The 72,089-nt window shown below is 44.0% G+C and overlaps 1 protein-coding gene across 4 annotated transcripts; it reads left to right on the plus strand.

Annotated features, from left to right (window-relative positions):
- The first annotated feature begins 3,342 nt into the window (after window positions 1-3,342).
- On the plus strand, window positions 3,343-46,456 carry LOC142311110 (uncharacterized). 4 transcript variants are annotated; one of them, XM_075349224.1, is made up of 12 exons: window positions 3,343-4,402; window positions 16,632-16,785; window positions 17,579-17,770; window positions 17,852-17,975; window positions 18,057-18,139; window positions 18,233-18,338; window positions 20,072-20,208; window positions 20,290-20,481; window positions 20,555-20,678; window positions 23,002-23,099; window positions 23,267-23,375; window positions 45,269-46,456. In XM_075349224.1, the coding sequence occupies exons 1-12, from the start codon at window positions 3,348-3,350 to the stop codon at window positions 46,087-46,089; spliced, it is 3,195 nt and encodes a 1,064-aa protein (XP_075205339.1). In that variant the 5' UTR covers window positions 3,343-3,347; the 3' UTR covers window positions 46,090-46,456. The 4 variants fall into 4 exon arrangements, with proteins under 4 accessions (XP_075205339.1, XP_075205340.1, XP_075205341.1 ...); XM_075349226.1 differs by having other exon boundaries at window positions 4,317-4,402; window positions 16,637-16,785; XM_075349227.1 differs by lacking the exon at window positions 3,343-4,402 and adding an exon at window positions 6,161-7,625.
- The last annotated feature ends 25,633 nt before the right edge of the window (window positions 46,457-72,089 follow it).

Genomic DNA, 72,089 nt, shown 5'->3' on the forward strand with positions numbered 1-72,089 from the left:
AGCTGATCAGTGGTGGTGCCATCTGTCGGACCCTGGCTGATCAGACATTGATGACCTATCCTAAGCATAGGCCATCAGTGTTGAAGTAGTGGCCAACTTCTTTAATGTACAGAGGTGTACATACCATTCATGTCACCTGTGCAGGCACACAGGGCCCAAGAGGTAAGGAGGCCCACTTCCAGAATCAGGTGAAATTGTGCATTATGACGAGCTATTTTACTGGAAAGGACCCATACAGTCATATGAAAAAGTTTGGGCACCCCTATTAATGTTAACCTTTTTTCTTTATAACAATTTGGGTTTTTGCAACAGCTATTTCAGTTTCATATATCTAATAACTGATGGACTCAGTAATATTTCTGGAATGAAATGAGGTTTATTGTACTAACAGAAAATGTGCAATCCGCATTTAAACAAAATTTCACCGGTGCAAAAGTATGGGCACCTCAACATAAAAGTGACATTAATATTTTGTAGATCCTCCTTTTGCAAAAATCACAGCCTCTAGTGGCTTCCTGTAGCTTTTAATGAGTTCCTGGATCCTGGATGAAGGTATATTTGACCATTCCTGTTTACAAAACAATTCCAGTTCAGTTAAGTTTGATGGTCGCCGAGAATGGACAGCACGCTTCAAATCATCCCACAGATTTTCAATGATATTCAGGTCTGGGGACTGGGATGACCATTCCAGAACATTGTAATTGTTCCTCTGCATGAATGCCTGAGTAGATTTGGAGCGGTGTTTTGGATCACTGTCTTTCTGAAATATCCATCCCCTGCGTAACTTCAACTTCATCACTGATTCTTGCACATTATTGTCAAGAATCTGTTGATACTGAGTTGAATCCATGCGACCCTCAACTTTAACAAGATTCCCGGTGCCGGCATTGGCCACACAGCCCCAAAGCATGATGAAACCTCCACCAAATTTTACTTTGGGTAGCAAGTGCTTTTCTTGGAATGCCGTGTTTTTTTGCCTCCATGCATAACGACTTTTTGTATGACCAAACAACTCAATCTTTGCTTCATCAGTCCACAGGACCTTCTTCCTAAATGTAACTGGCTTGTCCAAATATGCTTTTACATACCTCAGGCAACTCTGTTTGTGGCGTGCTTGCAGAAATGGCTTCTTTCGCATCACTCTCCCATACAGCTTCTCCTTGTGCAAAGTGTGCTGTATTGTTGACCGATGCACATTGACACCATCTGCAGCAAGATGAAGCTGCAGGTCTTTGGAGGTGGTCTGTGGATTGTCCTTGACTGTTCTCACCGTTCTTCTTCTCTGCCTTTCTGATATTTTTCTTGACCTGCCACTTCTGGGCTTAACAAGAACTGTACCTGTGTTCTTCCATTTCCTTACTATGTTCCTCACAGTGGAAACTGACAGTTTAAATCTCTGAGACAACTTTTTGTACCTTCCCCTGAACAACTATGTTGAATAATCTTTGTTTTCAAATCATTTGAGAGTTGTTTTGAGGAGCCCATGATGACACTCTTCATAGGAGATTCACATAGGAGAACAACTTGCAAGTGGCCACCTTATATACCTTTTCTCATGATTGGATACACCTGCCTATGAAGTTCAAAGCTCAATGAGGTTACAAAACCAATTTAGTGCTGTAGTAAGTCAGTAAAAAGTAGTTAGGAGTGTTCAAATCAAGAAATTGATAAGGGTGCCCATACTTTTGCACCGGTCAAATTTTGTTTAAATGCGGATTGCACATTTTCTGTTAGTACAATAAACCTCATTTAAATCCAGAAATATTACTCAGTCCATCAGTTATTAGATATATGAAACTGAAATAGCTGTTGCAAAAACCCAAATTGTTATAAAGAAAAAAGGTTAACATTAATAGGGGTGCCCAAACTTTTTCATATACTATTCTTGCTCAGGTACCTTCTTCTATCAGAATCTGCTCCTGCTAATGTAAGATGCGTTGGAGCAGTAACAAAGATGTAAAGGTGTTCATTAACTACTTGCAGATTGCCCATAGACATTAAAGCTATGTGCGCACGCTGAGTATTTAGTTACAGAAATTTCTGCACCAAATCTGCATCTCTTGGCAGAAAAAAATGCCAATAATTTTATCAAGCTTCCCATAACCTACATGTCCATATAGACGATTGATCCTACTGATGGATTCCCCTTAAATCTCTGCTGTGATTTTTCCGCTGTACTTTTTCTTAGAAACGTGATAAAATGGAGTCTCATCACAGAATGTCTGTTCAAACCATGTGCATTATCGCATGTCTAAACATTGGTGACTGAACACACCTGCATGTTTTCTATCTCTGCCTATCTCAGACTATGAAGCCAGAGCTGTCAATCAAAGAGGTGGGGAAATGAGGCAGGTGTGAAGTTGTTCTTAGCGGGGTTTTCCCACTAACAAAGTACATTTTAATGAATAGATCTTTAAATAAGTTCCATAATTGGATGTGTTTAAAGAAAAAAAGTTCCTCTGCTGAGATCTCAGCATAGGAAGAAAAGGAGGAAGCAAAAGAAAATGCAGGCTTACAGCATGGGATTGCTTTTAAGCAGGCAGGGAAATGTGTTTTTCCTTACAGAGAGCAGCAGCTGCGATCCCATGCTTTCCTACCTATATTTTTTTTTAGCGTCCTCCCCTTGCCAGGAGATGTGGTATGATCAGACCCTGTCCCTGTACGGTCAGAAATGGCCATTACACAGTACATAGCAGGGACACATACAGTATATAAGATTATCTCAGCACGGGAACATTTATTTAACACATTTAATTGTGAAATTTATTTTTATTCCAAGATCTATTAATTAAACTGTGCTTTGTTCACAGGACAACCCCTTAAAATGATTATCCCCGCTATGATGCAACAAGCACCTGTACTTGGTTTGAACAGTCATTCTTTACTGACAAATGTCCTTTAAAATAATAGCTGACTGTTACCAATATAACATTCAGCTGTCAATTTAAAGGGACTGTTTAACTTAAACCAAATCCAGGTGCATGGTGCATCATGGCATGGCCAAACATTTAAGTGCACCTGATTGTCAATTTTGTGCCTCCTAACTCCAAGTGTCACTGCCCTCACAGTTTGTACGGCATCAAAAGTGTGGAAAATCACCTCTTATTGACAGGGTGATCGTAACAGCAAATAGGCATTCAATGTAGTTATAGATTTCCAAAAGGAATAGCAAAGCATACAGAAACTCCATGAACCTTTGTCATCATACAAATGTTTAATCAAAACATGCTAATAAAGTTGTGAAAAGGCAATCATTATATGGGTAAAGTAGGTCAGGAAAGTTTGCAGGTCCTAACACAAGATAATATGATGATTAATGTATTCACTTTCTTTTGACAGCTGAAAGCATGCCATCGTGTTTTGTCCATGGGTGTTGGTATCACTGGAAGAAAGATGATGATGTTATTCTTCATTCTTTTCCTCATGAAATTGAGCTAATTAAAAATTGGCTTCTCCACTTGATCCAGGATCTCGGAGACATAGATCAACTGGCTGAGAAAATCTCAAATTCAAAAAAAGGGTCTTACCGAATTTGCTCCAAACACTTTAGGCCAGAAGATTATGAAGTGAGAGGAAGTTCAAGATTACTTAAAAAAACTTCATTTCCCTCTATTTTTCCAAAAGCATTACCATCTTCTTGTATACGGAGGGGAAAAAGAAAGAAAAATCCTTTTGCCGACCTAAGTGCAAATGTCTTTAGTGAAGAAGACTTCACACTTGCCCAAAGGCTGATGTTAATGCCTGAAGACTCATTTTTCTCCATGGATGCGACCAAATTTTTATCCGAACATTCATACTCGTCTGTTCCTCGAGAAGGAACTTGTCCTTCCACTCAGACTGTTGGAACAAACACGGAATATTTCCCAGGTCAAAGACATAAAAATATCCAAACCTACCAGCTCATCCGTAGAAGTAGCAAAAGAACTCAAGTGTGCAGACCGCTTTCACAGCGCAGCTTTGGAATCCAGTGTACGATGGTGCCACTGCCACCCTTACAATGTTTTACAAGTTCTGGAAATAATACCAAGGAATGGCCAAGTCCACCTTCTGACCCAGTTTATATTCCAATCGAAGAGGAGGAGGAGGATGTGGAAGAAGAGGATGATATGGAGGAGGACAACATGGAAGACGATAGTAAAATGATATGTGTAGATGTTAGTCATGATCCAACAGACTTGAACAATTCTTGTATTTATGGAGCCATCACAGGGGCAAAGGACTATCTAAAAACAGATTTCTCAAAGTACCAAAAAGGGTCTTCTCTGTCAACACATGGCAATCACCAAGAATCTTATTTGCAGGTCAGTCAGCAGCTAGCTGAGAATCACCTGTGCTTGTTAACCCAGCAGCAGGGTGGTGGTAGGTGGGCATCATTACCGACTGCGGGAGCAGGGCTTTCCAGGTAGGTCATCCTATTATTGGTTACATTACACGCTGATATAATGTCCTTCACGTTTGAGCTGAATTGCACCTTGCTTTTTAGCATTTTTAGGACCATTTTTATATGGTTATTACAATTTTAACAAGTATTATCACCTATTCACTTAATTGGGGATTGCTTATCGCTGTGGAAATGATCACTAACATCCTTGCTGTGTGCTTTCTACCAAGCCAATAAAAAAACTCATGGGATGTTTTTATTCAGGTTTATTACTAAGCAACAGATCAGTGAGATACAGATGCAGTTATGGCAATCTTTTTACTTATGACTTTTTGACAGCTTTTTATTCCACTTTTTGTTTCAGTATGGTGAAAAATCTACATTCTAGCGGTTTTTTCATTTTTTATTTTTATATTTTTTTTTTTCTGTATGTGATGTGTAATGAGTAGCTGCTTGGACTCGCAGGCGCCAGGACGGCTGGTGAGCGGGGAAAGCAGTGCAAGTGTCTGCGGGTCAGTATGGCGAGTGTGCATGTAGACAAAAACACATGCGGCCAGCTCCAGTCAGAAGTGTGTGCGGCTGTGCCGATGATACCCGGCATGGCCTGCCTCTCTCTGAACATGAGCGTGCATGTACTTCGAAACAAATGCGCCCCGCTCCTGTCAGAAGAGTGTGCAGCTGTGCCGGTGATGCGATGTCAGACTCGTGCGAGTCCCTCACAAGTGTGGCTCCGGCCTAAAAGAAACCTAATGCGTTTGGTTTTTTTTAATAAATAATTTAAAAATAACGACGTGCGCCCCCCTTCTTAATTTTAATCCCCAGTTAAGATAAAGCCAGCTAGGGGTTGGTATTCTCAGCCCGCAGCCGCCCGGTATTGCCGCATGCATTAGATGTGTCAATCCCGGTGCTTTACCGGCTCTTCCCGAATTGCCCTGGTGCGCTGGCAATTGGGGTAATGAGGGGTTAACCGCGCACAGCTGCTACTAAACCTTAGGTTAGTGATGGCACAGGCGTCAGAGATACCTGCATCACTAACCTTTAAATAACAGTAAATAAATAAATACAAACACAGAGAAAAAGTCCTTTATATGGAATAAAATATAAAAACACACCCTCCTTCACCACTTTATTAACCCCAAACACCATGCAGGTTCGGCGTAATCTACACGAGGTCCGATAACGCATCCAACTCTGCTACATGTCACAGCGAGCAGCCATAGAGAATGACCGCCGGATGTGAGTGTAGCGATGAGCGATGACTGCAGGCAGATGCTGTCACAGGCTGGGGAAGCACGTCTGCCTGCAACCAATCACAGACGACAGGATGGTCGGTGGGTGGGAAAAGCACGGAAAGCTGTGTGTATGTATGCGATGAGCCTATTGAGCAGTACAGGAAGTGAATGCACGACCCAGATGCAGTTTGCCACCATCACATCAAATCGCAGCTAGTATTGTTTTCCTCAATTTTCCCCTTAATTATCCCAGTGCCGAATCTGGATCGTTCACTCGGAATCCCGTGCCCGTATCTGGCAATCGGGCATCTTTGAAACCGCGTGGATCCAGACTTTTACAGTCCGGATCCACTCAGCTCTAGTAATGAGACAGCCATAAAGCTCAGCTTGTTCCTTATGCAGCGGTACCAATAATGGTTTTGTTTCTGCTTAGTCTTGCTTTTACATATTAAATTCTTTGCAGCCTTTTTTTGTTGTTTTTTTTTTTTGTTTACATTTTTACAAATTTTATTGAACTTTCTTTTTTTTTATTCCCAGTAATTTTTGCTTTAATTGTTGGTCCAATGCATTGCAGTTCTTTTGTATTGCAGTGCATTAGACCTGTTAGTGTTACAGGTTAGTGTTAGGCTACTAGACCTTACTTATGAAGACAACCAAAGAACTTAAATATAAGGAGCCTATTAAATATAGCAACCAGCAAAAAAACAAAAACCTCTAAAAACAATAACTTTATTAGATCTATATTATTATTAAAAACAGAAGCACTACAAAAATAAAAGAAAATAAAAAACAAAAAGGGTCCAGAACGCCAAGTAGATAAGAGAAAGGAGTACTACAATAAAGACTATAATTAGTAGGGGACAGGGCCCTAACCCTGAAATACCCCTTGCTAACCGTAGAGGCGCCCCCCCGCCGGTAAGACTGTACCTAAATTACCCTAGTGTCAGACTATTCTGGTCCCACAGACCACCACCCCAAAGTTCAAATACAACCCAGCAAAGCCGGAGGTAAATGCACTGAGCACAAATGCACTCAATCCAGGGCCACCAAGGATTCGCAACAAACGTCCATCAATATATATCACTTAGGTGTTCTGGGAATAGATAAAGGGCTCCAGGGGAAGTTACCAACATAACAATAAAGAAAATAATACACCAACTCTACAAGACTGTGGCGTGCACCAATAATAGAAAAGATAAGTTATATAAAGAAAAACAACAGGATTAATGCCTGACTGTATCATACATAATGACACAGCCCAAAAGCTTATAGGCCATGCATTCACTTCTGGCATTCTTTTGGTGCTGGATCGCATATTGTTCCAGCGCCGTATTGAATTTAGTTCTGGTATTTATCTTGATGGTATTCGGCAGCTTGCCTCCTGGCACAGCATTGACATCTTCTCCTGTGATGTAACGAGGGAGGCTCCCACACTCCCTTACCAACATATTAAGTGGGTGCGCCTATTTTGAAACGCACGTAGTATTCCATTTTACTGCTGTAACACCGTTACCGGCGTGCTTGCACTGTCCTGACGCCTCTCCCAGCGGGGACGCCGGCACACTCACCCTCCCAACCGCTCAGTGGTGGCTTCTGCGTCCTCTATTCCTGTTGCCAGCTCCTAGGGCCTGTTCACACCGCACCTATGGCTGAGCGGCACTAGGTATTTAAGCATCCTCCCCCTATGGCAGATGCCTGGGCAACGTGGTCTAATCTTAGAGACGCGTTGCTTGTTGTTCAGGTCTCTTACCTGTGTGATGCTGCTTCTGTTGTATTGCTAACACGTATCTGTTCCTTAGTACCTGCCTTACCTGCTGCTGCACCTATCCGTACCAGCTGTATCTTCCGTACCTGCTGCTGCGTCTATCCATACCGGAAGTGCCTGCCGCATCAACCATTCTGGTTGCACCTGCCTTATCTGAGACTGTTAGTATCAACACCCCTGAGGCCTGCTGTCGTAGCACCGAGTCTGGCACCTTGCCCATCCTCACCATCGGAGGCGTAAATACCCGGTGTGCACCTTAGGCTAAGTTCACACATCAGTTTTTTTCCGTCAGGCAGAATCCGGCGTTTGTGTCCCGCAACGGATCCGGCAAAATTTGTGAAAAAACGGATGCGCCAGACCGTTTTTTTTCCGGACCCGGCATACCGGATCTGGCAAAAACCGGATCGGGTGCATCCATTTTTTCATCCGACACATCTGGTTTTCTGTTCGTTTTTTGCCGGATCTGTTTTTTTGGGGATTTCTTTTCATCGGCGGCGGCACTGGGCCCCCCCTGCCCGATATCATCAGTGGCGGCACTGGGCCCAACTGCCCGGTGTCATTGGCTGCGGCACTGGGCCCCCCTGCCCGGTGTTAATGGCGGCGGCACTGGGCCCCCCTGCCCGGTGTCATTGGCGGCGGCACTGGGCCCCCCTGCTCTGTGTCATCGGCGGCGGCACCGGGCCCCCTCCACCATCATCGCACACAGCAATGATGAAGCATAGAGTGGCGCTCCGGTGCAACTGCTGTGCTGAGAGCAAAGCGCGCAGGGCGGACTGCTGTCCGCAATGCAGTGTCAGCATCTTCTCACATTGCAGTGCGCGCAGCCGCGGTGATGACGAGCCCTGCTGTCAGGAGGTTAGATGAGATCATTACCTGCTGTGACTATCTCCTGTACTCCTGACGTCAGCGCTGTCACTGCCTTCTATGCCCGCCGCGTTCTCACATCACATCTCGCGGGCGGCCCGAGACTGTCACTAGCGATGATGTCCCGGGCTCCCGCAATTCTTCGCTGTGAACGGGTCGGACAGTGGAAGTCAGTGACAGCGCTGACGTCAGGAGTGCAGGAGATCGTCACAGCAGGTAATGATCTCATCTAACCTCCTGACAGCAGCGCTAGTCATCCCCTGCAGTGACCTGTTCTGACCTATTGATGTTGGCTCAGGTCACTGCACTGCTCTCCCAGCTAATGGGGAACATTCTGTTCTTCATTGACTGGGACAGTGACTATGGTATTGATCGTCATGGGACCCCCTTATTGGATTATGCCGGACCTGGATTTGATTCTTTTGAATAAATTGGTGAAAGAGGGAACGTTTTGGGGAGTGTTTTTTTCAAATAAAACTTTTTTGTTGTCTATTTTTTTTTAATTACTGACTGGGTTCGTGATGTCGGGTATCTGATAGACGCCATGACATCACTAACCCCAGGGCTTGATGCCAGGTGACATTACACATCTAGCATCAACTCCATATATTACCCCGTTTGCCACCACACGAGGGCAACAAGATGAGTTGGGGCGAAGCGCCAGGATTGGCACATCTAATGGATGCGCCACTTCTGGGGCGGCTGTGGCTTGCTATTTTTAGGCTGGGGAGTGTCCAATAACGGTGGACCTCCCTAGTCTGAGAATACCAGACCACAGCTGTCCGCTTTACCTTGGCTGGTGATCCAAATTGGGGGGACCCCATGTTTTTTTATTTTAAATTATTTATTTAATTTAAAATAACTGTGGGGTGCCCTCTGTTTTGGATTATCAGCCAAGGTGAAGCTGCCAGCTGTGGTTTGCAGGCTGCAGCCGTCTGCTTTACTTTAGCTGGCTACAAAAGATAGGGAACCCCACGTCGCTTTTTATTTTTTAATTTATTTTTTGGCTAAATACAATGCTAAGCACCCTTTAGTACCGCATGAAAGTCACTAAAGGGTGCCAGCTTAGAATATGCAGGGAGGTGGGACATTTATATATGTCTTTCTCATCCATCTATCTATCCCTCCATTCATTCATTCATCCATCAATACCTCTATCTCTCAGTCTCTATGTCTATCTATCCACCTCTATATCCACCCATCTTTCTAGCTGCTTCCATATTTTGCGGTCCGCAGAAAAAAACGGAAGGCACACGGATGCCACACGGATGCATCCATGAAAAAAAACGGACTGTTTTTTGCGGACCGCAAAGACGGAACGGTCATGTGAATGTAGCCTTATACACAGGGAGGCCTGGGGGTTCTGCATTATAGACATTATACACATTATAAATTATGTGCAATAATGAGAAATGACAGGATAAGTATTGGACACATGAAGAAAGAGAGGTGCAAAAAGCCATGAAAATTGTTTCCAATTCAGCGTAGTGTCAACTCATACCTGCCCAATCTGCACCCTGCTATGGGCAACAACGACAGGTTTTAGAACTAGGAGAAGACACATAGGGGTAATATATGTGAAACATACCGAATTACCGAAGGTAAGGCAATGTGGACATAGGGGAGAGTGGGGAGCCTGGAGATGGAGCTGGAGCTGGTGGGAAATGTAGTTTACACAGGTCACATTGGCAGCACTGAAGGACCGCCCAATTCGCACTGAGTAGTCATACAATTATGGGGGAGCTAGAGCCAGAAAAGAAGTAAGATGTAAGAAATTAGTCAGGGAGTATCTGACGGCAAGGCTGAGTCACTTTAGAGACATTTAAGGTACCGTCACACATAACGAGATCACTAGCGAGATCGCAGCTGTGTCACGGTTTCTGTGACGCAGTAGCAATCCCGTTAGCGATCTCGTTATGTGTGACACCAGCGATCAGGCCCCTGCTGTGAGATCTCTAGTCGTTGCCGAATGGTTCAGGCCATTTTCTTCAAAGGCGATGTCCTGCTGGGCAGGACACATTGCTGTGTTTGACACTGTGTGACAGGGTCACAGTGACTGCTGAGATCGTTATACAGTTTGCTACTGCGACCTGTATTGTTCCTGCATCTCTGGTAAGGGCTGACTGTGTGACATCTCACCAGCGACCTCCCAGCGACTTTACCTGCGATCCCGATCAGGTCGCATCGTTTTCGGGATCGCTGGTAAGTCGTTGTGTGTGACTAGGCCTTTACACTTCAGGATTTTGGTAAAATAATAGACCACTTTCACAGGACAACCCTTTTATCACCTATCCAAGGCTAGGTGATAACTTCTAGATTGCTGGGGCCCACACCAATCGGTAGAGCATGCTGGTTTTATGCCTGTTAGAATGCAGCCTCGATTCACATTCCCGACTGATGCACCATTCATTCTCTATAGCAGAGGTCCCCAACTCCAGTCCTCAAGGCCCACCAACAGTGCAGGTTTTTGGGATTTCCTTAGTATTGCACAGGTGTTAATGCAATTACCTGCCCAGGTGCTGGTTCCAACAGCAGTGCAATGCTAAGGAAATCCTGAAAACATGCACTGTTGGTGGGCCTTGAGGACTGGAGTTGGGGAACCCTGCTCTATAGAGCTGGTGGAGAATCCGAGTGGAGCACACGGCATTCCTATAGGGAGATAATAAAGAGGCAGTCTTGTATGCGCACTGTTGCTCCATTCTAACAGGTTTATAAGTGCCCCATTCCAACAATCGGTGCCGATACCAGCGGCCAGATCCTCATCACTACTAAGTTATCACCTGTATTCACTGGACAACCTCTTTAAGGCATAACAGTAAAGAAAATCTGTCTTTTTTTATATTTAATCTGGTAGCAGAATAATGTAGGGGGAGAGACCTTAATTCCAGTAATTTATTACTTACTGGGCCCTTATTTGTAGTTTCAGTTAAATCGGTGATAAATCAGCAGGAGATTATCACTAGAGGACTAATTGTATTGTGCCTTGTAGTCCTCCTGCTGTGTATAGCCCTGCTCCCACCTTTGATTAGCAGCTTTTTGCCAACATATGGCGTACACAGAAAGCTGCCAATCAGTGGTGTGGCCAGGGGTATACAGACCACAGCTTTTAGAGAACTGCTTGAACTGCAACAGAGAAAAGTGATTTTTATAAAAACTATGGCAGGCAACCTACTAAGTGTTACATCACTGGAATCGGGATCTCTGCCCATACTTTTCCTGCTTTAAGGCCCTGTGCGCACGCTGCTGATTATTCGCAGAATTCGCTGAAGGAATGCTGCAGAAAATGTTTACAACATTTCTCCAGTCCTTCTCCAGCAAAATATATGGGGATTAAAAAAAGCTGTGCGCACACTGCATTTTTTTTTTCTCCCTGCGGATTTCGCCGCGGAATTTCCACTGCGGAATTAATGTGCCCGTCACTTCTTTTCTGTAGCTCCCTGTGTTTTTGAGCCCTGGCAGATCAATCACCCGCTGACTCTGGGTCGGCGGAGGATTGATCCCCGGTATCTGGCCAGATGCTGCTCCCCATATAAAGTTTATGGGGAACACAATCTGACGCAAAGGGGTAGGAGCAAGTGCTTCATACTCACCGATGATCGGGCGGCTGTCACACTGCTCCCGCGACAGCTCTTTCATCTTCCAGAGCCACCGTTCATTAGGCTCATAACATATTCATGCCTTCCCAGCTCACCACTGGCTGTGATTGGTTGCAGGCAGACACGCCCCCACGCTGAGTGACAGCTGTCTCACTGCAACCAATCACAGCCACCAGTGAGTGGGTCTATAGCGTACAGTAAAATAAATAATTTAAAAAAATCGGCGTGCAGTCCCCCCAATTTTAATAACTAGCTAGGATAAAGCCTCACAGCTGGGGGCTGGTATTCTCAGGCTGGGGAGCCCGGAATTGCCGCATCCATTAGATGCGACAGTCCCGGGACTTTTCCCGGCTCATCCCGAAGTGCCCTGATACAGTGGCAATTGAGGTAATGAGTTAATGGCAGCAGCCCATAGCTGCCACTAAGTCCTAGTTTAGTGATGATAGGCGTCTATGAGACACCCCCTCATCACTAAACTGTAAGTAAAAGTAAATAAACACAAACGCCCCAAAAATCCTTTTATTTGAAATAAGACAAAAAAGCCCCCTCTTTTACCACTTTTTTAAACCCACCAATAACAGTCCTCCTGGTCCGACGTAATCCACACGAGATCCCACGACACTTCCAGCTCTGTTACATCTGACAATCACAGTGAGCGCCATAGACCATGACTGCTCCCTGTGAAGGTCAGGCCGCAAGTGAAGTGAGCCGCGCGGGATCAGCGGTGACTTCGCACATGTGCTTTGCAGTGACATGTGGAGGACTCCAGCTGTCACTGCACATCATCTGACTGACGTTACCGCTAATCTTATACTCACCTTCTCCAGCGAGGCTGCCTCTGGACGCTGGTCTCCTGCTTCCAGGCCGGCTCATGCATATGCAGTTATGCACTGCACAGCCAACCCCTAAGTAGCAGAGCGCCGGAGACAGCCGCGCGGGACACAGCATCACGGGAGACTTCAGCACCACGGACAGCAGGAGCGGGGACAAGTGAGCATCTCCCTGTGCTATCAAAATAACGCAGGGACAAACCGCGGTAAAACCGCATGCGCATTTCGGGTGCACTTTGCTGCGTTTTTTACCGCAGGTGCGGTAATCTTTCAGAGGGTGCGGAATTTTCTTAAGAAAATTCCATTGTTTAGTGCGCACAGGGCCTTAGATTGCAAAAACCTGGTAACAGATTTCCTATAACAGGTCGATTCCTTTGAACATTGTCAGTTGGCTTGTGTATACATCTGCTTTGCTGACATTGCCTGCTCTTAGATTGCTTGCCTTTCTGGAATATGTTCAAGCTCCTTCTAGAGATAATAATAATAATAATAATAATAATAATAATCTTTATTTCTATAGCGCCAACATATTCCGCAGCGCTTTACAATTCAGGAGGCTCATATACATATACATATCATATACATAAACATATACAAACAAGTAACAATTATAGAAGATACAATATTTAAAGGGAAAAATGGCAACCCTGCTCGTGAGAGCTTACAATCTACAATGAGGTGGGGAGAGGGGCAAGGTACAAGTGCTTATTTACAATGACAATCCAGCCATCTCATGGGGGATAGATAATGGCTTCCTGGACCAGTTGGCCAGAGCCTTGAGATGCATTTGGGTGCCATGGAGTTTGACGTGGGGTTATGTTCTGAGAAGTTGTAGAGGAATTAGGTGAAATTAGTTTGGCTAGGGAGTGTGATAGGCCGCCCTAAAAATATGTGTTTTTAGGGAGCGTCTGAAGCTGAGTAAGTTGTGATTTGTCCTAACTTCTTGGGGTAGAGCGTTCCAGAGGTTTGGTGCAGCTCGGAAGAAGTCTTGGATTCGGGAGTGGGAGGTTCGAATTAGTGTAGATGTTAGTCGAAAGTCATTTGCAGAGCATAGAGAACGGGTGGGTTGATAGACAGAGAGGAGGGTGGAGATGTAGGGGGTGCCGCACTGTGGAGAGCTTTGTGGGTGAGAACAAGCAGTTTGAATTGGATCCTGTGATATATGGGCAGCCAGTGCAATGACTGGCACAGAGCAGAGGCATCCGAGTAGCGGTTAGCCAGGTAGGTGACCCTGGCTGCTGCATTAAGGATGGACTGTAGAGGAGAGAGTCTAGTTAGGGGGAGACCAATTAATAGAGAGTTACAGTAGTCAAGGCGAGAGTGGATCAGGGCCACAGTGAGGGTTTTTGTTGTTTCCATTGTGAGAAAGGGGCGGATTCTAGAGATGTTCTTGAGGTGCAAGCGGCAGGAGCGGGCAAGAGATTGTATGTGGGAGGTGAAGGAGAGATCAGTGTCAAGTATAACACCCAGACAGCGAGCTTGCTGCCTAGGACTTATCGTTGTGCCACACACAGAGAGGGAGATGTCAGGTTTAGGAAGGTTGGAAGACGGGGGGAAAAGAAGTTCAGCTTGGAAAGGTTAAGTTTCAGATAGAGAGCAGACATGATGTTGCAAACTGCAATCAGGTAGTTACTAGTGTTCTGTAGTACAGCGGGGGTGAGCTCAGGGGATGAGGTGTATAGCTACCGTGTTTCCCCGATAGTAAGACACCCCCGATAGTAAGACGTAGTGGGGGTTTTGGGGGGGTCGGCTAATGTAAGACGTACCCCGAAAGTAAGACGTAGTAAAAATTTATTTATTTATTTATTTTCTTCTTTACAGTACAGTTACAGCGGCCGAGCGCTCAGCTGAGCGCCCTGACATGCCGGCGGCCGAGCACTCAGCTGAGAGCCCTGACATGCCGCCGGCATGTGACAGCTCTCAGCTGAACGCCCTGACTTGCCGGCGGCCGAGCGCTCAGCTGAGAACTGACACATGCCGGCGGCCGAGCGCTCAGCTGAGAGCTGACACATGCCGGCGGTCGGGCGCTCAGCTGAACGCTCGGCTACCGAGAAATGTTGAAATGTTGCAGTAATGTTGTCCGTGGTCCATCAGGACCATGGACAACATACAAAATCACGCAGCCTCAGTGCCCTCATGTGCAGCCGCTGGTGGTTAAGTTTCCTTAACTTGCGGTACACTTAGGGCGCAATCGCGGCAAGTCCCCATACGGTACATTGCATGGAGACTTGCTGCGATTGCTGTGGGATTTTTTCCAATATAAGACATACCCCGAAAGTAAGACATAGTGGCACTTTTGGGGGTAAAAAGAATGTAAGACACTGTCTTACTTTCGGGGAAACACAGTATGTGTCATCAGCATAAAGATGGTAAGTCACTATATTTCTATGTACTGGTTTATTTACCTAGCCAGCAAAAAACGTTTGAATAAATGAAAATGTGATTTTCAGAGAATGTAAATCTGGGTATACATAACTATATGGCTATGTGCGCACTTACCGGATTTTTCGCGGATTTTGCCGCGGATTTGCTGCATGTTTCGCTGCAGAAAATGTTCATAACATCTCTGCAGTGAATCACCAGCAAATCCTATGGAGAAAAAAAATCCTGTGCGCACTGGGCGGAATTTGACAGCTGCATGTTTTGCTGCGGGAATCCCGCAGCAAAAACAAGTGCATGTCACTTCTTTTCCGCACAGCGCTGCGGGATTTTACTCCATTGACTCAATGTTAATCAAGAAATCCCGCAGGGAATAACGCAGGCAGCAAATTCTGTGCGGTTCACTGCGTTTTCCTGCGTTATTCCCTGCGGTATTTCGCGGTTTACCTCCGGTAATGTGCATCACTTGCTTGCGGTTTTGCAGGGAAGTGATGTCATTACAGGAAGAGGAAGCCGTGCAGAGAGTAAACACACACAGATCACACACATACAGACATCACAGACACATAGATCACATAGACACAGACACACAGAACACACATAGAAAGAAAACGGAAATATAGAAAAAAAAGCACGTGGGCTCCGCTGCATATTTACCTTCCAGCCGAGGTAAGCACACAGCGGCGGCCCAGTATTCTCAGGCTGGGGAGGGAGAGGGGCAGGGATAATGTCCCCCGCCTCACTCCCCCTCCGGCAGCCGAGAATGTCAGCCGCAGCTGCCCCGGCACTGTCGCATGCAATATGCGACAATACCGGCGTGTCCTCGGCTCTTCTTGCCACCGTGTAGCAGTGGTGGCAAGGTAATACAAGGGGTTAATGGTGATGGGGGACCACCGCCATTAACCCCAGGCTTGATCATGGCAGCGTCTATGTGACAGCTGACATGATCAACCCGTAAGTAAAGTGAAAAAAAACACAGACACCGAAAAATCCTTTATTTTAAATAAAACAAACAAGCCTCGTTCACCATTTTATTAACCCCTCCCAAACAAAGCTCTGGCGTAATCCACCGCTCCGGCGTAATCCAGGTCCGACGTCCAGCGCTGCTTCCATCCAGCCGCGACTGTCACAGACACAGCGCTGAATGAAAGCAGCAGAGGTAATTACCGGTCATTTCCCACGGCCGGTAATGTGAACTCACTGCCGACCGTGGGAAATGCAGCGATCTGTCATCTATCTCTCTATCTATCTATCCCTCTGTCTATCTATCTATCCCTCTATCTATTCTTCTGTCTATCTACTCTCAGAATTAAATGACTTTTTTTTTTTTTTTTTTTTTCTTCAGTGTGCTTTATTGCATTGAATGCAATAAAGCACATCCCAACCCGCACGCGGCAAAACCGCGGCAATACCGCGAATAATACCGTGGTAAAACCGCAGCAAACCGCATGCGGTTTTCGGGTGCGGTTTCCCGCGGTTTTTTACCGCGGGTGCGGTAATCTTTGAGGGCATGCGGAATTTTCTCAAGAAAATTCCACTTCCCAGTGCGCACAGAGCCTAAAACTATGCAGGGTTTCTTTTCAGTACAGGATCTTCCCAGATGAAGCCTTTGCATGGACTACATCATAACACAACCACCTATTCATTGAATGACTCACTGACGGAAGAAAGATGGAGCAATGTTTCAAAGAGAACTTTAAGCCTCATCCTGGAGGTCATTTTCCTGCTGAGTGCGCAGGTGAGGCATTGTGGGAATTATTTCACATCCCTTGTCCTGTTAAATGGTTAGTCACAAGTTCTAAAATTGGCATAGTTAGCATGAAAATAAGCATGTTTGCCATTGACTTGCTTCTACTATCTGCAGTCATTCTCCTGCTCTAAGACCTTTTATCTTAGGTGGGAGTCACACTTACGAGAGACTCACATCGCATCACCTGGCACGGCCGGACGCTCTCTGGACAGCGTCTTAGCTGTATAGAAATGCATGCAGCCGACCCTCTCCTATCAGGAGAGTGTGCAGCCGCACCGGTTGATGCGATGCGAGTCTCTCACAAGTGTGACTCCGGACTTGCATATTGAACAGCTTGTTGCCAGGAGATTGTGACCAGAGTCTGGCGAAGTGTGCTCATTAGTTAAATTCTAGGTTTGTGGAGTTAACACATGAGATCCTAGATACTTCTCATTTTGATTTCTAGGCAGCAGTTAGACAGCTGCTCACATCCTTCCCCCTCCTTGTCAGCACCTGATCCAGAGCTGCTATCAGTCCTGCAAAATCACAATCCCTTGGGTCACCACTATCAGTTGTTTCCAGAGCAGTTCTCCTATTCATTGCACACTTGAGCTTGATTACGCTTCTTCACAGGCCCTGTTATAGTAACATGCAAATAGAATGTACACTCCAGAACAAGACCTCCTCCAGCAGCAAGGAGTGGATGTAGACACATGCTGGAAATAACACTTTAAGACCACAGAGATGAAGACCTCTGCAACTATATGCAGTAATATTACACAGGGTCTCTTTCCATATATAGGATTATACAATTGTGAATAAGTCATCTAGTGAGCATTTAACACCCAGAAATGGTCCATGGGTATCAGGGGGATATAGCGGTATCCTGAACTCCATCATACAGCCTCCGGCTTCCACATTGATACTTGAAACAAACAATGAGCAGAAGATCCTAGACCTCACCAACAAGATCATTGAGCTGCTGACTGGAGAGGTGAGCGCTGCTGGGAACGCAGGGATATTATGAAGTAATTCTGAGAGATATATGGATGGTGACTGTATCACTGTATGCCAGGTTCCTATAAGGTGTCAGGATGTCGCCGTCCATTTCTCCATGGAGGAGTGGGAATATATAGAAGGACACAAGGATCAGTACCAGAACGTCATGATGGGGAGTTATCAGCCTTTTACATTGCTGGGTGAGACTTTGATTGGACAGGAGAGAGCAATGTGGATGGACGTCTAGATGTATCCGATCTCATGGTCTTCTTTTTTAACAGATGAATCAAGAAGTTCAGCAAAAATATTTTCTGAACCTCAAAGATGTTCAGAGGAAAATCAAAATGTAATGCAGGATGAACAGGTAGATAATCCTCACCATGATAATCCTGACGATATACTAGAGTTGTTCATTATTTGTAGGAGTTGTTCATTATTTGTTGTTTATGTGAATCAGGGTAAAGAAGTCATTGTGGTTAAAGTTGAAAACATGGAGAACGAAGATCCTGTGATGGGAGATCAGCAATATAAAGATAAGGAAACGCCTGTTCCTTTCTATTCAGGTGAGCATATGTAAAGGAGCCCATATTGGTCTGCCACCAAACAATCTCTTACCTGACATCCTTCTACTGAACAGATTATTGTTCCTCGTTAGCATGTCCTCTCTGGGAGGTTTTAGACTCGCAATATCATGATGTAGTACCACGCTTTCATTCTCCTAGAAGCTTATTATGGCCTGGTCTACACAGTTGGAAGGACTTTTCATAAGTAAAGGAAGAGTAGAGTAATAGCAACTGATCAGGTTCCGTTTTTTTATTTCATTTGGAAAACAAACCAGCAATATAATTGGTTGCCATGAACAACTATTTCCCTTTTTTTCCACACCAGTTTTGATACTTATCCCATAGTGACTTTGTGTGCCTCTCTGCTAACCATCGTAACTATCCCAATCTGAGGTGTCCAATGTAGTATTAACAGAATTTGTATGTAATTTCAGGGCTGCGTGTTTTGTTTTTTTGTTCTATTAGTATGGCTTAAAGGGGTTGACCACTACTAGGAAAACCCCTTCTGATTCCACGTTTTCTCCAAGTAAAATAAAAAAGCCTATACTCCTCTCCCATACCGGTGCCATTCCAGCGGTGCCGCAGTTTGCGTTCCTGGGGCTTACGTGACATTGTGACGTAATACGAGCCCCACGTCCAATCAGCGGCAGCTTTTTTCTCCCCGCCTTCGGACTAAAGCAGCAATCAATAGGAAGTGAGAGCAGCTGCAGCGCTCACTTTCTGTTGATTAACTTGTTCAGTCAAAAGGTGGGAATACAGAAGCTGGCGCTGATTGGACACGGAGCTCGCGTTACGTCACAATGTCACGTAAGCCCCAGGAACGCGAACCAAGGCACCGGTACTGGAGGTGAGTATAGGCTTTTCTATTTTACCTCGGGGAAACATGGAATCAGAAGGGGTTGTCCAAGTAGTGGACAACTCCTCTAATTCTCTAGATGCCATCTAGAGATGTCTCTATCCACTACCCCAACACTTTCTCAGATTCTACATATGCACTCAGTTTTGTGTTTAGTCCTTTTTTCTAAATTTAGTAGCCAATATATTTTTTTAATATTAAGACCCTTCTCATCAGTCCAATGTTGTGGTAACAACCTCCTTCCGATATGGCGCATTTTTACTGTCCCACTTTTACCTGTATCATTAGTCTCTAGAGATCAGTGGTTACAAAATCCCGACCACCAACAGGCTATGTTTTCAGGATTTCCTTAACATTGAACAGATGGTGGAATCATTATCAAGCCATCACCTATGCAATACTAAGGGAATCCTGATCTCATGACCTGTTGAGGGGCCATGTGGACTGGAGTTTGGAAACCTAGCTTTACACCCACATTGTTAGAGAGAAACATTTGTCACACTTTTTAAAAATTAGGTTCATACTCCAGTATATGCAAAACGGAGCAAGGCCTCGGCTCTACTTGCATATTGCTTTCGATACGAGAGGATCAGATGCGATATGCTATTGACCCTCAGCTCCTGGCCTGCTGCGAGCTTGTACCGAGGGTTATGTGACTGTGATCCAATCTTGTGATCGGATCACAACTGCGGAGGAGAGGGAGAGGTTAATGTCTCGCCGTATATTGCATTGCACTCGGATGACATCCGTGTGCAGTGCCATGTTTCACATTGATAATCACAAGTGGAACCGAGGCCTTAATAATATAATTGAGAAGCTTTTGGAAAACATGATGCCCCCATGCACTTCTTAGTAGCTAGATTTATTAACCTTCCAGGTTCCAGTTCTTCATCTCATTTGACCTCTCTTCATAAATTAATCCAATTGCCTGACCCATCCAGAAAGCACAGAGATGAGATGACTAAGAAAATACTGAATCTCGCCTTGAACATTATCTACCTTCTAACTGGAGAGGTGAGGCATTTTTGGACATGACGGATGGGGTTATGGAGTTTTTTACATTTTTTACTTTTATCAGTGTCTCCTTATACACAGGATTACAGAGTGCTGAAGAAAACATCTGACCAGATTGTAACCCCCATCACCCATACCAGTATGTCCGGGGGATGCAGCAGAAACCAGGGTCCCATCACTATGAATCCTCCACAATCACTATTAAATGTGAAAGACACTGAACAAAAGATCCTTGAACATGCCAATAATATTGTGCATCTCCTATCAGGAGAGGTGAGCTATACTCAGGTGTTATACATGAGCAACAAAAAGATCTGTGGGTAGTGACTGAAGCATTGTGTCTCAGATTCCTATAAGGTGTCAGATCGGTATGGTCTATCTCACCATGAGAGAGTGGGAATACTTACAAGATTGCAAGGATCGTTACGAGGATGTCATGATGGAGACTCATCAGCCCTTTACATCAATGGGTAAGTGAATGCATTACCAACATAACCTGTCATCCGATCAGCACACGTAAACAAAATATTAACCTATTCACGACACAGCCAGTTTCCATTCTTTGTGTTTTTGTTTTATCCTCTCTACTTCCCAAAGCCATAACTTCTTTATTTTTCTGTCCACATAGACATTTTAGGGCTTGTTTTTTGCGGAACAAGTTGTACATTTGATTGGCACCATTCATTTTAGCACATAGTATACTAGAAAACAGTAAAAAAAAAAAAATCCAAGTGCGGTGAAATGGTGATTGAAAACACAATTCTGACATTTTTTGGAAACTTGTTTTTATGACGTACACTATGTGGTAAAAATGACCTGGCAATATGGTTCTCCTCATCAGTACGATTACGACAATACCAAACTTGTCCAGTTTTCTATTTTAGAGATGAAAAAATCTGATCTTTGTAAAAGAAAAAAGGAAATAAATGTTTTGGGGTTGTGGCGCCATTTTCTGAGACCCGTAATGTTTTCGTTTTTTGGTCGATGGAGCTGTGTGAGGGCCCATTTTTTGCGATGATGGTTTTTATTCATATCATTTAGGGACATATATATGATGTTTTGATCTCTTGTGACAGATTTCTTTTGTGGCATTGCAGACACAAAAAAAATGTAAGTTTGGCTTTCTTGAATTTTTTCCACTTACTGTGTTTACTGATCGGGGTTATTAATTGTTATCTTGTTAGATCTGACTTTTCTGAACATGGCTACAACACATTAATTTTTTAAATTCTTTTCTATTTATTTATTTTTTTGTTTAATAGGGAGATTTGAACTTTTTAACACCTTCACAACAAATACTTATATTTACGCCATCATCCGTGTCCCTTCCTTTTGATGCGTGATCACACACACTAAGCCCACATCTTTCCTCACAAAACTGGATGGCTGATTAAATTAGCCATTATGTTCCTCTAACAGCTGTGAGTGGATTAAGATCCACCTGAGGCTGTTAACCAGTTATATGCCGCTGTCAATCACTGACCCAGGTATTTAACAAGTGTAGACAAGAAGCTCATCATTGATCCCACCCATCAGTGCGCCCATCACTTGATTGCAAGGCGCCCAATGGGCTGTCATGACAGCTATGGGTCAGCCGATGATCCCCATGACTGTCATCATTATCCTCCAGTGAATGCTGGCCTATGACCAGCGTTCATAGGAGATTGTGATTTCTGCTGTACATTGCTCTGTATAGCACAAACAACCAGCAGATTGCAGCTCCAAAAAATAAAAAAAAATTAAAAAGTATTTAAAAAAACACAATAGTTCAAATCACCCCCTTTTTACCCCATGAAAAATAAAACAAAAACTTCCACTTATTTGATATCACCGCATTCAGAAATGTCTGATCTGTCAAAATATAAAATAATTTATATTTTGACAGATCGGACATTTCTGATTGTAGTGATAGCAAATAAGTGGAACTTTTTTGTGTTTTATTTTTAATAGAGCAAAAAGGGGGTGATTTGAACTATTTTGGTTTTTTTAAATATTTTTTAAAACATTTTTTTTTATTTTTTTGAAGCTGGTATCAATGAAAACGTCAGCTCAGGACTCAAAAAAAAATTTTTACAGGGCTCGCCAAATGATGACAAAAGCAATTTTTTTTGGGGGGGGGGACAAATTTGTGAATATTTTTTTCCCTGCTTAAATAAAAAAAAAGAAACTGTACATGTTTGGTATCTGTGTACTTGTACTGACCATGAGAATCAAAACACCAGGTCAGCTTGACCATATAGTCAGCATGATTTAAAAAATAAAAAATTGTGGAATTGCACTTTTTTTGCAATTTCACCGCACTTGGAATTTATTTCCCATTGTGTGATCAAAATTACAACTCGTCCTGCAAAAAATAAATCTTCCTATGGCTATATTGTTGGAAAAATAAAAAAATATGGCTTCTAGAGAGGGCTTTTAGGGAACTCTGTAATGACAAGCATGGATGTCTTCAACAGACCCCCAGCTGTCAAATAACCCATTATTGACCTGTTTATCATGTCAAGGGCGCGCGGATGGGCGCTTAGAATGATGTGACCCCCATGGCAGCGGGCTGTTAATGCCGCTGTGAGAGTTTGACAGTGGCGATTAACAAATACAGGTGTCTGTCAGCATTCAGAGAGCTGTCAGATCTGCAGCAGATGAAACGGGTTTTATCAAAACTACTGCAAGCAGCTGAGTAAGTGACACATTGCTAGAGTCAAGGTCTCTGCTCCTACATCATACTACTTTCAGATGAGATAGTAAGAACCTGTTGACCGTTTCTTTGTAAGTCGACATGTGTGCTTCCTACAGATGGTTCTAGTGAGAGAAATACACCAGAGAGATGTTCCAGCCCTGCTTCTTCCCAACACCTTCAAGAAGAAGATTGCAATGTCCCACCAGATCACCAGGTAGATGATGCTGAAGGTCACCAAATTCCAGCCCACATCTTCTCCAAGTATTCTTTAATTTAGTAGAGGATCTGTATATATTGTTCCGAATGAAATGTGTAAATAGTGTTCTGGAATTACAAAAGTTGGTTTTAATGATGAGTTGTTTTTTTTCTTTTTTTATGCAGGGACAAGAGTTTTTTATTGTTAAAGTTGAAGATCTGGCGGAAGAAGGAATGTACGTTATGGGCGATCACCAGTGTAAGGAGGAAGAAGTCTCTGCAGATATTGGTAGAGGTAAGCAAGCTTTGTATACAATGGGGAAGACACAGCCATAGGACAATATTAGATATTTTATATTTCACAGATGTCACCAAGATTAAAAAATCATCGTCAATAATCACGAGAACTAAGAGTCCTGGGATCATTACATGACAATATTCCTCAGAGAGGCATTGTTTCTGGCTAGGAAATTAATAGCTCTGAGGTGGATGGGAGATTCAAATCCAACTGTGCGGTCCTGGGTTAAACTAGTCAATGCTACCATAGTCTATGAGCGGGTGGTATATTATAATAGGGGGTGCCCGGGAAAATGTAACAAAATCTGGGGTTTGTGGAATTCTTCTCCAGACACACTTGCGGAGGTTTGAGGGAGATTATGCGGATAATGGTGGTTCCCGCTAGATGTTGGGATATGAAACACTGTCCAATGGTATATTGAGGTATAATAATGCAATGTGGCTGTTGTTGTTCTTTCTTTCTTCCTTTTTCTATTCCTCTTTCTATCTTGTTTTCAAAATATGGTCATGCTGATAGTTACAGCTGTTCTTATGCTCAATATAAAATTAGATATATATGCAAATGATAAGAAGTATGGATAATAACATTGTTCTATCTTAAGTGCTAAAGATATTATGGACTTTATATGACTGTTCATTGTTATATTTAAATATTACTATCTATATACTGAGCTATCTTTATATGGCAAATGTCAGTTGTACCATGTTTGAAATTGTTAATAAAACGAAGTTAAAAAAAAATAATCACGAGAACTGCAATGACTCATGATGGTCACGGTACTGAATCTTTATATGCTCTAAAATGTTTGCCATAAAGGGGGAAAGGCTTTGAATTGTCACTTTATACTGCTGTTTGGGCCAGCCACTCTATTTCCCTTTATATGGCATCTTATTACAAGTAATGGTTATAGATGAGAATACCTCGGTAAAATGGTATTTTTAGTTGAACTCTGTATGTTTTCATATAAAACTGTCCTAAAAATAAGCCTTTAGGTTTCCATAACGCTTCTTAGACTTGCTGTGTTATGGATCTATACAACACAAGGTGTGTAGCCATAATACAGTGCATAACAGTTAGTTTAACCCCTTCACGACCGGCCGATTTTTTTGCTTTCCGTCTTTTTTTTTTCGCCATTCTTTTTCTGAGAGACGTAACGTTTTTATTTTTCAGTCAATATGGTCATGTGAGGGCTCATTTTTTGCAGAACGAGCTGTACTTGTAAATGAAACCATCAGTTTTACCATATAGTGTACTGGAAAACGGCAAAAAAATTCCAAATGCAGAAAAATTGCAAAAAAAGTGCGATAGCACTATGATTTTTGAGATATTTTATTCACTGTGTTCACTATATGGTAAAACTGATGTGTGGGTGTGATGCCTCAGGTCAGTGCGAGTTCGTAGACACCAAACATTTAAAGGTTTACTTTTATATAAGGGTTTAAAAAAAATCGGAAGTTTGTCCGAAAAAAGTGGCGCACATTTTACGCCATATTCCGTAACCCGTAGCGTACTCATTATTTGGGATCTATGGCTCAGTGACGGCTTATTTTTTGCGTTTCGAGCTGACGTTTTTAACGGTACCATTTTTGCGCAGATGCTACATTTTGATCGCCTCTTATTGCATTTTGCGCAAAAGTTGTGGCGAAAAAAACCTTTCGTTTTGGCGTTTGGAATTTTTTGCCCGCTACGCCGTATACTGATCAGATTAATTGATTTTATATTTTGATAGATCGGGCGTTTCTGAATGCGGCGATACCAAAAGTGTGTATATTTTTTATTTCTTTAACCCTTTAATTTTCAATGGGGAGAATGGGAGGTGATTTGAACTTTTAGGGGTTTTTTTTTGTTTTTTTAAAACTTTTTTTAACTTTTTTTTTTATTTTACTAGTCCCCCTAGGGGGCTATTGCGATCAGAAATCTGATCGCTCTGCAGTATCTGCTGATCACAGCTACACAGCTGTAAACAGCAGATACGCTCTCTTTTTCTTTAGCTGTGCCGCTGGCACAGCGAAAGTGAAATCAAGTCATGTGTAGTACAGGAGTCATCACATGACCCTGTGCTACCATGACAACTATTGGAAGTCACGTGATCGAGTCACGTGACTTCCGGTATCGGGCGGTAAGTAAAAGTTTACCGCAATCGCGCTTATAATGGCGCTGTCACGTATTGACAGCGCCATTTAAGGGGTTAATCAGCACGAGCAGATAACGATTCTGCTCGTACCTAGCAGGCACACATCTCAGGTGTGAAAATCAGCTGAGATGTGTGCCAATCGCAGCATGATGCTGCCGGCAGACCGCGGGCAGTAACATTATGACATTTAGGACGTAATTTTACTGCCCGCGGTCGTTAAGGGGTTAAGGATGATCTGTCACCAGATCAAAAATGACCAGTTTTTGCACTTCATTCCTGCTGCTCCCTGAGCATTTGCCTTTCTTGTTTTTATAAAATCCGCCATATGATTCCAGATACGGGCACTTTTTATTTAGTGCAAATTTTTATGGTCTTTACTGAGAAATTAGCACTAAATAAAAAGGCCCATATCTCTCTCCGGAACAATATGGAGGATTTAAAAATAAGCAAATAAGGAAATACTGACCGCTTTTGCCAAATCACACATGCTGTGTGGGGCGGAGGGACTTCCCTCTATGAAAACCGTTCTAAGGCTATATGCCCACATATTTTATATATATATAATATATATATAATATATATATATATATATATATATATATATATATATATATATATATATATATAATATATACAGTTAGGTCCAGAAATATTTGGACAGTGACACAAGTTTTGTTATTATAGCTGTTTACAAAAACATGTTCAGAAATACAATTATATATATATAATATGGGCTGAAAGTGCACACTCCCAGCTGCAATATGAGAGTTTTCACATCCAAATCGGAGAAAGGGTTTAGGAATCATAGCTCTGTAATGCATAGCCTCCTCTTTTTAAAGGGACCAAAAGTAATTGGACAAGGGACTCTAAGGGCTGCAATTAACTCTGAAGGCGTCTCCCTCGTTAACCTGTAATCAATGAAGTAGTTAAAAGGTCTGGGGTTGATTACAGGTGTGTGGTTTTGCATTTGGAAGCTGTTGCTGTGACCAGACAACATGCGGTCTAAGGAACTCTCAATTGAGGTGAAGCAGAACATCCTGAGGCTGACAAAAAAAGAAAAAATCCATCAGAGAGATAGCAGACATGCTTGGAGTAGCAAAATCAACAGTCGGGTACATTCTGAGAAAAAAGGAATTGACTGGTGAGCTTGGGAACTCAAAAAGGCCTGGGCGTCCACGGATGACAACAGTGGTGGATGATCGCCGCATACTTTCTTTGGTGAAGAAGAACCCGTTCACAACATCAACTGAAGTCCAGAACACTCTCAGTGAAGTAGGTGTATCTGTCTCTAAGTCAACAGTAAAGAGAAGACTCCATGAAAGTAAATACAAAGGGTTCACATCTAGATGCAAACCATTCATCAATTCCAAAAATAGACAGGCCAGAGTTAAATTTGCTGAAAAACACCTCATGAAGCCAGCTCAGTTCTGGAAAAGTATTCTATGGACAGATGAGACAAAGATCAAGCTGTACCAGAATGATGGGAAGAAAAAAGTTTGGAGAAGAAAGGGAACGGCACATGATCCAAGGCACACCACATCCTCTGTAAAACATGGTGGAGGCAACGTGATGGCATGGGCATGCATGGCTTTCAATGGCACTGGGTCACTTGTGTTTATTGATGACATAACAGCAGACAAGAGTAGCCGGATGAATTCTGAAGTGTACCGGGATATACTTTCAGCCCAGATTCAGCCAAATGCCGCAAAGTTGATCGGACGGCGCTTCATAGTACAGATGGACAATGACCCCAAGCATACAGCCAAAGCTACCCAGGAGTTCATGAGTGCAAAAAAGGGGAACATTCTGCAATGGCCAAGTCAATCACCAGATCTTAACCCAATTGAGCATGCATTTCACTTGCTCAAATCCAGACTTAAGACGGAAAGACCCACAAACAAGCAAGACCTGAAGGCTGCGGCTGTAAAGGCCTGGCAAAGCATTAAGAAGGAGGAAACCCAGCGTTTGGTGATGTTCATGGGTTCCAGACTTAAGGCAGTGATTGCCTCCAAAGGATTCGCAACAAAATATTGAAAATAAAAATATTTTGTTTGGGTTTGGTTTATTTGTCCAATTACTTTTGACCTCCTAAAATGTGGAGTGTTTGTAAAGAAATGTGTACAATTCCTACAATTTCTATCAGATATTTTTGTTCAAACCTTCAAATTAAACGTTACAATCTGCACTTGAATTCTGTTGTAGAGGTTTCATTTCAAATCCAATGTGGTGGCATGCAGAGCCCAACTCGCGAAAATTGTGTCACTGTCCAAATATTTCTGGACCTAACTGTATATATGGGATTTCCGCAGGAATAATTGACATGCAGTTATGTGCGGCTGCGGGACATCCGCAGCATATTCCACAGCTGCACATTCCGCAGCATGGACACAGCACTCCCCATGTCCCATAGGATAACATGGAGAGTGTCTGTACTTGCTGAAACCTGCGGATTTATCAAGAAAATCCAGATAAATCCGCAGGTTTTCCGTGGCAAAATCCGCAGGTACATAGTCCCGTGGGCACATAGCCTAAGGCTACACAGACTTGAGTTGTGAAAGTGATTTGCAGTTCACACACAAACCAGTGTGATGCGACAAGTCTGGTTTCAGGTCACGCGACTCTGGAACCTAGGGAAAACAGCGACAGGTAAGTATTTTAACCCCTTCGTGACATACGACATATATTTACATTATATATTGGGTTACCTTTTGTAATGCAAGCAGGGGCGTAACTACCGCGGTCGCAGGGGTCGCGATTGCGACCGGGCCCGCAGGTTAGGGGCCCGCCCTGCAGATCAGCAGCAGCTCCTGTCAGTGAGAGGAGCTGGGCTGTTCCTGCATTTTCAGTAGAAGCGGCCGGGCAGTGTGAGCTCTGCCCCCTCCAGTCTCTGCATGTGATTACACTGTGGTGCCGGCCTCTGCAGGAGACATATCAGGTGAGGGCAGCAGTGCGGTCTGACCGGCATGTTTGTGAGGCAGCACTCCGTACCTCTCAGTCCCAGCAGCTCAGGCATGGCAGTATAATATATACTCTGCCTCCCTTCCATCGCTCTGAGCAGTCACTGACAGCGTCCGATCGTTTATGTACTGATGTGCGACCATGTGGAGAGGGGTGAGCTGTATATATGGCAGGAAAGTTTATCTGACCTTCTTTACATTCTGTTATCTTACTGTAAACCGTTCAGGTGCTGCTTTGGATACTTTTTGATTTGGGGGGGGGTGAGGAGGATGAGGCTGATAAGGTGATTGGGGCCAGCCCACAGAATCAGTCACAATGTGAGCAGTGGGGAAGTGTTTGCAGCAGTTTGATGAAAGCAGCACAGCCAGGTCCTGTATCTAAATCCAGCTAAATTACTGTGCACTGCTCAGCTACATACACAGAAGACCTTGTGCACACGTCGCTTTTTTCATGCGTTTTTCCTTGCTTTTTTAATTGATAAAAGCAAGGAAAAATGATCTCAGCAAAGTCTGAGAATCCTGACTTGCTGTTTCTTGCAGTTTTTGTTGCTGAAAAAAAGAAGCAGCGTGTCAGTTGTTTCTGTATTTTTCCTGCTTTTTCACCAATTGACTTCAATGGAGTCAGTGAAAAATGCAGGAAAAAACGCATGTGTATTTCCCACATTGAATTTGCGTGTGTTGACGTCACTGGGGCTCCCTGCAGCCATTTCCTCATCTCACAGTCTTTACTGCAGGACATTGCTTCTGGGAAGTCTGGTGATATCACAAGGTGAATCGAGTTCATGCCTACGGATCACCAGGGTGTCCTGCAGATCCACCGCCATGAACTCAGTTCACCTTGTGATGTCACCAGGGTTTCCTGCACCTAGGCCTTGTGGTCTTTACCACGGGACCTTGTTGCAGGGAACTCTGGTGACGTAGGTGCCCTGGTTTGGGGGGCGATCCATGCCTCAGTAAACCGGGGTCATCAGGGTGATGACCCAGGGTTGCCATGGCAGTGATCGGGTCCCTGTGATTGCACTACAGGGACCTGATCGCCAGGGAGGGTAAGCGATGCCTCTCCCTGCCTTCTGAATGCAGCAATTGCATTGATTGCAGCATTTAGAGGGTTCAACTGCCGAGAGCGGCGCGGGTACTCCTCCTGGCAGCGAGAGCCAGGACCTGGCGACCGCGGGGGTACAGCGCTTGAACCCCTATGATCGCCATGACTAAAAAACGCTCAAAAAGAGGTAGGTGAAAAAACACGCAATAAAAAATGCTCGGTTTTTTTCAGTTGCTTTTTTTCGTTCCAAACATGCGTTTTTATGTGCAGATTTTCTGCACATAAAAACGCAAAGTGGGCACATAGCCTGAAGTAGATTTGATGCAGTATGTCCTGGGAGGGTGCTTTATCTTTACAATACGTGAGCTGACTTCAGCAATCAATAGTTGGTGGATGGAGTGAGGAAAGCAGGTAGGGGAGTAACAATCACAAACGTAGAGATTGTTACCAGGCCCAAAGGTACAGGGCACACAGTGGCTGGCAGCTGACGTTCATACCATAACTGGGGGCAGCGCATGGTAGTATGGTCATGCTCTATAGCATGCACTCTGATGTCAGCTGCAGGCCACTCCGCACTCGCTACAGAGGACACTTGGTGATGTGGGAGCAGAGGCAAGATGAGTAGAATTTTTTTTAAATTATTTATATTTTTTTAATTATTCATTAGAGACAGTCCCAGACCATATATACCAGGATGGGGGACATATATACCAGGATGAGGAACATATACTATATATCAGGATGGGAGACATATTAGGATGGGCCCAGGATGTGCAACATTTTTACTAGGATCGGCCCAGGATTGGATAAATATATACCAGCATGGGGACATTATATACCATGTATACCAGGATGGGGAACATGTATACCAGGATGGGGACATATATACCAGTATGGGGGACATATGTACCAGGATTGGGAACATTACTGCATAATGAAGGGGGGGAAGGGGCAATTAATATGCCTTTATAGGATTTAGAACGCTACAGGTGCCCATTCATCTGACCAACGTCCGGAGGGGGGCCCAGGTCCAACTTTCGCACCGGGGCCCATCGCACTCTAGTTACGCCACTGAATGCAAGCACAGGAGCTGAGTTGGCATCATAACCGGCGGACACTAGTTGTGTTATTCTGCGTCTCCTCCACCTGCTGCTTTTAACAACTGAAATGCTGTTGCTTTCTGACAGCAGCATTTAACCCCTTAATGATGGAGTCAGTTTTGATCTTAACTTACACTGAGCGAGAACAAGGCTCCATAGACTTGCACTGAGAGAGACGTCACTCACACATGGAGCAAAGTGATTGACAGAGTCTGAACTGGCATCACGTCACTCAGAGCAGCTTAGTGGTGCTGTGCTGGACACCAGAGAGGGCACAAGGGGAATATATTAGCCCACTGACGCTGCAGTATATTAACATTTACACAGAATGTAAGGGGGCGGGGAGGAATATACTATACTATGACCACAGACAATAAAATGTCATCTTGTATAATAACACCAGATGTCTGTAGTCACAGTATATCATATACCAGTCATGTATTCTCCTGTATACTGGATGTAATATACTACTGTATGTGATCAGACATCAGATGGTATATACAGGATAATATGCGCTGGTAATATCTGATATTCTGTACTCAGCATAATATGTATATCCTGTATATAACTTCAGATCTCTGGATACTACAATCTCCTTCAGAGATAGATCAGTATATGATATACAGTGACTACAGATATAGATGTCAGATATACGACAATACGTGATAGTATATAATAAACTATGACTGCCGAATATCAGATATCACACCAGTCACATATTATCAGTACAGTATATAACATCTGGTGTCTGTATATAGGATATTGCACCCAGTATACAGGAGAATACAGGACTTGTGTGTGTGTGTGTGTGTGTGTGTGTGTATAGATACACTATGATTACAGAAATCAAATATTACACCACCAGTCACATATCTGTAAATAACATCTGGTATCAGTATGTAGCATACCACATACAGTATACAGGAGAATACAGGACTTGTGTGTGTGTGTGTGTGTGTGTGTGAATATATACACTATGATTACAGAAATCAGATATTACACCACCACATATCTGTAAATAACATCTGGTATCAGTATGTAGCATACCACATACAGTATACAGGAGAATATATGACTGGTGTATGATATACTGACTGCAGACATCCGATATATGATAAGTACTTAATATCAGACATTACAACAGTCACATATTATCTTGTATATAACATCTGATATCCATACATACGAGTATACAGGAGAGTGTGTGATTGTTGTATGATATATTAACTACAGACATCCAATGTAATACTAATTCTACCATCACATATTATATAACATTGGATGTCTGCCACATAGTATACCACATTATTATTATTATTATTATTTATTATTATAGCGCCATTTATTCCATGGCGCTTTACAAGTGAAAGGGTATACGTACAACAATCATTAACAGTACATAACAGACTGGTACAGGAGGAGAGAGGACCCTGCCCGCGAGGGCTTACAGTCTACAGGGAATGGGTGATGGTACAATAGGTGAGGACAGAGCTGGTTGCACAGTGGTCTACTGGACTGAGGGCTATTGTAGGTTGTAGGCTTGTTGGAAGAGGTGGGTCTTGAGGTTCCTCTTGAAGCGTTCCACGGTAGGGGAGAGTCTGATGTGCTGAGGTAGAGCATTCCAGAGTATGGGGGATGCACGGGAGAAATCTTGTACGCGATTGTGGGAAGAGGAGATAAGGGAGGAGCAGAGAAGGAGATCTTGTGAGGATCTGAGGTTGCGTGCAGGTAGGTACCGGGAGACTAGGTCACAGATGTAGGGAGGAGACAGGTTGTGCATGGCTTTGTATGTCATGGTTAGTGTTTTGAACTGGAGTCGTTGGGTGATGGGAAGCCAGTGAAGGGATTGGCAGAGTGGCGAGGCTGGGGAGTAGCGAGGGGAGAGGTGGATTAAGCGGGCCGCAGAGTTTAGGATAGATTGCAGGGGTGCAAGAGTGTTGGAAGGGAGGCCAGAGAGCAGGAGGTTGCAGTAGTCGAGGCGGGAGATGATGAGGGCATGCACTAATGTTTTTGCTGATTCTTGGTTAAGGAAAGCACGGATACGGGAGATGTTTTTGAGTTGTAATCGGCATGAGGTGAAGAGGGCTTGGATGTGTGGCTTGAAGGATAGAGCAGAGTCGAGGGTCACTCCAAGGCAACGAGCTTGTGAGACTGGGGAGAGTGAGCAACCATCGAGTTTGATGGAAAGGCTTGTTGGAGGAGATGAGTGAGGAGGAGGAAAGACAATGAATTCTGTTTTGTCCATGTTAAGTTTTAGGAATCGCACAGAGAAGAAGGATGAAATAGCAGACAGACATTGTGGGATTCTGGTTAGTAGAGAGGTAATGTCAGGTCCAGAGAGGTAGATCTGTGTGTCATCGGCATAGAGATGATACTGGAAGCCGTAGGACTCAATGAGCTGTCCCAGGCCGAAGGTGTAGATGGAGAACGGCAGGGGTCCAAGAACTGAGCCTTGGGGAACACCGACAGATAGGGGGCGAGATGAGGAAGTGGTGTGAGAATGGGAGACGCTGAAAGTTCGGTCGGTTAGGTATGAGGATATCCAAGATAGGGCCAAGTCTGTGATGCCCAGAGATGAGAGAATCTGTAGTAGGAGGGAATGGTCTACTGTGTCGAATGCAGAGGACAGGTCCAGGAGGAGGAGGACAGAGTAGTGTCGCTTGGCTTTGGCGGTTAGTAGGTCGTTAGTGACTTTAGTGAGGGCAGTTTCAGTGGAATGATGCGGTCGGAAGCCAGATTGTAGCTGGTCAAAGAGAGAGCAGGAGGAGAGGTATGAGGACAGTTCAAGATGGACATGCTGTTCTAGTAGTTTTGAGGCATAGGGGAGAAGGGATATGGGGCGATAGTTTGACACAGAGGATGGGTCAAGGGAGGGCTTTTTGAGGATGGGTGTAATGGAGGCATGTTTAAAGCATGAAGGGAATACACCAGTTGTTAGTGATAGGTTGAAGAGATGGGTTAGGGCTGGGATGAGGACTGCGGTGATGTTGGGGATGAGGTGCGATGGGAGCGGGTCCAGTGCACAGGTGGTTAGATGTGATCTTGAGAGTAGAGTGGAGAGATTGTTTTCTGTCATGGTGGAGAAGCTGGATTTGGAGGAAGAAGGCTGAGTAGCTATGATAAGGGGCTGTGGTGATTGTGGGCCAAAGCTTGCTCTGATGTTGTCAACCTTCTGCTTGAAGAAAGAGGCAAAGTCTTCAGCTGAGAGGAGAGGAGAGGGAGGTGGTGCTGGAGGACGGAGGAGAGAGTTAAAAGTGTTTAATAGCTGTTTAGGGTTTTGAGAGAGAGAGGATATGAGGGATGAGAAGTAAGTTTGTTTTCCAGCAGTGAGTGTGGACTTGAAAGTGGTGAGGGACTCTTTATATGCAATGAAGTGCTCAGTGGAATGAGACCTCTTCCATCTGCGCTCAGCAATTCTGGAAGCCCGTCTCAGTTCTTTAGTCTGACTGGTGTGCCAGGGTTGCCTGTTGATTGTGCGGGTTTTGGTGAGTGTGAGGGGGGCGGTTGATTCGAGAGCTGCAGAGATTGTAGTGTTGTATAAAGTTGCAGCAGCATCTGCATCGTGTAGAAATGCAATGTCTGTGAGAGGGAGAAGGGACTGAGAAAGGGCGTGTAAATCAATGTGTTTGATATTTCTGCGAGGGTGTGAGAGTTTGTGGAGGGGGGGTTGCGTAGTTGGAGAAGAGTGGGAAGAGAATGTGAGTAGGTTGTGGTCAGACAGGGGGAGAGGTGAGTTAGAGAGGTTAGATAGGGAACAGAGGCGAGTGAAGATGAGGTCCAGCGTGTGGCCATCTTTGTGAGTGGCTGCAGAAGACCATTGGGTGAGGCCGAAGGAGGCAGCGAGTGTTAGAAGTTTGGAGACAGATGAGTGGGAAGTGTCAATGGGGATATTGAAATCACCCATGATGATGGTGGGGATGTCGTTGGAAAGGAAGTGTAGTAGCCAGGTGGTGAAATGATCAAAAAAGGCAGTGGCTGGCCCTGGCCCGTTTGTGAACCCTCCCCATACACACCTATTGCCAATCCACATTATACGCATATATAGCCTGGGTCTCAGCGTCCCATACACGGTAAGTTTTTTAACTGCATGAGAGGACACACACAAGCTAGGGACCCCAACGTAGAGAAATACTTTGGCGTAGTGTTGGGGCTCTTCTGCATTGATCAATTCAGTAGCTAAATTTCTCTTTATTCATATATTCATGGCAGTAATGCAGGTTCCATTTTTCACATTTCATTCTTACAAATAGCTATTGAATTTTTCATGTCAGTATTCACACAGCAGTTTCTGCTATTCCATGTATTCCCCTTCCATAGTCACTGGTGTGCATACCTTATCTCCCCATAGTGATGTTTTTTAGGTTTTTTGCACCCAGTTCAGACATAGAATGGAGTTCCAAACGTTATTCCTTAATGTTAGTAGTTTTTCGTTTGTGAACCCTCCCCATACACACCTATTGCCAATCCACATTATACGCATATATAGCCTGGGTCTCAGCGTCCCATACACGGTAAGTTTTTTAACTGCATGAGAGGACACACACAAGCTAGGGACCCCAACGTAGAGAAATACTTTGGCGTAGTGTTGGGGCTCTTCTGCATTGATCAATTCAGTAGCTAAATTTCTCTTTATTCATATATTCATGGCAGTAATGCAGGTTCCATTTTTCACATTTCATTCTTACAAATAGCTATTGAATTTTTCATGTCAGCATTCACACAGCAGTTTCTGCTATTCCATGTATTCCCCTTCCATAGTCACTGGTGTGCATACCTTATCTCCCCATATAGATGAGTGGGAAGTGTCAATGGGGATATTGAAATCACCCATGATGATGGTGGGGATGTCGTTGGAAAGGAAGTGTAGTAGCCAGGTGGTGAAATGATCAAAAAAGGCAGTGGCTGGCCCTGGAGGGCGGTAAATGACAGCCAGTTGAAGGTTGGAGGGGGCGTAGATGCGAACGGAGTGCACCTCAAAAGATGGGAGAGTAACCGAGGGTGGTAGTGGAATTGGTGTAAAGGAGCATTGGTTGGACAGGAGCAAACCAACTCCTCCACCATGCTTGTTACTGGGGCGGGTGGTGTGAGAGAGTTGGAGACCACCATAAGAAAGTGCAGCAGGAGAGGCAGTGTCAGAGGGGGTGAGCCAGGTTTCAGTGATGGCGAGGAAAGAGAGTTTATTAGTGATGAAAAGATCATGAATGTAGGATAGTTTGTTGCAGACAGAGCGAGCGTTCCATAGAGCTCCTGTTAGTGGGACTGGGGGAGCGGGGGTCGGGTGAATGTGTATGAGGTTTGAGAGGGTGCGGAAATTTGTGTTAGGTTGTGGATGTGGGTTTGAAGTGACAATAGGGATGTGGTGAGGAGGACCAGGATTTTGTGCAATATCCCCAGCAGTGAGGAGAAGCAGTGAGAGTGTTATTAGGTGGGAGCAGGAGAGGCCGTGAGGTGGCCGTGAGTGTCTGGAGACTCTGGGTGTAATATTGACGAAAATGTCTGAGGGGAAGGTGAGATGGGTAGGGAGGATGGAGGGAGAGATGAATAGTTCATTACTGGGTTTAGGGATCAAAGGGGGCAGTAGAAAGTGAAGTATTATAAAGGTGAAAGTGAATAGACACACGAACATTGTTTACATTGACTATGTGGTCAAATACCTTCCGGTCACTTCCGGCCCAATTCTGGCCTAATTCAATGCATCATACTTATATGGGGCAGACAAAGTCTTTGGGCAGACTTTGGGCTGTCCCATTATATACACATACAAGTGCATTCAGCTGTGAAGGGGTGGGGTGCAACAAGAACCCCTTGATCACTCAATCAAAGAAGCCAGATACAGCATCACATAGGCAAAATAAACAAAGGTCATAAAAGGAAGGTGGGGGAACGTGGGGGGGAGGTCACAGATGCTGGAGCATGCCAGGGAGATATTGAAGCAAAGAGGGAACAGGTCAGATATATTGGAAAAGCAGGATGAAGGAATTGACATACCATGTATTAAAACACATATACTAATCTATACACTATATAACAGGGGTAGGCAACTAATTATCCCGAGGGGCCACATGAGAGATGGTGACTGGAGTGGAGGCCGAACCAATAGACTGAAACTAATTCTGCTCAATATTAATATTAACATATAAATTATGTTATATGAATATGAATTGTCACTTAATATTGAGCAGAATTAAGTACGCTGACAGCCCCCTCCCCCCGATATACAGTATAAAGCCCACTTTACACGTTGCAATTAGTTGTACAATCGCATTTGCGATGTGACACGCCCAGGTTGCATACGGGATCTATCAGATTTCACGTTGGTCGTTCATTTGCTGTCACACGAGCGTTAGTAGTCTATGTTAAATTGGTCAATTTTGTGTGCGATCCTTTAGATCATGTGTTCTGTGACGTATGCATTGAGCACCTTTTTTTTTTTTTATTTATTGACTTGCCAAGCGTGTGTAATGTGGGATGCGTTTTTACTATGTCATCTGCCATTCAGCTCTGCTACATGGCCGCTAACAGCAGCCACAGACAGCCATGTAGCAGAGCTGAATGGCAGATGACAGCAGACACAGACAGAGCCGCACTGTCAGAATGAACTCGGGTGAACTTCACCCGACTTCATTGTGATGCTGCGGCTCTGTCTGTGTCGCGTCCTGATTAGCGGTCACCAGTGAAGACTCACCGGTGACCACTAATCCCCTGAGTAACTGAAGTTAGCAGCCCTCTCTCATATACTCACCGATCCCCGGCGCCGCGTTGCACGGCATTCACACTGCTCCGGCGGCTTTTACTGTTTTGAAAAAGCCGGCCGCCCATTAAACAATTTCGTATTCCCTGCTTTCCCCGCCCACCAGCGCCTATGATTGGTTACAGTGAGACACGCCCCCACTCTGAGTGACAGGTGTCACACTGCACCCAATCACAGCAGCCGGTGGGCGTGTCTATACTGTGTAGTGAAATAAATAATTAAATAATTAAAAAAAACGGCGTGCGGTTCCCCCCATTTTTAAAACCAGCCAGATAAAGCCATACGGCTGAAGGCTGGTATTCTCAGGATGGGGAGCTCCACGTTATGGGGAGCCCCCCACCCTAACAATATCAGCCAACAGCCGCCCAGAATTGCCGCATACATTAGATGCGACAGTTCTGGGACTGTACCCGGCTCTTCCCGATTTACCCTGGTGCGTTGGCAAATCGGGGTAATAAGGAGTTATTGGCAGCCCATAGCTGCCAATAAGTCCTAGATTAATCATGTCAGGCGTCTATGAGACACCCTCCATGATTAATCTGTAAGTTACAGTAAATAAACACACACCCGAAAAAATCCTTTATTAGAAATAAAAACACACACATATACCCTGGTTCACCACTTTAATCAGCCCCAAAAAGCCCTCCTTGTCCGGCGTAATCCAGGATGATCCAGCGTCGCATCCAGCGCAGCTGCATGGAGGTGACCGGAGCCGCAGCAGACACAGCCGCTCCGGTCACCTCCACACAGCAAATGAACACAGCCGCGCGATCAGCTGCTGTCACTGAGGTTACCCGCGGCCACCGCTGCATCCACCGGTGGCCGCGGGTAACCTCAGTGACAGCAGCTGATCGCACGGCTGTCTTCATTTGCTGCATGGAGGTGACCGGAGCGGCTGTGTCTTCTGCAGCTCCTGTCACCTCCATGCAGCAGCGCTGGATGCGACGCTGGATCATCCTGGATTACGCCGGACATGGAGGGCTTTTTGGGGCTGATTAAAGTGGTGAACCAGGGTATATGTGTGTGTTTTTATTTCTAATAAAGGATTTTTTCGGGTGTGTGTTTATTTACTGTAACTTACAGATTAATCATGGAGGGTGTCTCATAGACGCCTGACATGATTAATCTAGGACTTATTGGCAGCTATGGGCTGCCAATAACTCCTTATTACCCCGATTTGCCAACGCACCAGGGTAAATCGGGAAGAGCCGGGTACAGTCCCAGAACTGTCGCATCTAATGTATGCGGCAATTCTGGGCGGCTGTTGGCTGATATTGTTAGGGTGGGGGGCTCCCCATAACGTGGAGCTCCCCATCCTGAGAATACCAGCCTTCAGCCGTATGGCTTTATCTGGCTGGTTTTAAAAATGGGGGGAACCGCACGCCGTTTTTTTTAATTATTTAATTATTTATTTCACTACACAGTATAGACACGCCCACCGGCTGCTGTGATTGGGTGCAGTGTGACACCTGTCACTCAGAGTGGGGGCGTGTCTCACTGTAACCAATCATAGGCGCCGGTGGGCGGGGAAAGCAGGGAATACGAGATTGTTTAATGGGCGGCCGGCTTTTTCAAAACAGTAAAAGCCGCCGGAGCAGTGTGAATGCCGAGCAGCGCCAGGGATCGGGGATCGGTGAGTATATGAGAGAGGGGGATAGACTGACATGGACTGAGAGTGAGGGACAGAGATAGTGACGGACTGACAGAGATTAGTGCATGACAGACATTGTGAGGCGCTTCAGAACGCAGCTTTTTAGCTGCGCTCTGAAGCAGACCTTTTTTAAGCTGTGGTGCAGAGCGCACACCTGCGCACATAGCATCAGACAACAAAATCGTATGAGGGATGTCACACGTTACAATTGACTAGGTTCGTGCAACAAAACGCTCAATTCTAGAGAATGATACGATGTGTTTGCGATCAACGGTTTTGCGTTCAATCCTGATCGCATGTAGCTGTCACACGCAGATACCTCACAAACGATGCCGGATGTGCGTCACTTACAACTTGACCCCAACGACGGATTGTGAGATATATTGAAGCGTGTGTAGCGGGCTTAAGCCTCATATACAGCATGAGCTCCCACACAGTCCCCCTAAATTCAGTATGAGCCCCCCTTCCCTCCTATATACAGGCACACATCCCATACACATATAATAACAATCCTCCCCTCACTCCCATTCCCTGGCGCTCTGCTCCGGTGTCTGGTGAACTCACTCTCCGCACAGCAGACAAGGACGAGGTGACGTCATCACATCCGCTGTCTCAGTCACATGCGCTGATTGGTAAAAGAAGGAATCGGCGGCTCCGGTCACCACCAATGTATATACTGCTATCTGCATCTTGAGGCTGGGGATAGCGGTGACATCATGAAGCGTGACATGGGGTGGGAGGGTGTAGTGCGGCCCTTGGGCCACTGATTTCAGCCCTTTGACTGCCTCAGCTGGACTGGAGCAGTCAGAGGGTCAGATGTAGCCTGCGGGCCGTATGTTCCTGGGTCTGGTACATGATATACTGTGATTACAGACAGAAGATGAGATTACCAATATGTGATGTCTGAATCACAGTGTGTCATATACTAGTCATACACTAATCTGTATATATACTGTGTTTTATTTATATATAGATATATACAGATATATATATATATATATATATATATATATATATATATATATATATATATATATATATATATACACACATACATAGATAATAATATATATATATCTGTGTGCGTGTGTGTGTATATATATATATATATATATATATATATGTGTGTATGTATGTGTATGTATATATAATGTATGTATATATATATATATATATATATATATATGTATCTATACATACATACATACATACATACATACATACATACATACATACATACATACATACATACATATACATACACATGGGCCTGGCCTCAGGACATCACATATGTAATGTAAGGCCCTGTACTCGTATACTGTCCTGGTGCCAGGCACAAGAGCAGTCAGTGTGTCATGCTGTACAAAGGTGTTTGCTGTCGCTCACTGAGGTGGCTCGGCCAAGCGAACTGATCTGTGCGGAGGCTGGAGCCATAACTACCACATCTCAGCGCCTCCACAGACGCACAGGATCCGGCCCGGACCTCCTGCACGGCCTCTGCGACCTCCTCTCTTCTATGTCTGATGAGGAAGCAGCATGGCCGGCGCTGGGGAGACAGGTCAGCAGACGCCCACACAGCACTAAGTGTGGCTCTGTCTGAGGCACTAGGCAGGCCTGCAGCAGACAGCCGGGCAGCCTGACACTGCCGCTGAGGGACCAGCACGGGGGTATTTACCTTTGTCTCCCGGGCCAGTCTGCCTCTGCAGATATTAGCACTCTCTCACCAGGAGGGCGGCAAACGCAGCCGCCAGGGAGACTCTCACTCAGAGCACTGCATCAGGCAGCCTGACAGCGCCCCCCCCTGAGTGCTTCGCCCGGGGCAGATGCCCTACCAGCCCCCCCTCCAGATCCCTCTGTGTTTGGTGTCTATGAACTCATACTGACCTGAGGCATCACACTGACACATCAGTATTACCATATAGTGAACATGGCGAATAAAAGATCCCAAAAATTATCATGAAATCGCACTTTTTTTGCCATTTTTCCGCACTTGGAATTTTTTTGCTGTTTTCCAGTACACTATATGGTAAAACTTACGGTTTCATTTAAAAGTACAACTCGTGCCGCAAAAAAAACAACATTAACGGGAACATAAAAAAGTTATGGCTCTTGGAAGATGGGAAGCAAAAAAAACAGAAAAGTGCCTGGAGTTTAAGGGGTTAATAATGAGGCCAAATTTTAGATATCTGACCAGTGTCACTTTATGTGGTAAGAACTCTGGAACGCTTCAAGGAATCCCGGTGATTCTAAGATGTTTCTTTTGTGACATGTACTTTGTTAGTGGTGCAATGAGGTTAATGGGTTTTTTTGCGTTTTATAGGCGAAAATAACTGAATTTTGACAACAATTTTGAAAATGTCACAATTTTCAAACTTTAAATTTTTATTTCCTTAAACCAGTTATTCATGCTGTACAAAATAATGAATAAATAACATTTCCCACCTGTCTACTTTACATCTGCATCATTTTTCAAATGTCATTATATTTTGTTGGGATGTTAGGGTTAAAATTTTAGCAGAAACATTTTTAACCCTTCAGGTACTACACATTAATGCAAAGTGGAATGAAAAATAAAAAATATATATATTTTTTTTACTCTGAAATGTTGCTTTTGCCCCAATTGTTTCACTTTTACAAGGAATAGCCCAACAAAATAGACCCCAAAATTTGTTGCTTATTTATCAGTGGTCTGATACCATTTATGTGCTCAAAACGTTCTGTTTGGACAAATGGGAGGGCTCGGAGGGAAAGGAGCGAATTTACATTTTGTAACAGAAATTTGGTAGAAATAGATTGTGGGCACCATATTGCAAGTAATCCCATTTTGGAAACTACACCCCTAAAGTAGCTTATCCAGCAGTATAGTGAGCATTTTGAACACCCAGATACTAAATAAAATTTGATAAGGTTAGGGCGTCATATTGAAAATGTTCATATTTTTTTTTATTTTTTTTTTACAAAAATGCTGATTTAGCTCCAAATTTCTAACTTTTGCAAGAGGTAACACGCAAAAGTGGACTCCACAGTTTGTTACCCACTTTCTTATGAGCGTAGACATTCCACAAATGTGGTCAAAAAGTTCTGTTTGGACAAACGACGGGTTCGGAAGGGAAGGAGCAATATTGGAATTTTGGAACACAAATTTGGCTCTACTTGCAATAGATTGTCATATTTGCAGACCCTCTGTGGTTCAAGAACAACAGAATAACCCCATAAATGTATTTGCTTTGTAAATTATGTCCTTTAATGTATTTACCTAAGGTGGTAGTGAATAATTTGATACCACCATCTTTTATGCTCTTGATGAAACACAAGTTTGAAATATTGTTATTTGCATTTTTTTCATTCACTTTTATGAATGTTTTTGCACTTTCTGAGACACACCTCAAATTTTTTTGCACTAGTCTTTCAGTGTTCAGAAATGCATCCAATACAACACCATTGTGAGTACTGGGCACACGGCTGTGCCTAAAATAGATTTGGGTTTGGGATAGAACTGTTTGAATTCCAAGACATATTCAGTTTAGAAGTACTTCAACAATAAAATCTTTCCAGGAATTATTACTCACGAAGGGCGGCATGCCCCTAACAAGACATTTGCTGATTTATAAAACTTGGTCTTGCTAACAAAGCAGTTGTCCCCCAATTGCGTATATTGTAGCAGGAAGAATAAACTACTGGAGTGAAGGGTAAAATGTTCAAAATGTGGAGGAAAATGCAGGTGGGTTACATTTGATGTGATTGCTAACACACTCTCCTACTGGTCACTGGAAGTTCAACAAGGCACCTCATGGCAAAGAAGATCTGGAAAAAGAATTGTTGCTCCTACAAAAAGATGAAACTGAGCTGAAGCATGGTGGCTAAGGCCATACAGTGGTTTAACGAGACAGGTTCCACTCAGAATAGGCCTCACCATGGTCAAATAAGCTGAATACACATGCTCAGAGGTTGTTTTGCAAAATTGACGTATGACTGCTGCCAGTATTGCTGCAGATGTTAAAGGGGTGAGGGTCCACCTGTCAGTCCTCAGACCATACGCCGCACAGTGCAGCAAATTTGGTCTGCATGGCTTATCTTCCCAGAAGGAAGCCTCTTATAAATATGATGGACAAGAAAGCCGAAAAACGCTTTGCTGAAGGCAAGCAGACTAAGGACTTAGATCACTGGAACCATATCTTGTAGTCTGATTTAGACCAAGATAAACATATTAGTTCAGATGCTGGCAATAGTGTGTGGCAGCAACCAGATGAAGAGTTCAAAGACAAGTTTAAGATAAGAGTACAGTCAAGCATGGTGGTGGGATTTCCTTGATTTGGAGCTGCATGAGTGCTGCCAGCTGGGGGGAGCTACAGTTCATTGAGGGAAACATAAATGCCAAAATGTACTGTGACATGCTGAAGCAGAGCATGATCCTCTTCTTTCGGAAAGTGGGCCGGAGGGCAGTATTCCAGCATAACACTAAACACACCTCCTAGACAACCACTGCCTTGCTAAGAAATTGAGGCTAAAGATGCTGGCCTGGCCAAGTGTGTCTCCAGATCTAAACCCTATTGAGCATCTGTGGGGCATCCTCAAACATAAAGTGGAGGAGCACAAGGTCTCTTAATAACCATCAGCTCCATGATGTCCTGGAGACATGGGAGAGGATTTTTGTGTCTCCTGTGACGTTCTAATGACCTCAATGCCCATAGAGTTAAAGCAGTGCTTGAAAATCATAGAGGTCACTCAAAATATTGACACTTTGGGCACAATGCAGCCATTTTCACTTAAGGGGCGCACTCATTATTGTTGCCAGCTGTTTAAACATTATTGACTGTGTGTTATTTAGAGGTCACCAGATTTACACCGTTATACAAACTGGACACTGACAACTCTACATTGTAGCAAAGTGTCATATCTTCAGTGTTGTCCCATGAAAAGATATAATAAAGTATTTACAAAAATGTGAGGCGTGTACTGTAAGGGGTGTGCTGTATATAAATATATAAGTAATATAAATGCAAAGAAAAGTTTTGTGTAGCAATTTTACCCGGGATAACATTGGTCTCGAAATTTGATTGTAAATTGACAGGACAGCACTTCTAGTGTATCTGCCTTTTCCCCCAGAACAACTACAAGGGGAGACGTAAGGAGCACAGCCTCTGTTGCTGCCATATTTACTAATATTTGGGGTTTTGATCACTGTGATAGACCCTATCACAGTGATCAAATGTGAGGAACCATTGAAATTGGTTGGGTGCCAACCGGAAGATCTTGGCTGACGCACAGCGCTTGTGTCTGCCATTTTGCTTTAAGAAAAGGAGGAGGGAGTCCAGGGATGGCGTCACCAGTACTAAGGTACCGTACGGGACCTGGGGACATCATTTCTCTCTTGTCTGACATATTAGATCATATCAAAGGAGAGAGAATTGATTTTTAAGTGGGACTTCTCTTTTTTTTTTTTAACATGATTGCCTTTATTTGTTGAATAACAGTGATGACATGACAAAGGATTCTAGAGGGTGCTATTTACTTATTCCGCAATGACGTTAAAAAGCAGTGCTGAGGAATAAGGCACCTTAAATGCTGCTGTTCAATGGCGTACTGGCTGTCATTAAGGGGTTAATGCATGTGAACTAGGGGTGCACCCTTTACATACACCCATCAATGCCTTGTGACTTGATTGCACGGGCAGATGGGTTGCTGTGGCAGCTGCGGGTCACCTGAAGATCCCCATGCCATTAAAGTACTGTGAAAACCAGCCTGTGATTTTTACTATGTACTGCAATATATAGGCTATGTGATCAGATGATCGCAGGTTCAAGTTCCCTAAGGGGACTAAAAAAATTTAAAAAGTTTAAAAAAATAGGGGAAAAAAATGTACATTTTAAACTGGAAAATAACCACAAAACTTGAAAAACAATTCCAAAATTGCATTTTTTAGACAACCTCACCATACTTGGTATATTTTTTCCTGTATTCCCGTCCATTGAATGGTAAAATGAATGGTGAAATTCAAAACTGTAACTTAACATTCCACAAAAAGCCCTTACACGGCTAATTTGATGGAAAAATAAAAAAGGTATGTTTCTTGGAAAACTGGGAGTAAAAAATAAAAATCACAAAAATGTAGAATTGCCATGTGGGGAAGGGGATAGTGCACTAGCACTACATTACATATACATTTGGAAGGAATTATAGAATTAAAATTTGTCTGGGAGTGCTTCTTTAAGGATATTTGATAGCTAATTACAATATATTTTATTTCCTCCTTAGAACATGAAATGGGATATTCGTGTGTTGAGTGTGGCAAGTCATTTACTGATGAATTACAACTTGATGAACATCAAAAAACCCACTTGGAGGAGAAACCATATATTTGTTCCGAATCCCTGGAGAGACATCAAATCATCCATCTAGAAGAAATGTCATTTTCATGTCTGGAGTGTGGAAAATGCTTTTTTCAGAATTCTGATCTTGTTGAGCATGAGCAAATTCACACAGGGGAGAAGCAGTTTTCATGTGAAGAATGTGGGATATCTTTTACTCAGTTGTCAGATCTTGCTACACATCAAAAAGTACATATGAAGGAGAAGCCATTTTCATGTTCGGATTGTGGGAAATCATTTACACTTAAAATTTATCTTGAAAAACATCAAAAAATTCACATGTATGATAAGTCATATAATTGTACAGAATGTTGGAAATATTTTACTAAAAAATCAGATCTTGTTATACATCAGAGATATCACACAGGAGAGAAGCCATTTTCATGTCCAGAATGTGGGAAATTCTTTACCCAGAAATCCGATCTATCTAAACATCAGAGATTTCACACAGGTGAGAAGCCATTTTTATGCCTAGATTGTAGGAAACGCTTTTCCCAGAAATCAGACCTGGTTAAACATCGGAGAACTCATACAGGAGAGAGACCTTTCTCGTGTTCAGAATGTGGGAAATGTTTCACTCAGAAATCTGTTCTTGTTCAGCATCAGAGAATTCACACAGGGGAGAAGCCATTTTCATGTACAGAATGTGGGAAATGTTTTACACACAGATCAAATTTTAAGAAACATAAGCTTGTTCACACACGTTAAAGAGGAAACTATTACAATCCTCATATGTTTTAGTCATGGCTCACATTATCTAATGAAGGAATTGTAGTGCTATGTGTTTTGAAGTCGTGGAGAGATCTTCCCACCTGAAGAGTTATCTGGACTCTGCATATTTGGTTACTGACCTGAGTATTCTTTTCCCTGTTACTGAAATGCTATCCACTACCCACGTTGGGAACATCCGAAAGCTAATCCCTTAAAACGCCACAAATTCAATCTCGCCAAAAGTATGCTGTCATGTAAAAATGTCCACCATTTTATGCTGAGCTAAAAAAGTTTTTATTACAAACTATTTACCTATAAATGCTATCCAATTTTTATTCCATACATAGATTTGATCTCAATAAACAGTCACTTTTTCTACATCTTCAAAGAGGTGTTCTTTCTAATCTCTGTGTACCCAATTTGATTCCTTAAACAGCCTTCAAAACAATTTGAATTGTATTTTCTATAGAATATCTATCTTAAGGCTAAGACCCCACTTTGCTTTTTACCTGCTTTTTCAACTGCAGCGTTTAATGCCAAAATGGATGTGTTCTGCTTTTCAAGCTTAAGGTCCAGTCACACTAAGCAACTTACCAGCGATCCCAACAACGATAGGGATCGCTGGTAAGTTGCTAGGAGGTTGCTGGTGAGCTGTCACACTGCGACGCTCCAGCGATCCCACCAGCAACCTGACCTGGCAGGGATCGCTGGAGCGTGGCTACACGAGTTGCTGGTGAGCTCACCAGCAACCAGTGACCAGCCCCCAGTCTCCTAGTTACAGCACACATCAGGTTAATTAACCCGATGTGTGCTGCAGCTAAATGTGCACAGAGCAGGGAGCAGCGCACACTGAGCGCTGGCTCCTTGCTCTCCTAGTTACAGCACACATCGGGTTAATTGCCTGATGTGTGCTGCAGCTATCTGTGCACAGAGCAGGAGCCGGCAGCACAGGCAGTGAGAGCGGAGGAGGCTGGTATCAAAGGTAAATATCGGGTAACCAAGGACAGGGCTTCTTGGTTACCCGATGTTTACATTAGTTACCAGGCTCAGCAGAAGCTGGCTCCCTGCTCACTGCACATTAGTTGTTGCTGTCTCGCTGTCACACACAGCGATCTGTGCTTCACAGCAGGACAGCAACAACTAAAAAATGGCCCAGGACATTCAGCAACAACCAACGACCTCACAGCAGGGGCCAGGTTGTTGCTGGATGTCACACACAGCAACATCGCTAGCAACCTCACAAAAGTTGTTCGTTACCAGCGATGTTGCTAGCGATGTTGCTTAGTGTGACGGGGCCTTTAGTCTATGGGAATTTGGTTTTCTTGTCCGCACTATGCTGTTCAAACTGCAGCCTTTTTGTGGCAGAAATTTGGTCAAAAACTCAGCTTTGCAGTGCAAAACCCAAATGGCAAAAACAAATGACATGTCAATTGTTTTTGCCATTTGCGTTTAGAACTGCAACCAGAGATTTTGCCCAAATTTCTGCCACAAAAAGCTGCAGTTTGGGGGCGGGGCGATGTAGCCGACCAGAGAGGACGCATGGGAAGAGAGCTCCTATAATCCTGATCTTATCCTGGCCATTTACACCCGGTTACCTGATCCATTTACTCACTGACCTGCTGCTGTGACAGGAGACACCATCTGGAGGCTGCAGATTCCCACTGGAGCTATTCCCTGACTCCTGCACGGCGTTGCTGGATCTCCTGAGGCTGGAGAGTGTGGAGCAGCAGCCATCTTCCCTACAGCATGCATTTCCACAGTGAGCAGCAGAGCATGACTCCGCAGAGCAGTGAGGAGTGACAGATTTATGGCCAGAGGTGAAGACCCAGGAGTGGTGAGCACAGGGAAGTTAATTCTCCCTTAGCTGTGTAACTGGCAGTCAGTGTGCAGCACATTAGGGGGGCCGGCTGCAGTGTGGAAGACTTTAACCCATAGAGTGCTGGAGGGTCTGGCGTGTGTGCCTTGAAAAACGGGCCCTGCAGATTTTTCCTGACACATGAAAACAAATAAGTGACACATATTGAAGTCCCCACGCTGCGCAGGCCTGCATCATCCTGATAAATACACCCTGAGTGCTGTGCTGCCCTGGGACTCCCTTCATTCTTATTATCCACCATATAAGTGGCTGTTTTCCGGCTCTCTGGACGTGGTGAGGAAGTGGAGACAGACATATTATTCAATATACATTATAAAGGCACAGATTCAGACGCACGGGGGCACGATAAGAGAGGGGTGCAGAATCAGCAAATCCCCAGTGTATCAATATGAGTCCCCCTAAACAAAGTGGAGCTATTGACAAACTTAAGGAGTTCGCAAGGGGTGGTCAGGCAGATGCCCCTAAAGCCAAGAGAAATGCCACCCCAAAAGGTCAGGCACTATTGGATGACGGGTCAGAGGATAAAGATGATTTAACCCTGAGGCAGGTGTATGAACAGCTTCTACAAGCAATTTCTACAAGCAACAGCTCCCTCACAGGGAAAATTGAGCAGGTACATTCAGAGGTGGGCCTCCTGCGTCAGGACATGCAATCCTTGAGGGCCCGAACAGCGGAAGTCGAGACGCGAGTGTCTGAACTTGAGGATCAAACTGTAACACTCAAAACAAAAATGACCGCAATGGCCGGATCGGCAAATGCATGGCGCCAGAAAGCAGACGATCTGGAGAACCGCATGCGTCGAAACAATATACGAATCATAGGACTGCCGGAGCGCTCGGAAGGTCAGCATCCGGAACAATACCTGGAGGAGTGGCTGAAATGTAATCTCGGAGATGAGTTCTCCTCGACATTTGCGGTGGAGAGGGCGCACAGAGTTCCAACAAGGCCTCCTATTCCAGGCGCGCCACCACGTCCCTTTTTAGCAAAGATGCTCAACTACAGAGATAGAGACACAGCACTCCGTCTGGCCCGACAGAAGAGCCCACTCAAGTTCAATAATGCTGCCCTCTCGATCTTTCCGGACTTTTCGGTGGACCTCCAGAAACAGAGGGCCCACTTCATGGAGGTGAAGAAGAAATTAAGGGAGTGGAACATCATCTACTCTATGCTGTACCCTACCCGGCTCCGCATAGTGCATGAAGGGTCGCCTCTGTTTTTTACTACACCTGCTGAGGCTGAGGACTGGCTACAGGTACACCCGAAACCTAAGGGGCAGAAGCCATGAGATTACTTTCCTAAGTGACATTTTCTGTGCCCCCTGGCGACCCTCTTCTTCCATGGTTGCTTGAAGCCCCCTTTGGAGACAGATGGGACTTCCCCGTGCCTCGAGTGATGGAGGAATTGGCCAGGAATTGGTTCTTGTGAAATGGGAGCCCTATCTTGTGCACCCTTATACCACCTATACCAGGACACTGTATTCAGTGGTGGTATCCCCATTGATGTTTGAAATGTTTTACAGGACTTATCGGAAAGGTCCTGAAGTTCGATATTGGTTCTATATGTTTACAGCTGCAATTGCATTAACTTTATTTCTTTGCAGGGACAGGCTTATTACTGTTGGAGGGTTAACCACACTTAATTGCAGGGCAGAAAGCGTCTTATACCTGGGATCCTGGTTCTATAAAAAGATCTATGTTATATTGAGTCAGAGCTAATATTTATGACCTGGAATGTCAGAGGCCTTAAATCGCCCAAAAAACGTATTAAGGTATTCTCCCAAATTAAGCAAGTCAAGGCCCAACTGGTGGTACTGGTAGAGACTCACCTCACACGGGACACAGCCAGACTAGTAAACAAACCGTGGGTACAATGGTCGGCACATGCGTTCCACACCAGCTACTCCAGTGGTGTCTCTCTATTGGTCCATAGACATATCCGTTGGGAAGTGAAGGTGGTGAGGCGTGACCCGGAGGGACGATTTGTGTTTATATATGCGTCTATAAACTCTAGAGATTATGTGCTGTTATGTATTTACAACCCCCCGCCAGCTCGCATCTCCATTCTTAAACAAGCAATGAGCTTTGCCCTCAATTATCCAGATGCGTATGTGTTATGTATGGGGGATTTTAATCTTGTGATGAATGAGGAGCAGGACAGGTTTCGGATGGATGGAGGGGGACAACATTCGGCCACACACTTGACTGATTTGCAGCAATGCGCGGAGGGAGGTGGGTGGATTGACCTTTGGCGACTCCGGCATCCTAACACCCGAGAATATACATGTCATTCTTCTACTAGACGCACGCTGTCCCGACTAGATTATATTTTTGGGTCGAGCAATATCGCAACCTGGGTGGATGACGTGGTACACGGGGTCAGGGGCATATCAGATCACAGCCCAGTGATTCTTACTATGAAGACTAACCAAGGTGTTGGTAAACCCTTTTGGAGGTTAAACCCCTTTTGGCTGAAACTAATAGATCAAAGTGATAGAACTCTGTCCCAAATAGAGGATTTCCTGGAAGCCCACCCTAAACCCTGGAATATTAACTTGGTGTGGGACACTCTTAAAGCCTACCTTAGAGGGTGTTTGTCTTCAACCATAACATATCTTAAAAGAGTGACTAAAACTGAGGATGATATAGTAGAGGGGAGACTTAGGGACTTAGAGGCAATGTGTATATCGGCCCCAACCGATGGAAATAGAGCGGCCTGGATGCAATCATATAGGTTATATATGCAGCACTCTGAGACCAAGTCCAAACGCAAATTGTTCTTTACCCGACAATCATATTTTGAGCTTGGAAATCAATCTAGTAAATTATTGGCATACAGTTAGGTCCAGAAATATTTGGACAGTGACACAAGTTTTGTTATTTTAGCTGTTTACAAAAACATGTTCAGAAATACAATTGTATATATAATATGGGCTGAAAGTGCACACTCCCAGCTGCAATATGAGAGTTTTCACATCCAAATCCGAGAAAGGGTTTAGGAATCATAGCTCTGTAATGCACAGCCTCCTCTTTTTCAAGGGACCAAAAGTAATTGGACAAGGAACTCTAAGGGCTGCAATTAACTCTGAAGGCATCTCCCTCGTTAACCTGTAATCAATGAAGTAGTTAAAAGGTCTGGGGTTGATTACAGGTGTGTGGTTTTGCATTTGGAAGCTATTGCTGTGACCAGACAACATGCGGTCTAAGGAACTCTCAATTGAGGTGAAGCAGAACATCCTGAGGCTGAAAAAAAATAAAAAATCCATCAGAGAGATAGCAGACATGCTTGGAGTAGCAAAATCAACAGTCGGGTACATTCTGAGAAAAAAGGAATTGACTGGTGAGCTTGGGAACTCAAAAAGGCCTGGGCGTCCACGGATAACAACAGTGGTGGATGATCGCCGCATACTTTCTTTGGTGAAGAAGAACCCGTTCACAACATCAACTGAAGTCCAGAACACTCTCAGTGAAGTAGGTGTATCTGTCTCTAAGTCAACAGTAAAGAGAAGACTCCATGAAAGTAAATACAAAGGGTTCACATCTAGATGCAAACCATTCATCAATTCCAAAAACAGACAGGCCAGAGTTAAATTTGCTGAAAAATACCTAATGAAGCCAGCTCAGTTCTGGAAAAGTATTCTATGGACAGATGAGACAAAGATCAACCTGTACCAGAATGATGGGAAGAAAAAAGTTTGGAGAAGAAAGGGAACGGCACATGATCCAAGGCACACCACATCCTCTGTAAAACATGGTGGAGGCAACGTGATGGCATGGGCATGCATGGCTTTCAATGGCACTGGGTCACTTGTGTTTATTGATGACATAACAGCAGACAAGAGTAGCCGGATGAATTCTGAAGTGTACCGGGATATACTTTCAGCCCAGATTCAGCCAAATGCCACAAAGTTGATCGGACGGCGCTTCATAGTACAGATGGACAATGACCCCAAGCATACAGCCAAAGCTACCCAGGAGTTCATGAGTGCAAAAAACTGGAACATTCTGCAATGGCCAAGTCAATCACCAGATCTTAACCCAATTGAGCATGAATTTCACTTGCTCAAATCTAGACTTAAGACGGAAAGACCCACAAACAAGTAAGACCTGAAGGCTGCAGCTGTAAAGGCCTGGCAAAGCATTAAGAAGGAGGAAACCCAGCGTTTGGTGATGTCCATGGGTTCCAGACTTAAGGCAGTGATTGCCTCCAAAGGATTCGCAACAAAATATTGAAAATAAAAAATTTTTTTTTGGGTTTAGTTTATTTGTCCAATTACTTTTGACCTCCTAAAATGTGGAGTGTTTATAAAGAAATGTGTCCAATTCCTACAATTTCTATCAGATATTTTTGTTCAAACCTTCAAATTAACCGTTACAATCTGCACTTGAATTCTGTTGTAGAGGTTTCATTTCAAATCCAATGTGGTGGCATGCAGAGCCCAACTCGCGAAAATTGTTTCACTGTCCAAATATTTCTGGACCTAACTGTATATGGTTAGGCAACACAACACTTCAAATACAATATTGGGTATACGGAGGATGGATGGCTCAATAGCTACATCCCCTGAGGATATTTTAGAGTGCTTTTGTGAATGCTATAAAACTCTATACACATCTAGAAATCCTCATGGAGTTCAAAGTTGTGTGACATATTTGTCGGATTTGGAGTTTCCCACTTTGAGTGAATCACAACGGGAGTCTCTGGAGGCAGACATCACACTGGATGAAGTGATTACTGCCATCTCGGATATGGCTAGGGGGAAATCTCCGGGTCCAGATGGCCAACCCATAGAATTCTATAGTAAATATTGTGACGTATTGGCCCCGATTCTTTTAGAGGTTTTCTCACAATTTTCAGCCGGCGACTCTCTACCTGCCTCCTTGTACGAAGCACATATAGTTGTGCTGAGGAAGGAGGGTAAAGACCCACTAGACTGCGGTTCATACCGTCCTATATCCCTAGTTAACGTGGATTACAAGATCTTTACCAAAATACTGGCGTCCAGGCTTAATTCAGTCATATTGAGTATAGTTCACGCAGATCAAACCGGATTTATGCCTGGGAAAAACACCTCTATAAATATAAGACGGGTCCAGTCCATAGTGCAATATAGCACACTGGTCCAAGAGAACGAGTGGGCCTTGGCCTCGCTGGACGCGGCCAAGGCATTTGACTCGGTAGAATGGCCATTTTTATTTGCCTGCCTCCAGAGATTCGCTTTTGGGCCTAAATTCAGTAACTGGATTCATATGTTGTATAGGTCCCCGACAGCCAGGATACTAGTCAATGGTGCTATGTCTACACCCTTCGCATTGAATCGGGGCACAAGACAGGGATGCCCTCTGTCTCCAGCATTGTTTGCACTAGTTATTGAAGCTTTGGCAATTAGAATCCGCTCTCATCCACAGATCACTGGAATCACTATAGCCGACCGAACAGATCAAATAGGATTGTATGCGGATGACATGGTTGTCTTCTTAGATCAAGTGCAAGAGACTCTACCGGTGGTTATAGATACTATAGATACATTTGGGGAGTTTTCGGGACTACGCATCAACTGGGATAAGTCGGCTTTGATGCCATTAATGCATGGGTCTGGAATTTCAATGGAGGGTAGGTCACCTTTGCAAGTGGTAACTAGCTTTAAATACCTGGTAATACACATACAGAAAGACCATACACTAGACCTGCAGACGAGTATAACACCACTTCTGGAGCACGTTAAACTTAAATATAACTTGTGGAGCAAGCTACCCCTGTCAGTGGTTGGCAGAATAAATTTAATCAAAATGATATTACTTCCAAAGCTTAGTTATACACTACAACATAGTGCAGTATCAGTACCCAAATCCTTCTTCTCAATGTTGAACTCTCTTACTACTTCTTTCATATGGGGGAAATCCAGACCCAAACTTCGGTTATCCATTTTACAGAGATCCAAAAGACTGGGAGGGATGGCTTTACCGGAGTTCTTCCTCTACTACTTCGCGGGACAGCTTAGGGCACTAGAGACTTGGATGCCTGGATGTCAGCTGCCAAACTCTGAGAGTCACTTGGCACACACGGCTGGGACTGATTGTTTAGTGGGTTTTCTCGAATCAGAAGGACTGAGAACACCACGGCAATTACCCCTCCTCAGGTTGGCAAGATTAGTCTGGCGACAAGCCAAGAGGGTGGTACACTTCGAAGGGGTGGTGGCGGAACTCCCATTATGGGGGAATAGCCACTTCCATACTCTGAGAGATCACCCCTCGGCGCAATTCTGGGCCACTCACAGCGTCAGTGCATTAGGTGATCTTTTTGTCCCGGGAACCACAACCTTCAAGTCCTTTGAACAAGTCCAGATTGAATATAATGTTCCAAGATCACAGTTTTTTAGATACCTGCAGATTCGCACAGCGATTCAATCCCACATACAGAAAATTGGAGTGAGGAAATTGATATCATCACTTCCTTTGATAGGTATTCTAAAATCACAAGGACTTCGAGGCCTCATCTCAGCTATATATACTTACCTGTTGTCGGTGGGGGTGGAGTCGGACCGCTTGCCAGCCCAGGATAGATGGAAATCTCTAATTCCCTCTCTACAGGGAGAGGAATGGGAAGAGATATTGGAATCTCCGACTGCGGTATCCCCTTCGGTTAATAATAAGTTGATTCAATGCTACATTGTCCACCAGGCATACCTTACTCCAACTCGATTATTTAGTATGGGCCGTTCTCGTACATCGGAGTGCCCGAGGTGTCATCTCTCAGGGGCAAATTTCATACATATGATCTGGAGCTGTCCCAATATATCTTCGTACTGGCGGGGAGTGACATCTCCGCTGACATCGATTGTGTCGATTCCTGTTTTGTGTGACCCTTTGATATGCCTGTTTGGGGTGGTGGAGGAAGAGTCCTGGGATCATTACATGACAATATTCCTCAGAGAGGCATTGTTTCTGGCTAGGAAATTAATAGCCCTGAGGTGGATGGGAGATTCAAATCCAACTGTGCGGTCCTGGGTTAAACTAGTCAATGCAACCATAGTCTATGAGCGGGTGGTATATTATAATAGGGGGTGCCCGGGAAAATTTCACAAAATCTGGGGTTTGTGGAATTCTTCTCCAGACACACTTGCGGAGGTTTGAGGGAGATTATGCGGATAATGGTGGTTCCCGTTAGATGTTGGGATATGAAACTCTGTCCAATGGTATATTGAGATATAATAATGCAATGTGGCTGTTGTTGTTCTTTCTTTCTTCCTTTTTCTCTTCCTTTTTCTATCTTGTTTTCAAAATATGGTCATGCTGATAGTTACAGCTGTTCTTATGCTCAATATAAAATTAGATATATATGCAAATGATAAGTAGTATGGATAATAACATTGTTCTATCTTAACTGCTAAAGATATTATGGACTTTATATGACTGTTTATTGTTATATTTAAATATTACTATCTATATACGGAGCTATCTTTATATGGCAAATGACAGTTGTACCATGTTTGAAATTGTTAATAAAACGAAGTTAAAAAAAAAAAGGCTGCAGTTTGAACTGCATAGTGCGGACAAGAAACCCAAATTCCCATAGACTAAGCTTGAAAAGCAGAACACATCTTGGCATTAAACGCTGCAGTTGAAAAAGCAGGAAAAAAGCAGGTAAAAAGCAAAGTGGGGTCTTAGCCTAAAGGGAATCTGTCAGCAGGTTTTTGCTACATCATCTGAGAGCAGCATGATGTAGGCAAGGAGAATCTGAATCCGATGATCTATCACTTAATTACTGGGTGCAGCCATTCTGACACAATGTGCATTTTTCAGTTTAGTCAACAGAGCTGTCTACCCACAGCAGGCTCTCAATAAAGATTGTACATTGACTGTGAGGTGTCAATCAGAAAAAGGGGTAGCCGGACAACATGGCATGAGACAGCTAGCCACAGCAATGATAAGGGTCTGGCTGCTAAAACAAACATAGCAAATAAGCAAGATCGGACAGGAACAGCACAGGCATGCCTGAACTTTCTGTCTTAACCCTTACAGCACGCAAAGCAGCAGAAGGTCCCATTCCCCCCCCCCCTCCCTAAACTTGGGAAAAAGCATCTAATAAAATATTGGGACATTCACTAACAACAAATGTGTTTGCTTTCCATATGTTCTCCTGTTTCTCTCTATTAATCACTTAAACCAAATTATGGCAAGTATTCTTGTCTCTTAATGTGACTGGATGCTATATGAACCCTAAAATACTGGAGAGGCTGAAGTCACATACCGAAGAAACCTTTATATTCCTCTTTTTCACTTGATGCAAAACCATAAAAGAAAAGATTTGCTGTGATTTTGCAACAAGTTGGATAAATAGGATTTGAGATTTCCAAGAATGACCTGGAGAAAAATGGCATCCAACATTTTGTCATTTTATTGTGGCAAGCAGAGGCCTCATTCTTGGGTATGAGTAATGAGTTTCAGCCACTGCATTCATTTCAGTACCTTCTTTTTAGCAAGAAAGTCTATGGGTGAAGAACACCACTGTTAGGCTTAAAGGATTTTCCCACTAACGAAGTTGACTTTAAAGTTGATTTTAATCAATAGATCTTGGAAAAATAAGACGTTCGACAATTGGGATGTAGTTCCTGTGCTGAGATGCCTATACATGCCCCAGGCATGTACTGTGTAATGGTCGTGTCTGACTGTACAGGACATGGTCTGATCATACCAGATATCCTGGGCAGGGGAGAACACAAAAGCAGATAAAGACATTACAGCAGGGGATTATAGCTGATTCTTCTTCTGAGGTAAAACATTTTCTCTTTTTAAAAAAAAATGGTTTCCCTCAAATAAGGCACAGCATTGGATCCAGATCCGGACTGGGACCAAACATTAGCCCTGGCACACAGTCCCCACTGGCACACAGTCCCCACTGGCACACAGTCCCCACTGGCACATATACTATAACACCCCTCAGTCTCCAGTGAATTTTGTGTTTATTATACAAATGTGAATGACGCAGCAGTGTATGATTGATCACAGCTCCATTTATATGGTGCTCTTCACAGCTACATTTCTCGGGATTGTGGGGGTCTCAGTCAGATTTGCAGTGAATAGAAAGTCATTCCCTATCTAGAAGATAAGTGATAACTTCCAAACTAAGGGGTGCTTCACACACAGCGAGCTCGCTGCCGAGATCGCTGCTGAGTCACGCTTTTGGTGACGCAGCAGTGACCTCATTAGCGATCTCGCTGTGTGTGACACTGAGCAGCGATCTGGCCCCTGCTGCGAGATCGCTGCTCGTTACACACAGCCCTGGTTCGTTTTCTTCAAAGCCGCTCTCCCGCTGTGACACACAGATCGCTGTGTGTGACAGCGAGAGAGCGACAAATGAAGCGAGCAGGGAGCAGGAGCCGGCGTCTGACAGCTGAGGTAAGCTTGTAACCAAGATAAACATCGGGTAACCAAGGTGGTTACCCGATATTTACCTTAGTTACCAGCCTCTGCAGCTCTCACGCTGCCTGTGCTGCCGGCTCCGGCTCTCTGCACATGTAGCTGCTGTACACATCGGGTTAATTAACCCGATGTGTACTGTAGCTAGGAGAGCAAGGAGCCAGCGCTAAGCAGTGTGCGCGGCTCCCTGCTCTCTGCACATGTAGCTGCATTACACATCGGGTTAATTAACCCGATGTGTACAGCAGCTAGGAGAGCAAGGAGCCAGCGCTCAGTGTGCGCGGCTCCCTGCTCTCTGCACACAGCGCTGGTAACTAATGTAAACATCGGGTAACCATACCCGATGTTTACCTTAGTTACCAGTCTCCGCAGCTTCCAGTCGGCGGCTCCGTGCAAGCGCAGCGTCGCTTGCACGTCGCTGCTGGCTGGGGGCTGTTCAGTGGTCGCTGGTGAGATCTGCCTGTTTGACAGCTCACCAGCGACCATGTAGCGATGCAGCAGCGATCCTGACCAGGTCAGATCGCTGGTCGGATCGCTGCTGCATCGCTAAGTGTGAAGGTACCCTAAGGAAAACTAATTTAAACAGGTTTTTCAAGATTTATTTTTATTAGCCCATAAGAATGTAGAAAATAATAAACCAATAATCCTATCCAACAACAGGACAGGGGAAGTGGTACTGTGCAGTGTATATATACAGAATAATACAAATAGTGAGAATTACACCCAGTATACAGGACAGGAGAAGTGGTACTGTGCAGTGTATATATACAGAATAATACAGATACTGAGGATTACACCCAGTACATCTCAGTAGAGACTGACTAAGAGCCATTGGGTTCGAAATGCATCCTCTCTGACAGTTGTTTATACCCTGTTTGGACCTTTTTTTATATGGATTTTCATTTGATTTAATAAAATTTTTTCATTTTAATATCCCTTGGACTTTGTTGCTGGATTACCCTCTGTCTACAATCTGGATTGCCAGTATACCCTTTCCCTTGCACGAGTCCTGGATAAGGTGACCCCTCCTTTGGCTACAGGTGAGCGGATACCAATCTTTCTTTTTGTCCCTGAGGATTACACCCAGTATACAGGACAGGAGAAGTGGTACTGTGCAGTCTATATATACAGAATAATACAGATACTGAGGATTACACCCAGTATACAGGACAGGGGAAGTGGTACTGTGCATTGTATATATACAGAATAATACAGATACTGAGAATTGCACCCAGTATACAGGACAGGAGAAGTGGTACTGTGCAGTGTATATATACAAAATAATACAGATACTGAGGATTACACCCAGTATACAGGACAGGAGAAGTGGTACTGTGCAGTGTGTATATATACAAAATAATACAGATACTGAGAATTACACCCAGTATACAGGACAGGAGAAGTGGTACTGTGCATTGTATATATACAGAATAATACAGATACTGAGGATTACACCCAGTATACAGGACAGGAGAAGTGGCACTGTACCGTGTATATACAGAATAATACAGATACTAGAGATTACACCCAGTATACAGGACAGGATAAGTGGCACTGTACCCTGTATATACAGAATAATACAGATACTGAGGATTACACCCAGTATACAGGACAGGAGAAGTGGCACTGTACCGTGTATATATACAGAATAATACAGATACTGGAGATTACACCCAGTATACAGGACAGGAGAAGTAGCACTGTACCGTGTATATACAGAATAATACAGGTACTGAGGATTACACCCAGTATACAGGACAGGAGAAGTGGTACTGTGCAGTGTATATATACAAAATAATACAGATACTGAGGATTACACCCAGTATACAGGACAGGAGGAGAAGTGGTACTGTGCAGTGTATATACAGAATAATACAGATACTGAGAATACACCCAGTATACAGGACAGGAGAAGTGGCACTGTACCGTGTATATACAGAATAATACAGATACTAGAGATTACACCCAGTATACAGGACAGGATAAGTGGCACTGTACCCTGTATATACAGAATAATACAGATACTGAGGATTACACCCAGTATACAAGACAGGAGAAGTGGCACTGTACCGTGTATATATACAGAATAATACAGATACTGGAGATTACACCCAGTATACAGGACAGGAGAAGTAGCACTGTACCGTGTATATACAGAATAATACAGGTACTGAGGATTACACCCAGTATACAGGACAGGAGAAGTGGTACTGTGCAGTGTAAATATACAGAATAATACAGATACTGAGGATTACACCCAGTATACAGGACAGGAGAAGTGGTACTGTGCAGTGTATATATACAGAATAATACAGTAATACAGATACTGAGGATTACAGCCAGTATACAGGACAGGAGAAGTGGCACTGTACCGTGTATATATATATATATATATATATATATATATATACACACAGAATAATACAGATACTGGAGATTACACCCAGTATACAGGACAGGAGAAGTGGCACTGTACTGTGTATATATATACAGAATAATACAGATACTAGAGATTACACCCAGTATACAGGACAGGAGAAGTGGTACTGTGCAGTGTATATATACAGAATAATACAGATATTAGAGATTACACCCAGTATACAGGACAGGAGAAGTGGTACTGTGCAGTGTATATATACAGAATAATACAGATACTGAGGATTACACCCAGTATACAGGACAGGAGAAGTGGTACTGTGCAGTGTATATATACAGAATAATACAGTAATACAGATACTGAGGATTACACCCAGTATACAGGACAGGAGAAGTGGCACTGTACCGTATATATACAAATAATACAGATACTGAGGATTACAGCCAGTATACAGGACAGGAGAAGTGGCACTGTACCGTGTATATATATATATATACACACAGAATAATACAGATACTGGAGATTACACCCAGTATACAGGACAGGAGAAGTGGCACTGTACTGTGTATATATATACAGAATAATACAGATACTGGAGATTACACCCAGTATACAGGACAGGAGAAGTGGTACTGTGCAGTGTATATATACAGAATAATACAGATATTAGAGATTACACCCAGTATACAGGACAGGAGAAGTGGTACTGTGCAGTGTATATATACAGAATAATACAGATACTGAGGATTACACCCAGTATACAGGACAGGAGAAGTGGTACTGAGAAGTGTATATATACAAAATAATACAGATACTGAGGATTACACCCAGTATACAGGACAGGAGGAGAAGTGGTACTGTGCAGTGTATATACAGAATAATACATATACTGAGAATACACCCAGTATACAGGACAGGAGAAGTGGCACTGTACCGTGTATATACAGAATAATACAGATACTAGAGATTACACCCAGTATACAGGACAGGATAAGTGGCACTGTACCCTGTATATACAGAATAATACAGATACTGAGGATTACACCCAGTATACAGGACAGGAGAAGTGGCACTGTACCATGTATATATACAGAATAATACAGATACTGGAGATTACACCCAGTATACAGGACAGGAGAAGTAGCACTGCACCGTGTATATACAGAATAATACAGGTACTGAGGATTACACCCAGTATACAGGACAGGAGAAGTGGTACTGTGCAGTGTATATATACAGAATAATACAGATACTGAGGATTACACCCAGGATACAGGACAGGAGAAGTGGTACTGAGAAGTGTATATATACAAAATAATACAGATACTGAGGATTACACCCAGTATACAGGACAGGAGGAGAAGTGGTACTGTGCAGTGTATATACAGAATAATACAGATACTGAGAATACACCCAGTATACAGGACAGGAGAAGTGGCACTGTACCGTGTATATACAGAATAATACAGATACTAGAGATTACACCCAGTATACAGGACAGGATAAGTGGCACTGTACCCTGTATATACAGAATAATACAGATACTGAGGATTACACCCAGTATACAGGACAGGAGAAGTGGCACTGTACCGTGTATATACAGAATAATACAGATACTAGAGATTACACCCAGTATACAGGACAGGATAAGTGGCACTGTACCCTGTATATACAGAATAATACAGATACTGAGGATTACACCCAGTATACAGGACAGGAGAAGTGGCACTGTACCGTGTATATATACAGAATAATACAGATACTGGAGATTACACCCAGTATACAGGACAGGAGAAGTAGCACTGTACCGTTTATATACAGAATAATACAGGTACTGAGGATTACACCCAGTATACAGGACAGGAGAAGTGGTACTGTGCAGTGTAAATATACAGAATAATACAGATACTGAGGATTACACCCAGTATACAGGACAGGAGAAGTGGTACTGTGCAGTGTATATATACAGAATAATACAGTAATACAGATACTGAGGATTACACCCAGTATACAGGACAGGAGAAGTGGCACTGTACCGTATATATACAAATAATACAGATACTGAGGATTACAGCCAGTATACAGGACAGGAGAAGTGGCACTGTACCGTGTATATATATATATATATATATATATATATATATATATATATATATATATATATATATATACACACACAGAATAATACAGATACTGGAGATTACACCCAGTATACAGGACAGGAGAAGTGGCACTGTACTGTGTATATATCTACAGAATAATACAGATACTGGAGATTACACCCAGTATACAGGACAGGAGAAGTGGTACTGTGCAGTGTATATATACAGAATAATACAGATATTAGAGATTACACCCAGTATACAGGACAGGAGAAGTGGTACTGTGCAGTGTATATATACAGAATAATACAGATACTGAGGATTACACCCAGTATACAGGACAGGAGAAGTGGTACTGAGAAGTGTATATATACAGAATAATACAGATACTGAGGATTACACCCAGTATACAGGACAGGAGAAGTGGTACTGTGCAGTGTGTATATACAGAATAATACAGATACTGAGGATTACACCCAGTATACAGGACAGGAGAAGTGGTACTGTGCAGTGTATATATACAGAATAATACAGATACTGAGGATTACACCCAGTATACAGGACAGGAGGAGAAGTGGTACTGTGCAGTGTATATACAGAATAATACAGATACTGAGAATATACCCAGTATACAGGACAGGAGAAGTGGCACTGTACCGTGTATATACAGAATAATACAGATACTAGAGATTACACCCAGTATACAGGACAGGATAAGTGGCACTGTACCCTGTATATACAGAATAATACAGATACTGAGGATTACACCCAGTATACAGGACAGGAGAAGTGGCACTGTACCGTGTATATATACAGAATAATAGGGATACTGGAGATTACACCCAGTATACAGGACAGGAGAAGTAGCACTGTACCGTGTATATACAAATAATACAGATACTGAGGATTACACCCAGTATACAGGACAGGAGAAGTGGCACTGTACCGTATATATATATATATATATATATATATATATATATATATACACACAGAATAATACAGATACTGGAGATTACACCCAGTATACAGGACAGGAGAAGTGGCACTGTACCGTGTATATATATATATATACAGAATAATACAGATACTAGAGATTACACCCAGTATACAGGACAGGAGAAGTGGTACTGTGCAGTGTATATATACAGAATAATACAGATACTGAGGATTACACCCAGTATACAGGACAGGAGAAGTGGTACTGTGCAGTGTATATATATATATATATATATATATATATATATATATATATATATATACACACAGAATAATACAGATACTGGAGATTACACCCAGTATACAGGACAGGAGAAGTGGTACTGTGCAGTGTATATATACAGAGTAATACAGATACTGAGGATTACACCCAGTATACAGGACAGGGGAAGGAGTACTGTGCAGTGTAAATATACAGAATAATACAGATACTGAGGATTACACCCAGTATACAGGACAGGAGAAGTGGTACTGAGAAGTGTATATATACAGAATAATACAGATACTGAGGATTACACCCAGTATACAGGACAGGAGAAGTGGCACTGTGCCATGTATATACAGAAAAATACAGATGCTGAGGATTACACCCAGTATACAGGACAGGAGAAGTGGTACTGTGCAGTGTATATATACAGAATAATACAGATACTGAGGATTACACCCAAAAAAAGGAGGGGAGCCAGCACTGCCTATGAATGGCATGCAACAATGAAGAAATAAAACGTGTAATATTCACAAATTCATTCCTACTGTAACAATTCAATGAGATTTTTTGCAAATAATTGATCAATGATTTGAGACCCCCTGCCCCGTCACGGCAAATCTCTATAGGGGGGCCCCTAACGCTATATTATAAATTAATATTGTACCATAAGGTCTCATATAATGAGCAGGACCATATGAAAACACCACTTACCCGAGACATGTCTGAACCGCTCCCATGCTGCCAGGACTGACAACCGCGAATAAAGGCAGCCCAGGTGCCAGTGTGTGTGGCAGAACCACACACACCAGCACAATGTCAGGACTGGCCCTCACAGTCCCAGACTAGCAAACATGGATGAGGGCGGAACAAGGTTCAGGCAGGTGGTGTTTAAATAATGATGCCTTGGAGCAGGAGGCAGGAGGTCAGGTGGTTGACCGCCACCATGCCGTGCACGCCCAGTGTGGTTTGCAAATTCCTTCTGTCGCCATCAAAATTCAGTTTGGTGCTTGTTCCCACACAGCCACCGCCTCCTGCTCCAAGGCATCATTATTTAAACACCACCTGCCTGAACCTTGTTCCGCCCTCATCCATGTTTGCTGGTCTGGCACTGTGAGGGCCAGTCCTGACATTGTGCTGGTGTGTGTGGTTCTGCCACACACACTGGCACCTGGGCTGCCTTTATTCGCAGTTGTCAGTCCTGGCAGCATGGGAGCGGTTCAGACATGTCTCGGGTAAGTGGTGTTTTCATATGGTCCTGCTCATTATATGAGACCTTATGGTACATAATAATTTATAATATAGAGTTAGGGACCCCCTGTTAAAAGCACTAAAATTAATACATCTAGTTATCAAATATTTTATAGTAGGACATATAAGTTCATAGTTCTGTTTATGTTGGAGGGCATATTTTATTAATAAAGTTTTTATAAGGAATAAGTATTAAAATATCCATATTGAATATACTTGAGTACTGACATGGAAGGATATATATAAATCTTCTGGAAGCTTCTCGAAGATTATGTCATATGGAACTATGTTCAACTAAAACACCCTATATGGATTGAACAGTTGGTATATAACACACGATGGAGGGGGCTAGTGGTCGCTCCTATACGTTGTCAGCTGCTCAGAAGGCTCGAGGCTGCGAGATGAACACATGCTGTCCAGCCTAAGGGATGTCACCCCTGCTTTGCCATTCAGAACCCAAGGAGAGATGGATGAAGAATTCCCATTGATCAGTATGGACTAAATGAACTCTTTTTTACGTAAGCTGACAAAGTATATTATTTTTCCTTTCTGTAACTGAACCCTGGCAACCATTTTTAAATAGATAAAATACATTTATTTTTTACATTTTTGAAGTCCTTTCTTTCATGCGCTTTTACGTATTTGAAGAAAAATATATTTAAGAGTATATTTTTTTAACACCCCCCTATAGAGATTTGCCGTGACGGGGCAGGGGGCTCAAATCATTGATCAATTATTTGCAAAAAATCTCATTGAATTGTTACAGTAGGAAAGAATTTGTGAATATTACACTTTTTATTTCTTCATTGTTGCATGCCATTCATAGGCAGTGCTGGCTCCCCTCCTTTTTTCGTTTCCTGAGGATAACACCCAGTATACAGGACAGGAGAAGTGGTACTGTGCAGTGTGTAAATACAGTATACTACAGATACTAGAGATTACACCCAGTATACAAGACAGGATAAGTGGCACTGTACCCTGTATATACAGAATAATACAGATACTGAGGATTACACCCAGTATACAGGACAGGAGAGGTGGCACTGTACCGTATTTATACAGAATTATACAGATACTGAGGATTACACCCAGTGTACAGGACAGGAGAAGTGGCACTGTACCGTGTATATATATACAGAATAATACAGATACTGGAGATTACACCCAGTATACAGGACAAGAGAAGTGGCACTGTACTGTGTATATATATACAGAATAATACAGATACTAGAGATTACACCCAGTATACAGGACAGGAGAAGTGGTACTATGCAGTGTATATATACAGAATAATACAGATACTGAAGATTACACACAGTATACAGGACAGGGGAAGTGATACTGTGCAGTGTATATATATTGTCAGGGCCGGGAGTACTGGTGGGCCCAGGAGGTGGATTCACTGGACCTTGCACCCCACCGGAGGGCAGGGCACACGGCAGCCGGAGCACTGACGTGGCAGGGACAAGTATAAACAGGTCACCAGAGTCACAGAGTTCTTTAGGACAATAATGTAAACAGGCACAGGTACCAGAGTGCAAGGACAAGAAGTCAGTAGGACACGGTACCAGGGGACCTGAGCACCTAGCTCATAAGACTAGCTACAAGACACGTTGATCAGGCCCCGCCCACATGGAAAGGCCAGTCTTATATACCCAGCACAGCCTCATGTCATTTCCTGCTGCAGGTGTGCTGGGCCTATAAGACCAGGAGAGTGGGCGCGGCCTGGTCCTATACAGAACCATGTGGCTAAGACTCAGAGTCAGACTCATAAGACCAGGAGCAGGACACAGGAGAGCACGAGCGGGAGCGGCAGCCATGACTGGTGAACACATGGACTGGATCAGTGGGTAAGGAGCGGTGCTGGGACACGGGGAGCGTGACAGTACCCCCCCCTCTATGCCACCCCCTCCGTGCACAGAACCCCAGGGGCACCCCGGATCGAGTCACCGGACCAGGATCCAATACAAAGGCGGGGAAGGACCGCTGATCCCGTACCGCCTTCCTGGCCGCACGACGCCTAGCCGATCTACCAGCAGTGGCAACGGGGGCAACGGGAAGCGGGGGGAGACAGTCAGAAGCAGGACTGGAGTCCTGGACGACCGGATCGGGCGCCTCGGACCGGATACAGGACAATGTCTCTTCCTCGGTAGCCGGTGGCATCACAGTCTCAGTTGTCAGGGACGGTGGAACGTCGCTGGAGTGTGTCGCCTCCTCTGGTTCCGGTGGCACCACAGTCTCAATTGTCGGGGATGGTGGAACGTCGCTGGAGTGCGTCGTCTCCTCTGGTTCCGGTGGCACCACAGGTACAAGTGACAGGAGTTGTGGTACGGCACTGGACTGCGTCGTCACCTCTTCCTCTTCCTGCGGCATAACAGGTTCAGGTGACAGGGGCCGAGGAACGGGCTGTAGGCAGTGGTCATGACACAAGGGCCCCCAGCGAGTAATAGCGCCAGAGCGCCAACTAATGGCAGGGTCATGGAGTTGAAGCCAGGGCAGACCCAGCAGGAGCTCAGGAGCCATTCTTGGGATGACATAGAAGGCAATGGTCTCAGTATGCAAAGTGCCAACCTGGAGTCTCACGGGTTCAGTGGTATACCGGACAGGTTTGTATAGGAGGCGAACCAGAGGGGCTTGGCAAGCGGGATCACAGGTACCTGGTATCAGTTCACTGCAGACTGGTGTATGAAATTACCCGCTGCCCCAGAATCAATGTGGGCCTCTGCTGTGAACCTGATCTTCTCCGTCGTCACTTGGACAGTCTGCGTAACTGGAACGGAGGGGATTCCGGTGCCAAGGGTGGCGGTTCCCACCTCCCCTTGGACCTGGGGTCTACCAGGTTTCTCCGGGCAAGAACGTAGCATATGTGACCCGTCTCCGCAATAGAAGCACAGGCCCCGGGCGAGCCGTTCTGCACGGCGTTGCTTGGCCTGGGTCAGACGGTCCACCTGCATGGGTTCTGGCGATAAGTCACGGAAAGGCAGGGACGAGGGAACGGTAGGTCTCTGCGGGGGCAAGGCATGGCAAGGTGGTCGCTTCTCCCGGACTCTCTCTTTGGTACGCTCCTGAAAGCGAAGATCAATCCGGGTGGCCAGGGAAATCAAAGCGTCCAGGGTGTGAGGGACATCACGGCCGGCTAGTTCGTCTTTAATATGACCAGAAAGACCCTCCCAAAAGACCGCTGTTAAGGCCTCATTGTTCCAGCCCAGCTCCGAAGCGAGCGTGCGGAACTGGATGGCGTATTGGCCGACTGTTTGGGTCCCTTGGCGTAGCCGGAGGAGCGTAGAGGTCACTGCGGTAGTTCATCCGGGTTCGTCGAAGGTGCCTCTGAAGGCTCGCAGGAACTCCTGGATGTCGGTGATCATTGGATCTTCGTTTTCCCACAGGGGGTTAATCCAGGCCAGGGCTTCGCCTTCCAGGTGTGACATCAGGAACGCCACCTTGGCCTGGTCTGAGGCAAACAAGTGCGGGAGCAACTGGAAGTGCAGAGAGCACTGGTTTAGGAAACCGCGGCAGGACTTGGGATCCCCTGCATAGCGAGGCGGAGCAGCGAGGCGAAGTTGCGAGGCCGTGGAAGAAACTGGTTCGGACCTGGAGAGTGGTTGCTGCGTGGACGAGACGGCAGTCTGCAGCGTATACAACCGGTGGTCCACGGACGTCATGAATTTCAGCATCCGGTTCAGGGTTTCACGCTGTTGTGCCAGCTCCTGGCGCAGCTCAGCCAGCTCCGATGTTTATGCTCCAGCGGGATCCATGGCCTGATCAATCTGTCAGGGCCGGGAGTACTGGTGGGCCCAGGAGGTGGATCCACTGGACCTTGCACCCCACCGGAGGGCAGGGCACACGGCAGCCGGAGCACTGACGTGGCAGGGACAAGTATAAACAGGTCACCAGAGTCACAGAGTTCTTTAGGACAATAATGTAAACAGGCACAGGTACCAGAGTGCAAGGACAAGAAGTCAGTAGGACACGGTACCAGGGGACCTGAGCACCTAGCTCATAAGACTAGCTACAAGACACGTTGATCAGGCCCCGCCCACATGGAAAGGCCAGTCTTATATACCCAGCACAGCCTCATGTCATTTCCTGCTGCAGGTGTGCTGGGCCTATAAGACCAGGAGAGTGGGCGCGGCCTGGTCCTATACAGAACCATGTGGCTAAGACTCAGAGTCAGACTCATAAGACCAGGAGCAGGACACAGGAGAGCACGAGCGGGAGCGGCAGCCATGACTGGTGAACACATGGACTGGATCAGTGGGTAAGGAGCGGTGCTGGGACACGGGGAGCGTGACATATATATACAGAATAATACAGATACTGAGGATTACACCCAGTATACAGGACAGGAGACGTGGTACTGTGCAGTGTATATATACAGAATAATACAGATACTGAGGATTACACCCAGTATACAGGACAGGAGACGTGGTACTGTGCAGTGTATATATACAGAATAATACAGATACTGAGGATTACACCCAGTATACAAGACAGGAGAAGTGGTACTGTGCAGTGTATATATACAGAATAATAGACACTGAGGATTACACCCAGTATACAGGACAGGAGAAGTGGTACTGTGCAGTGTATATATACAAAATAATACAGATACTGAGGATTACACCGAGTATACAGGACAGGAGAAGTGGTACTGTGCAGTGTATATATACACAGAATAATACAGATACTGAGGATTACACCCAGTATACAGGACAGAAGAAGTGGTACTGTGCAGTGTGTATATACAGAATAATACAGATACTGAGGATTACACCCAGTATACAGGACAGGAGAAGTGGCACTGTACCGTGTATATACAGAATAATACAGATACTGAGGATTACACCCAGTATACAGGACCGGAGAAGTGGTACTAAGAAGTGTATATATGCAGAATAATTTGGGTACTGTGAATTACACCCAAGATAAAAAGAGAAAATTTTGTGGCAACGTTGCAGCCAAGATAAAAAATATTCCAATTTATTGCAGAAAATTAAAATCAAAACATGGGAAAGAAATAGATATTAAAATCCCCTGGGAACATACAAAGACGCATTTCGATTAAACAAGCAGTCTTAATCATTATGCATTCCCCATACACAAGTGCAATGATTAAATACAGCTGACATGGAAATGACGTATCTGTAAACTCTCACATGACATACACAATCAGATAATCAATATTTCAAGAATTACAGATTAGACTTCAAATTGTCTCTCCAGTAAAGGAGACAAACTCTAGCACAGCGCCACCTATTGGAAGTAGCGATCCTAAAAGATTAGACTTCATAATGTGTTTGTTTTTCACTTATATTTAATCAATTGATGTAATACATATCCGACTTAATATTTAGACCCTTTGGCGATCTAGATTCTAATTTAAAGATCCACTTGGCTTCCCTGTATTTCAAGGATCGCAGTCTATCTCCACCATGCTTGGGAGCATTCATCTTTTCTAGTGCAATCACTTAATTTGCTGACATCGCCGGCATGACTCCGAAGAAAATGTTTGGGACTCCTGAGAGACTGCGAGTGGTCTTGTTATGGACATCATAGATGTGCTCTAAGATTCTCCTGCCTGCGTAAAGACCTGGGGGTACACCCTATGTATTGTACATTACAGTTAGAACAAAAAATCATATAAGTTACATATGTTGAACCACAATTGATGAAAGAGTTAATGCTGTGAGTTTAAGGTTTACTGCTGATGGAAACATTTTTGTATTAATCATATACTGACAGTGACCACAGTTTTTTGGGGCACTTTTATGAGCGTCTACAGTAGAGAGCCACCCTACAGATAAATCTGTTATTCTCCTCTAGGACCCATGTTTGTGTAGCCACTTGGAGATATAACATTACCAATAGTGGTAGCTCTTTTGGATACAAACTGAACCTCACTTTTGGATAATATATCCTAAGTGTAGGATCAGTGTGTAAAATTGAGAATATAGTTAAAAAATATCTTCCAATGTGGTAATATTTATGATATGCTTATGAGCGCAGGGTCTAGTCACAAGGGCGTTTTTTTCCCCCGACTAGTCTGCCCTCTTAGCATATTAGCACAGGGGCTTGCTAGGATGCTATTCAATGCCCATTGCCGAGTGTCATTGGCGGGCAATGGGCATTTTTTTTATACTGTCAAATGAACCTAGCCTAATACAGGTACTGATATTTACCCCCAGAAAGTAGGACAGAAGTGTATATACACAGATACTTTCCGTAGATGTACCCCAACAGGCAGTATGCGTGTGTATGTATGTGTATACAGTGCCTACAAGTAGTATTCAACCCCTTGCAGATTTAGCAGGTTTGATAAGATACAAATAAGTTAGAGCCTGCAAACTTCAAACAAGAGCAGGATTTATTAACAGATGCATAAATCTTACAAACCAACAAGTTATGTTGCTCAGTTAAATTTTAATAAATTTTCAACATAAAAGTGTGGGTCAATTATTATTCAACCCCTAGGTTTAATATTTTGTGGAATAACCCTTGTTTGCAATTACAGCTAATAATCGTCTTTTATAAGACCTGATCAGGCCGGCACAGGTCTCTGGAGTTATTTTGGCCCACTCCTCCATGCAGATCTTCTCCAAGTTATCTAGGTTCTTTGGGTGTCTCATGTGGACTTTAATCTTGAGCTCCTTCCACAAGTTTTCAATTGGGTTAAGGTCAGGAGACTGACTAGACCACTGCAACACCTTGATTTTTTCCCTCTTGAACCAGGATTTGGTTTTCTTGGCTGTGTGCTTTGGGTCGTTGTCTTGTTGGAAGATGAAATGATGACCCATCTTAACATCCTTGATGGAGGAGCGGAGGTTCTTGGCCAAAATCTCCAGGTAGGCCGTGCTATCCATCTTCCCAAGGATGCGGACCAGATGGCCAGGCCCCTTGGCTGAGAAACAGCCCCACAGCATGATGCTGCCACCACCATGCTTGACTGTAGGGATGGTATTCTTGGGGTCATATGCAGTGCCATCCAGTCTCCAAACGTCACATGTGTGGTTGGCACCAAAGATCTCGATCTTGGTCTCATCAGACCAGAGAACCTTGAACCAGTCTGTCTCAGAGTCCTCCAAGTGATCATGAGCAAACTGTAGACGAGCCTTGACATGACGCTTTGAAAGTAAAGGTACCTTACGGGCTCGTCTGGAACGGAGACCATTGCGGTGGAGTATGTTACTTATGGTATTGACTGAAACCAATGTCCCCACTGCCATGAGACTTCCCGGAGCTCCTTCCTTGTTGTCCTTGGGTTAGCCTTGACTCTTCGGACAAGTCTGGCCTCGGCACGGGAGGAAACTTTCAAAGGCTGTCCAGGCCGTGGAAGGCTAACAGTAGTTCCATAAGTCTTCCACTTCCGAATGATGCTCCCAACAGTGGAGACAGGTAGGCCCAACTCCTTGGAAAGGGTTTTGTACCCCTTACCAGCCTTGTGACCCTCCACGATCTTGTCTCTGATGGCCTTGGAATGCTCCTTTGTCTTTCCCATGTTGACCATGTATGAGTGCCGTTCACAAGTTTGGGGAGGGTCTTAATTAGTCAGAAAAGGCTGGAAAAAGAGATAATTAATCCAAACGTGTGAAGCTCATTGTTCTTTGTGCCTGAAATACTTCTTAATACTTTAGGGGAACCAAACAGAATTCTGGTGGTTTGAGGGGTTGAATAATAAATGACCCTCTGAATAAACTTTTCTCAATTTAAAAAAAAAAAAGAAAAAAGAAATACCATTCTTTTTTGCTGCAGTGCATTTCACACTTCCAGGCTG

The sequence above is a fragment of the Anomaloglossus baeobatrachus genome, chromosome 5 (genome assembly GCF_048569485.1).
Source record: "Anomaloglossus baeobatrachus isolate aAnoBae1 chromosome 5, aAnoBae1.hap1, whole genome shotgun sequence".
Lineage (NCBI taxonomy): Eukaryota > Metazoa > Chordata > Amphibia > Anura > Aromobatidae > Anomaloglossus > Anomaloglossus baeobatrachus.

What these genes read in the sequence shown, in the direction of transcription:
- LOC142311110 (XM_075349224.1), top strand. Translation starts at nt 3,348, where the DNA reads ATGCCATCGTGTTTTGTCCATGGGTGTTGGTATCACTGGAAGAAAGAT. An exon ending in TGCATCTCCTATCAGGAGAG is followed by an intron (nt 20,482 to 20,554) that starts GTGAGCTATACT and finishes ATTGTGTCTCAG; the next exon opens with ATTCCTATAAGGTGTCAGAT. An exon ending in ATGTCCCACCAGATCACCAG is followed by an intron (nt 23,100 to 23,266) that starts GTAGATGATGCT and finishes TTTTTTATGCAG; the next exon opens with GGACAAGAGTTTTTTATTGT.